This window comes from Podarcis vaucheri (assembly GCF_965113315.1).
Source record: "Podarcis vaucheri genome assembly, chromosome: 15".
Classification (NCBI taxonomy): Eukaryota; Metazoa; Chordata; class Lepidosauria; order Squamata; family Lacertidae; genus Podarcis; species Podarcis vaucheri.
Window position 1 is genome coordinate 24,972,088 of NC_138753.1, and position 72,089 is coordinate 25,044,176.

The following is a 72,089-nucleotide window of genomic DNA, read 5'->3' on the forward strand; positions in this document are numbered from 1 at the left end:
CGACCTTCTGATCAGCAAGTCTTAGGCTCTGTGGTTTAACCCACAGCGCCACCCGCATCCCTCATAGTCTGTAGCCATGATCAAAGCAGTTACTCCATGGACCTTCAGCAGCACTCTTGGAGTCTCTCGCCACTCAGAGATTGGGGTGCACACAAAACAACAGAGAGGTTTAGACTTGCATGTCGAGGCGCCTGAGCCACAAAGTTCCCCGGAGAACAATAAAACACACTGACAGAATATTTTGGTTTATGGGTTCAAATAGGCCACAACTTTATTGGTTGCAGATGCGAGCAGTTTGGCTTAGGCACTGGGGTGAAGCCAGGCTGTATCTTGACTCCTGCCTGTCTGCAGGGAGTCCACGGAAGCGTAAACTACCGATAGGGGGTGCCCTATAACTTACATCAGATAGTGGTGCCGCAAGGGGTCCCCATGGGGGTTGTGACATGGCCCTAGCCCATGTCCACGCTTTGGACAGGATCCACACCTCAGCTCCCTTTAACCGGATACCCTTACTGAGGAGGGGCAGGCGAAGGCAACAACCTCCCCTCCAAACAAACAAAAGTTTACCCAATGCCTAACCTCACAAAAGTTGTGATGATTGCTACTAGGTAGGTGAAAACCCAATGGCCAGTGCCAATTTGCCAAGTGGAGAAAAAATCCTGCCCGGCCCCAACAGAACGCCCTCCCATCAGATGTCAAAGAGATAAATAATTACCTGACATTCAGAAGACATCTTAAGGCAGCCCTGTTCAGGGAAGTTTTTAATATGTAACGCTGTACTGTTTTTAACACTGATTGGGAGCCACCCAGAGTGGCTGGGGAAACTCAGCCAGATGGGCGGGGTATAAATAAATAATAATAATAATAATAATAATAATAATAATAATAATTATTATTATTATTATTATAACATGGTGACCAACAATTGCCATAGCAAGGTCATATCAGAGCAGAGCATGACAAGAGTGTGGGTGGGCAGGGTGATCCGACGAAGAGGCAAGGAAGAGGGAGCCGGCCAGCCACGCCAAGATTAAATGGCCCGTGGCCAAACCTGCCCTGGCAGCAGATTGGCTGGGGCTGTGCCCAACACAGATGACACGACCGGCCGTGACGTGGGGGTGGGGAGAGGCAGTGTACCTTCCCCCTACGCCGGAAAACTGTTGAGGCTCGGCTGACTGGCTGCAACGCCGTACACCAGATAAAAGGTGAATGGACTTAGTAGGACTTTCAGATCACCCCTATCTTCCTTCGCCTTAAGTGCCTGGGAGCCAAGTCTGATGCAGACTGCCAAGTCTGAGATGCTCTAACATTTCCCTTTACATTTCTGCGCCGTTAGGAACTCATGTGGTCCTCTGGGTCTCATCTCTATCTTTCCCTTTCCCAGATTCACCCCCTCCTTCCCACCCATCCCTTCCTAAACCCTTTTCTCATTTAGAGCCTGGCTGTCTCGACTTTGGAAGCTTGGTAGTAAAAACCCAATTTTAAAACAATTTGAAAGCAATTTTTGCAGGAGCCTCCTGATAAGAGGCAGAGCTACTAGCACCAGCACCATTAGACAGGATCAAAACAGTCACTTGGTGCTAAGTGGGGGTGAGGAGGAAAGCAGGGAGAGGCTGCCTAGAATGCAGCCGTTTACTGGGACTAGATGTGTTAAGATCTGGTGTGTGCTTTTCCGAGTTGGGAATGCTTGGAAACTTTTAGATGGCAAGGAAATAAATCAATGTACATCACCCCTTCTGCTTATTGGGGCTTGATCTGTGCTGCCTGAAAAAGCACTTGGGTAAACACCTAGCAATTGTTCAGTCAAGTTAAGAGTACAATCCTATGCCTGCTTACTCAAAAGCAAGGGCAATTAAGTTCAACGGGGCTTACTCCTAGGGAAGCGGGCATAGGATATTGCAAGCCAAGATGTACAAATTGACAAATGTAGACAGCGAATAAACTCCACTTTGAGAGGAATGCTGTAATACCGAATTAACGCTTGCATTTGCCCTCTGAATCCATTCTGCATTCAGGCTGCCATGGTCCCAGTTCAGCACTCATTCACTCATGATTCTGAGTCTGCACTTGCTCAGGCTTAGTTCTGCTCATTGTCCACAACTGTTTATTGAAACTGTTTTCTTTCTTCTTTTTACAAAGAACAAAGGCAAAAACAGGGAAATTAAAATACAGCTGAAACTTTAAGACAGCCTAACAGCACAGTCCGTGAAAACAAAACTGAACTCCCACTAAGTTCAATGGTGCTTAAAGGTAAAGGTACCCCTGACCATTAGGTCCAGTTGCAGATGACTCTGGGGTTGTGGACTCATCTCACTCTATTGGCCAAGGGAGCTGGCATTTGTCCGCAGACAGCTTCTGGGTCATGTGGCCAGCATGACTAAGCCGCTTCTGGCGAACCAGAGCAGCGCACGGAAACGCCATTTACCTTCCCACCAGAGTGGTACCTATTTATCTACTTGTACTTCGACATGCTTTCGAACTGCTAGGTTGGCAGGAGCAGGGACTGAGCAAAGGGAGCTCACCCCATCATGGGGATTCAAACCGCCGACCTTCTGATCGGCAAGCCCTAGGCTCTGTGGTTTAGACCACAGCGTCAGCCTTGAACTTGCTCAATTACAACAAAGGGGGCTGTTTCTGATTCTTTCCCCTCCCTCCAGTGGTGGAGCTTTATGCTCCACCACTGGGGGGCGGAGAGCAGGTGGGGTGGGGCTGGTGTGCATCCTGGGGGCAGGGCATGCTACCTGCAGGGGTGTGGCGCCCAGCACGGGCAGGGGGGCAGCTGCGATGGCACCCCACCAGGATCGTGCTGCCGGGGGCAGTGCTCTTCCCCCACACTCCTCTTCCTCCACCAGTGCCTCCCTCTCCTCTTTTTCATTTTCATCTTTCTTCATTGCCTTTATACACTCTTCACAATAGATGGATCAGTAGATGTGCACGCTATAACTGCAAATCGTTTAGGATCTTAACTTTAAAGGTCGGTAACCCGAGGGAAGGAATAAAAGAAATGAGTGGAAGGGAACCAGAACAAATAAAGGTTTGCTTATATTTTTATCATTATTAATTTTTTGATTATTACATTTACTGTATCACCTGCAAGGCATGCATGGCTCTTCCCCCTCCCCCTTTATCTTCAGAACAACTTTTCAAAGCAGTGAGTCAGTGACTAGCCCAGCTTAACCCTGTAGGGATCTGAATATGGGGTTCTCTGACCTAAGTTCATCACCCAAACCCAGGGGCGAGGAACCTCAGCCTCCCCCTCAAAGCCATTGGACTTCAACTTCCACCCACCCCAGCCAGCATGGCCAATGCTCAGGGATGGTGGTAGCTTAGTTCAATAACATCTGGAAGGCTTCAGGTTTCCTGCTTCTGCTCTAACCACTGCACCATACTGTTTCTGCATATGTTCTCTCTCTCCGTGTGTGTGTGTGTGTGTGTGTGTGTGGTAGACGAACTTCATACATGCATCTGGTGGGACATCATGGAGAAGGGACAGGGACAGATCTGAAAGAACAGGCAGGTTGACAGGTGCCCCTTCAGGTGTTTTTGTTAAAAATAGTGTGATGTTGGTTGAACTGACCTGCACCAGTCCAAATTCCATCAGCCACATTCTGTATGAATTGAAGTTTCCAATCACTCTTCAAGGGCAGCCCCAGGTATAATGAGCTACAGCAATCCAGCTGGGCGTTTACCTGAGCATGGGCCATTGTCGTCAAGCCAGCTCTGTCCAAAACCTCCTTGGTTCATCCCGCACCCTCTTTGAGAGCCAGTGTGGTGTAGTGGTTAAGAGTGGTGGACTCGTAATCTGGTGAACCGGGTTCGCGTCCCCGCTCCTCCACATGCAGCTGCTGGGTGACCTTGGGCTAGTCACACTTCTGTGAAGTCTCTCAGCCCCACTCACCCCACAGAGTGCTTGTAGTGGGGGAGGAAGGGAAAGGAGAACGTTAGCCACTTTGAGACTCCTTCGGGTACTGATCCAAACTCTTTTTCTTCTTCTTTCAGAACATGTTTATGGGCGAAGCCAGGACTCCCCTCTGCATTTAGGCTTGTGATTGGCAGGGCCAAGTCAGCAACATGGACAACAGTAATTGGAACCAGACATATTATTCCATCTTCAGGTCTCTGAACTCGGTTGCTGGGACTAAAAGTTCAGGAGGCAGAAAGCCCTGCCTTGTTGACCAGGCAAGGACAGAAAGTCAGCTTCATTTGTGCCTGACCTAACCACTCAAGAGGTCACATACAGTTTGTCCATTACAGACACTGATACTATCAACCTCTCTTCCTGATTCTGAAGCTAAAGGCAGCCCTAGCACCAATGCACACAAAGGCCTGAGATATAAACATACCATACCCTTTCCAAAGGGCAGCAGAATTCCTTGAAACCACTTCTTAATTTAGCATTCATCCTGATCTGCTTAAATATGTTGGTTAAGCTATGCCCAGTCTTTATTAAGCATTTGTTCTTATTTGTTTTGAGAGTGGCTATATGATAATGAGCATCCATCCTGATTTTTTGTGTGTGGCATATTTACATGTCTTCCTGTTCATCCCACACTTTTCAATGCATTTCCACATCACTTTCCAAACCACAAAAATTCCAGTTGTTGTTTCTTTTAAGTGTATTAGTTGCAACAGGGTGTTTTAATCCACTTTAAATGTGCAAATCTAGCATGCCCTTGAATCCCTGCTGCAAAATACTGGACATTCTGGTGCAACCTCTAGATCTCAGTCTGGATTGGGCTCTTGACAGTGGGACCATAAATCAGAGTAAAGCAACTACAGTCATACCTTGAGTTGAAGTAACTTCAGGTTAAGCATTTTTGAGTTGCGCTCCATGGTGACCCGGAAGTAACGGAGTGTGTTACTTCCGGGTTTCGCCGCTCGCGCATGCACAGACGCTCAAAATGACATCACGCGCATGTGCGGAAGTGGCAGATCGCTTGCATCCGCTTCAGGATGTGAACTGGACTCCGGAACGAATCCCATTCGCATCCAGAGGTACCACTCTATGACAATTCAAGGCTGTGATCACATGTGAGGGAAAGCAAGTCTGACCTCCAAGGGGGAGCCTTCAAAACCTCCAAGGGAACATAGCGTGGAATCAAGGTGGGTCTTACAAAAAGGTAGTATTGCAGTCATGTCTGAAAATAAGGAAGAGACACGGGGAAGGACTGGAGCAGTGGTTCCCAAACTTTTGCTTCCATGAACTCATCCCCAGTGCCCACTACCCTATGCTAGGAAAATCATTATTCAGAATAGCGGCTTGCACAACCCACTAAGGAAAATATCAACACAATACATTTCAAAATGGTAACAATTAATTGCACAGATATTCAAAATCCAATTAAAACTACTTAATTCAACAAAATTGATGAACTTGATCCAGTGATACAAGCTTTTCCAAGCCTGATAGTCATTTACACCCCCAACGCCTCCCTGCTCCCTGCTGCCACCTTGCCCCCTAAGGGGCAGTACCACCCACTTTGGGATCCGTTTGACTAGAGCTCTCTATAAGTGGATGGAGCCAGGGATGGAGGAAGGGGGTGCGGGAGGCAGTCGCCCCAGGTGTCACCACTGAGGGGGGTTACAAAATGCCTGGCGGCACTCACCGCAGGGCCTGCAGCGCGCCCAAGCCACGCTTCTCTCCTGGGAGTGATGCAGTGGTTTGAGCACCTGTAGGCTCCACACTGCCCCAAACAGTCCACCCGCTACCTCCGCCTCAGCTGTAGGGTGGCTGAGTGGGAGGAGGCAGGCAGACTCCTAAGAGGCTGTGTGGAGCATCCTGTCTCAGCTTTCCCTGCCCCTGGGTGCAGGGCACACACAGCACCCCAGGCACCCAATCAGCTTGCTCTGCTGCTTGATGGAGCCAGTCTAAAAGTCACCCAAAGCAGAAATGTGGCATTACATTTCACAGAAACAATGCTCTGCCCAGGTCTTGTCTGTGTTCTCCAAAGATTTTTGTGCATCTCTTCCACTGAATAGCAGTATTAACGACTGCGCTTCGTGTGACGTGATCATCTTTTCATCCAAAGCTCTTGCTGTGCCTCACAAATAACATCTAATTAAGTCTCAATGAAGAGGGAGATGTGCCTTCTATTGACTTCTTTTTCTCCCCGGCTTGATATAAAACCCGAGAAAGAACTTGAATATTGTTTTGGCTGTTTCTTTTCTTTCATTTCCATTATGGAGCCTTACTGCTGACACTGATGGAAACACTCATATCTGTGTCTCTTCCAGGACTGAGACACCCAAAGCCTGCCCCTGGTGAGAATTAGAAGATTAGCATCCAGGAAATTTATATTAGAATCTGAACGGCTGACAAGGCCTTGCCGACCTTTGCAGGGAGAATGCGTGTCCTGGAGAGCCTGACTGGGTGGCTGAGTGAGTTTTCTGAATCTTAAGTTCTGTTCACCCCATCTCCACATGCATCTGCTAATTTTTTTAAGGCTGCCTGAAAATTCATACCTCTTTTCAAACACATTTCCACATATACAAGGAACCAGGCAGAGGGCCTTCTCGGTTGTGGCGCCCGCCCTGTGGAACGCCCTTCCAGCAGATGTCAAAGCGATAAACAACTACCTGACATTCAGAAGACATCTTAAGGCAGCCGTGTGATATTTTGGTGTATTTTTGGTTTATATGGAAGCCGCCCAGAGTGGCTGGGGAGGCCCGACCAGATGGGCGGGGTATAAATAATAAATTATTATTATTATTATTATTATTATTATTATTATTATTATTATTATATACACATTTTGTGTACTCCATTGTGCCTTGTGTAATATTGTTACACCCTGATCACCAAGCAGCAAGAGACTCCTGAACGTTCAGTTCCCTCAGAAGGAAGATCCGCAGAGACTGCAGTGTCTTTAAGATATATGGTTTTATTTACACATATAGGCAACCTGAGCATAGGATGGAGTAGCTCAAGGCAATAATACCCTGAAGTCCAGCACAATGCAAACAGAGAGCATGGCATATATCTGTGTCTCCAGATTCCAGCTCAGCCCACACCCATTTGTCTCTATGGCAACCTCTTTGGACTTGTAAATTGCGGTACTTAACGAGCCAGCCGAAACCATTCCCTAGACAAAGGAATTGGTTTGGTAAGATCACTCTTATGCATTCTGAACACACACAGGATCACAGGTTTGGAAATGAGCATAGGGCATAATCCAGACTGACGCCCTTCAACTCATAACAATATTTATGCATGGAAGCAATCCCTCTCCCCCTTTTTTGGCTTTATTAAAGATTCAGTGCAGCCAGCAGGTATAGAAATAATATCAAATCTCTTAACAGCTGCTCATGGGCTGATTTCAGTACACTGGAAACAAACAAGAACTCTAACTATACAAGAATGGATTATGTGCAAGAAAATGTACAACCTTTTTATCCGCAGTGACTCTGCAGAATTTTAGGCTCTGGAGATGTGGTGGTCCTCCTTTGTTTTGACAGAATGTGTTTCAAGAAATTGTATGCACAACCATTCAGAAACTTTCACCTGATCCTAAACTTCTTTCTATTTTTGATTCTGACCCTGAAACACTGGGATTATCCTCAATTATTCTTGTCCCATGCCTAGAAAGCACAAGTCTGAGCGTTTTGCCTTTGCCCCACAACTTTCCCCCAGAAAACCTGACCTTTGGAAACAACAACAGCAATATCAATTTTATTATTTGTACCCCGCCCATCTGACTTGAATGCCCCAGCCACTCTGGGTGGCTTCTAACAAATATAAAAGCATGACAAAACACCAAACGTTAAAAACTTCCCTATACAGGGCTGCCTTCAGATGTCTTCTAAAAGTTGCATTGTTATGTATCTCCTTGACATCTGAAGGAAGGTTGTTCCATAGGGTCAGCTCCACTACCAAGAAGGTGCTCTGCCTGGTTCCCTGTAACTTCCTTTCTCACAGTGAGGGAACCTCCAGAAGGCCCTCGGAGGTGGACCTCAGTATCCGGGCTGAACAAGGCGGCTTGAGATACTCCTTCTGAGATATTGGAACAAGCAGCAATCTGCAGAAAACCCAGTTGCCATTTGTTCCAATGCAGCGTTAAAGATTGAGTTTCCCCCAGGGAAAGCTAAGGGGCAAATGGAGTGGATAAGCTCACTGTTACACAAAGATTTGATTGTGTGCCTAATGGTGGCAGCTAAACTAAGCATCACTAAGCACTGGAGAAACCTGGCTGGAAACATGTTGCTAGAATGGACCACTCAAATTTGGACCTTGGCATTCATCCAACGCTTGAAACAGGAAATTTGAGCATGGAGAAAAGAACACACTTCTGACAAGTTTTATGCCCTCTGGTCAAGTTTTATTATATATGCTACAACAAAAGAACATGGATTTCATCTGTTCAGTGCACATGGACAAATGTGGAACAGCACCTTGGGATGGTTTGTACTGAGGTAGCAGGGTAAAACTGAGAGGGGTGGTAAAATCAATAAAAATATTTTTTTAAGAGTAAAGAAAATATGCAACCTTTTATATTATTCAGTTTAGTGTTACATACTTTTAACGCGTCATTTTGATGTGGTTTTATAAGCTGTATCTGTTTGTAATGCTTAAATAAAGAAATGTCTTTTCTCCAATAGAGAGAAAAAAGAATGCATCTTTGTATGCTATTTTCAAGAAAGCACATGTTTCTGCAGGAACTTTTCACTAATACATCTATTTTGTATGCATTCTGCGACTGGAGACCTGCATCACAAAATTCAGAGAAGTGTGAATTTCACAGAAGAGCTCTTCACGTATTGGTTCAAAAAGTGCAAATTTGGTACATCTGCCACAAAATTCAAACTAGATGAAATTTTCCTTCACACAGTGGCTGAGAGGGTGGTCAGATAGAGCTGTTCCATGTAGAGCAAAAGAGGAACCATTCTATCCTTGTTACAGAGCAAAAGCTCAATTGGTTAGAGCATGGTGCTGATAATGCCAAGGTTGCAGGTTCAATCCCCACATTGGACTGCTGCATATACCTTCATTGCAGGGGGTTGGACTAAATGATCCTCAGTGTCCCTTCCAACTCTACATTTCTATGATTCTATTAAAGCAAGGGCCATACTTTTAGGGGAGGAACCATCCTTCAGTAGTAGAGCTCATGTTCTACTACCCATGCTCTCCTTTTGCTTGTAAGGTCTCTGGTTCAGTCCCTGGCATCTCTAGCTAAAAGGATCAGATATTAGGCAGTGGGGAAGATCCTTTTCTGCCTGAGACCCTGGAGATCTGCTGCCAGTCAGAGTAGACATTATTGGACTAGATGGACCAATGGTCCATGCAAGATTTGGGTGCCTGCACAATTCAGGCTAAGTGCCACTATCCTGGGCTGTGTCTTCACCACAGACAGCCCTTTCACAAAGCTGAGAGGGGGCATAGTTCAGAGGTACAGTGTATGCTTCACAAGCAGAAAGCCCCAGGTCCTATCCCTAGTTTAAAGGATTGAGTGCTTAGGGTCCTTGAGAATATGTCGAAGAGGATAAGGCTACTAGTCATGATGGCTCTGTTCTACCTCCACCATCAGAGGCAGTATGCCTCTGAAAGACAGACGATCTGCTTCACATGGGCATCTCTTTGGCCACTGTGAGAACAGGAAGCTGGACTAGATAGGCCACTGGGCTGATCCAGCAGGACTCTTAAGTTCACTGCCAGTCAGAGTAGAAAATTATGAGCTAGACAGAACAGCTCAGACAGAAATTGACCTGGTGTCAAAGCTAGCTTCTTACGGCCCTGTGGAACCAAAGGCATTGCTGATATATGTGACTTTTTGCAAAGGTTGTTTATTCATTCATTCATTTTTTTCTGTTCATTCATTCATTCAGCCTTCATTGGCATAATTTAAACAATAAAAGCCATCCATAAAGCATAAATAGTCCAGACATATTAAACACATAAAACATGTAACATAAAAGACTTAGTAGCCACCATTAAGTAAGATTAAGTAGTTTTAAATTTAACTTTTAAAATCTTGAATAAGTATCCTGAAATAATCTCAGCAGTTTCTGGAATTTCATCCCTCAATAGATATTGGATCACAGATTCTTTGCAAGTAGATACTTTGAGCTTCAAGGGAGTCCCCAGTAAGTCTCTCCAAAGAGTTTCAAGGAGAGAGCAGTCCAAAATTATACAATATATTGTATTGGGTGTATTCATACAACAAGGGCAAAGTCTATTGGTTGGTTGTTTCTTTATGGGGGCAACATTTCCACCAGCCCTGCCATACGTTAGTCGCCCACAATTCTCTGTCAAGACCACAGAACTAGATAATAGAACTCCATGTTTCTCTAAAGCATGGCTTCTTGTGTAAGAGACAGCATCCCATCATATTTTAGTTGTCTGGTACAAGAGATACATTTTTTGTGCCAAGAACAGAGAACTAATATCAAGGAAGGATCAATGTTTACTTCTCACCTAAAACATTCCAAGGGGGTGGAAGAAAACACATTGATTTCAATTTATAGTTGGTTTCTTGTGCAACTGTGAGACTGGGGGGGGGGATCTAAGGAGTATAAATATTAGAGGAATTTGGTTATGAATTTTGATCAAACTGTGCCTTCCAGGGCAGGGGGCAGGATTATTTTACCAGCATGACTGACTCCAATGAAAGATCAAACCTGCGGTCAATGATGATCCAAAACCACTGCAAAACCTAAAGCCTTGCAGTTCAAAATGTGTGTCCATATGCTTGCTGGCAAATCCACCTTCATGCTAATCAAGGCAACACATCAAGTGAGGCAGCAGAATTGCCAGCCATCCAGTGTTCAACTGGTCCATAACATCAGAATGTGTTATGTCAAGGTTAATCCAGGAATTCAGCCATCATGCAAAGTCCTGATCAATGCAGCAATGCTAGATGTGTCCTTCAATCAGTGCTCACAATTTCTCATCAGCTACACAAGATCACAAGAACTTAAGAAGAGCCTACTGGATCAGGCCAATGGCCCAGCTGGTCCTTCATCTTGATCTCACAAAAGAACTCTACCTTCCTACGGTTTCTAGTAACGGGTATTCAGAAACATTGGGAGGGATGTGGGTGGTGCTGTGTTCTAAACCACTGAGCTTCTTGGGCTTGCCAATTGGAAGGTGGGCAGTTCAAATCCCCACAACGGTGTGAGCGCCCATTGCCCTGCCCCAGCTCTTGCCAACCTAGCAGTTTGAAAGCACACCAGTGCAAGTAGATAAATAGGTACCGCTGTGGCAGGAAGTTAACAGCATTTCTGTGCACTCTGGTTTCTGTCACAGTGTTCTGTTGTGCCAGAAGCAGTTTAGCCATGCTGGCCACATGACCCGGAAAGCTGTCTGTGGGCAGACACCGGCTCCCTTGACCTGAAAGCAAGATGAGCACTGCAACCCCATAGTCGCCTTTGACTGGATTTAACTGTCCAGGGGTCCTTTACCTTTTACTTTATTCAGAAACATTACTGCCTCCAACCATGGAGGTGGAACATTGCCATCATGGCTAGTAGCTATTGATGGACCTTACCCTCCATGAATCTGCCCAGTCCTCTTTTAAAGCCATCCTAATTGGTGACCATCACTGCCTTCTGCGGGAGTGAGTTCCATAGTTTAACTATGCACAGTGTGGAGAAGGGCTTTCTTTTACCTGCCCCAAATCTTCCAACATCCAGCTTCTTTAGAGGTCCACGAGTGCTGGTGTTAGGCAAGAAGGAGAAAAGCTTTCCTTTCTCTATACCATACATAATTTTATAATCTTAATCATGCAGTGTTATAACTTTAGAGCTAGTGGAACTGGGAGCACAGCACAACCACTGATAGTCGCAGACACAGGAATGCAACTGAAACAAATAAATAGTTTTATTAGTGCACAAAGCTCAATGATATCTTGAAAGAAAGAAAGAAGAAGAAGAGTTTGGATATGATATCCCACTTTATCACTACCCGAAGGAGTCTCAAAGTGGCTAACATTCGCCTTTCCCTTCCTCCCCCACAACAAACACTCTGTGAGGAGAGTGGGCTGAGAGACTTCAGAGAAGTGTGACTGGCCCAAGGTCACCCAGCAGCTGCATGTGGAGGAGTGGGGAAGCGAACCCAGTTCACCTGATTACGAATCTACCGCTCTTAACCACTACACCACACTGGATTCAAGGACCTCTGACTCAAGGACACTGCTAGAGTTGGTATGTTGGCCAAGACATGGCATGGCATGCACCAACATTGTTTGGGTCCCCAAACTAGCAGTGGGTTGGTGGTTCTGGAATGTGTGACAACATAGCCAACCTGATCCTACAACTCCCAATTTTCTAATCAGGCTTTGAAGCTCTGTGGTTCTACTGGACTAAATCATCTGGAGGAGGCCAGCCATTCGTCCTGCCTTCCTGGCGGCATCAGCTGAAGAGTTGCAGTGTAGAGAAGACAAACAGCTTCCCTATTAGCACCACATCAATACAGTTTAAAGCCCCATTCTGAAGAGAGCCCGTCAGCCCAGTTAATGCACTTAATTTCTCCCAGACTCTGGCGTGGGTGTAAATAACTGTGCGGCAACAGCCTTTCTGCTCTCTGCTCTTCAGCCAGATGGATTATTGGTTGCTGCGTCCCCAGATATGGCTGCAGGAGACAAACATCATTTGTGGTCATTGATTGTACAGGAGGCCAAGTATATAATGCACCATAAAATGAGATTTTAATACTTGCTGGAAAAATTATAGCATAATTGTGTGTTCTGTGTTTCTCCAAGATCTGCTTTGTTTCCATAGGCTTAAAAGGGAAACAGGAGAAGGCATGAGCAATTCTGATATTTGTCTCTGAGTCCCTTCAGGTCTCTATTTTCTCCCGGCCACAAACTCCATACCTTTGATACCTTGCTCTGTTGTGTTAACCCACATAAAAGAATGTCAGGGGTCAGCAAAACAACTTTTATGTTTCTTCCTCCTATCCGCTCTGCTTCTGCTACCACCTGGAAGTATTGATCTAACATAACTCAAGTCAGAATGAGTTTGCCAGTGCAACAAAACAAATAATAGAAGAAGTGGATGCATTCTACAGTATACCACCAAAAGGACCCCAAGTCCTGTCTTTGCTTAAAGCATAAATCCATTTGTAGCAGGGGAACCTGTGACCCCCCCCCCAATTGCTGTTAGACTCCAACTCCCATGATTCCTGTCTACTGGGCAAGCTGGCTGTGGCTGATCGGAAGAGGTATCCAACAATATATGGAGGACTATGGGTTCCCCATCCCTGTTTCTGTAGTGCAATCATGTACATGACACCACCAAAGTATGTCCCTTTGAGTTCAGTGTAACTTATCCCCAGGTAACTGTGTGTAGGATTGCAGCCTTAGGGTTGTATCTAATGCTAGCCTACTCAGCATAGGCCCATTGAAGTTAATGGACATGACTAACTTGGCTTCATTTATTTCAATGGCTCTACTCTGGGTAGAATACAAGCCAGTGCCTCTGAGCAAGTGGTCAAATAAGGCATCTCACATGTGGCACTACAGCCTACATCAGTGTCTGGCCAACAATCACTGCGGGAGATATATAAAAGTTTGAAATTCACATCTCCTAACTTGCCTACACTAGGCATATGTATTTCCAGCAACTGCCACCATTCTATCACCAATGTATCTGTGGTGTCACATAAATATCAGTTAAGGGAAGAGGTCAGAAACATACCTGACAAGCTTCAGGTATGAGTAAGAGTAGAAGCAATGGTTCACCCAGTCTACTGAGGATATAACAGGTTTAAATGGTGGGGAGATGCATTACAGAAGACACTGAGAAGACTCTCCAACACAGTCTAGCAATCTCTAAAGGTGGGTCTGTGAGCTTGTGAGAGTGTGACTTCCCCACTCTCCTGTTTCATTTCTATTGTGCTTGGCCAATGTCCCTTTTAAATGATCTGACTGATGTATGAAAGGAGTCACACGTCACACTGTGTCCACTTCTGATGGACAACCATGCTATCTGGCTCCCATAGCTGCAGCGCACCACAGATATCTCTAAGGTCACATGTTTGGATGACACTTTGTTGGCTGAGATGAGTGCAGATGGAGCTTTCAGGACCAAGAACAGCTCATTATTCAGCACCATGGACAGTGGATGGTTCCTGCTCACTTTTCTCAGGGCACTTTTCCAGAGTTCTGAGCCAGTTACAAGAACAAATATAATTTCTTTCTTTCTTTCTTTCTTTCTTTCTTTCTTTCTTTCTTTCTTTCTTTCTTTCTTGTGGGTGTTTGTGTCACCATTTTCACACAGAGAATAGGCATAAGAAATTCACAAGCCATCCTTAGATGTCCCTCCACTCTCTTGCACACACTGCATTCCCATTTTATTCCCGGAGTATATGTGCCTGGAAAGTCACCTGAAGAGCTATTGGTGAGATCCTTGACTCCCTTGCATATTTCCCTTTTGATCTCCTGAGGCTGCATGCACTCAGTTGCCTCTTTGAACCTCATTCACACAGGCACATCATGAAACAAGTACCTTTCAGCATGGGAGTGGCCCTCCAAAAAAGCTGAATCCATCCTTTCAAAAGAAATGACCCCAGAGGTTCTCAAGTACAGGATGGAACCACCTGGCAGGGAGAGTATGAGAAATGGGGGAGGGAGGGAATTGAAAGTCCAGAAAGAGAGACAATCTTGCAACAGCCAAAGTCAGTAGCATTTTCTTTTACCAGTATGAAAAGTTTTGGATTGAAACCACCAATGCTACTATACTAAGCATAGATGTGGGGGAAAGGAAAAGAACATGTGGAAAAAAATTGGCTCCAGGAAAAACTTCCTCCTTCCCATGCTGTCTAGTTTTAGGAGGGAGCCTGAAATACCCTACTCTAGGTAAAGGTAAAGGGACCCCTGACCATTAGGTCCAGTCGTGGCCAACTCTGGGGTTGCGGCGCTCATCTCGCTTTACTGGCCGAGGGAGCCGGCGTACAGCTTCTGGGTCATGTGGCCAGCATGACTAAGCCACTTCTGGCAAACCAAAGCAGTGCACAGAAACGCCGTTTACCTCCCTGCTGGAGCGGTACCTATTTATCTACTTGCACTTTGGCGTGCTTTTGTGTTTTTTTATTTGTTTTTTTAAATAAATTTTTATTGATTTTCCAAACACATAATAAAAACAAACTATAGACAAGACAATGACATACAAACAAATAAACACGTATAATTTCTTAATCATATTTTCATACACCTTACTTCCCGGACTTCCCCATACCTTCCCTTTTCTGTATCCTTATTTCACGTTACTTCAGCAACCTCTTAAATCTAGTTTAAATCAATCACTTTCATTAGATTTTTTTCTTTAACTTATTGGTTTCAGCTGCAATTCTCTATTTCTTAATTCCTTGACATCTTAACACTCCTCAATTTTACAACAGTTTTTAAGATATATTTTAAATTTCTTCCAGTCTTCTTCCACTGTCTCTTTCCCCTGGTCATGGATTCTGCCGGTCATCTCTGCCAAACCCATGTAGTCGATCACTTTCATCTGCCATTCTTCCAGAGTGGGTAGTTCTTGTATCTTCCAATACTTTGCCAGAAGAATCCTCGCTGCTGTAGTAGCATACATAAAAAACGTCCTATCCTTCCTTGGCACCAATTGGTCGACCATGCCCAAGAGGAAAGCCTCGGGTTTTTTAGGAAAAGTCCACTTAAGAACTTTCTTAATTTCATTATAGATCATTTCCCAAAAGGCTTTGATTTGGCGTGCTTTTGAACTGCTAGGTTGGCAGGAGCAGGGACTGAACAATGGGAGTTCACCCCGTTGCGGGGATTTGAACTGCCGACCTTCTGATCGGCAAGTCCTAGGCTCTGTGGTTTAACCCACAGCACCACCCACGTCCCTACTCTAGTTCTCTTCTAATGCCAGTATTCATTTACTGCTCTGGTCAACAAATTTTTAGGCACACTGCAGTGAGATGCACAAATATAGCCATGTGCAAGGATTCTGCTTTCTCCTTGCCAAAGAGTTGGCTGCCAGTCGGAGGAAGGGTTAAAAGGGGGAGCACTGAACTGATAAGTCTGAGAAAAATGGACTAGCACACAGAATTTGGACATGTGGAATTATCCTGCAAGAATATCCCTCAACCACAATAGTGCAGGCATTGCTAGCTTCTGAACTGGATTACTGCAATAAACCATATGTGGAGTTTCCCTTGCAGCTGGTCCAGAAACTACAGCTAGTTGCAGGATGCTGCAGCATGATTGCTAACAGAAGTGAGATCCTATCAGCATATTGCACCTTTGCTCAGTGATCTTAATTGGCTGTCAATGTGTTACCAGGCCAAATACAAATTCAAGGTGTTACTATTAATCTATAAAGCCCTTATCAGCTTGGGACCAGTTTACTTGATGAATCACTTCACTCCCTACATTCTGACTGCTTTGATCTGTGGAACTTGCACTTTTAACATATATATGCTTGTTCCAAATTTGTGCAGAATCGATCTTTTAGTGTTGCAGCATCTACTCTCCCAACCTATTTACAGGAAATCCCAACCTCCCTACCTATTAGCTTTTGTTGTATTGTTTTCAGTGCCTGCTAAAAACTTTTTTTATGTTTCAACAAGATATACAATTTTCTTGTGTAGAGGGCTTCTTAAATTCTGTTAGGTCCCCCCCCCCAATACTTTGGATTATTTTATTAGGTATTCTTATTTTTAAAGTTTGACAATATTGTCAGCATTTTATATGAATGTTTTACACTGTTTTATGTAAACCACTAAAAGGATTCTCCCCCCCCCCTTTTCTAGATGAAATGGTATATAAATGTTGTTCAATAAATATTATAGGAGGGTATTTATGTGCATATCTTATACTGATGGCTAGACCCTGCATTTTTCTTGGTAGAAATGTTAGCAGCAGCACTCTTTTTGTGGTCATCCCAATTTCAGTAACTCTCAAGCTCAAAATAAGACCTGCAAAAGTGTGCAGAGCAGAGGCTTGAGTTCGAATTCCTAACTCAGCCAGGTGGCCACCAGGTGACTTTGGACAGGTCAAGTTCAGCCTTTCGCAGAGGGCTGCCTAAAAAGCAAGCCAAAGTCCTTCCTCTGTAGTCAGAAAGACAGCGTGGAAGAGAAAGAATTGATTGGAGGCTTCTATTTGTGCAGTCACGGAAACAGCCAAGGCTTAATTTCTCAGATTGATAGATAGAATTCATTTCCTTGGGCCATGGGTCATAACGAAAATGATCGTTTGATATACACTGCACAGAATGCCAAGATCTATACGGTCATTGATCATTGAACAATCTAGTACATATGGGGGGGGATGGTCGAGAGACCATTGATGTGCAAAAGCAGATAATACCACCTTTCTAGTTATAAATCTGTTGCTACTGGCAATAAGCTCGGTGTTTTGCTGGTTTAATGACAGCAAGAAGGAACAGTTCCAGGGTATCTGCATCTTGTCTGCTTTTAAAGTAGGGATGACCGGAAGCTGTACGCCAGCTCCCTCGGCCAATAAAGCGAGATGAGTGCTGCAACCCCAGAGTCAGTCACGACTGGACCTAATGGTCAGGGGTCCCTTTACCTTTACCTTTAACCCAATGAACAGTGGGAGAATCCTCCACTACTTCTTCCTGCCCTGCAAATACAAAATTTTAATCAAATGGAATATCACTGCAGTGACATTCCAAGCTCACAAAGGGTAATTGGTCAGAAAAGATCAGAGCTTTACTTATTGGGAGGGTTGCAACTTTCAGTGCATGCCCATTCAGGAGTAAGGCCTAATGAGCTCAATAGGGCATGCTCTCAGAATGTAAGAAGAGCTCTGCTGGAACAGGCCAAAGACCCATCTGGTCACACAAACGCACGCACGCACACACACTGTTCTCACAGTAGACAACTAGATACCCATGAGACACACACAAGCAGGAACTTAGTACAACAGCACTCCCTACATTTTGATTCCCAGCAACTGTAATTCTCTTCTCTTCCCTCCCCCTCCCCTTTTATCAAGATTACCCACTCTGAGACCCCACAGCTAATTCTCCCCTGGCCTCCTCGCTGGCCCAAGTAGGACTAATTTAGGCAGCTAGCCCTGGTGACTATCTAATGTTTATTGGATGGATTTCCCCCAAATTGATTTTTGAACTTTGAATTTTATTGTTATTCATCTTTTATTCTGTATGTTATGCTGCCTTTATGTTGTATTACAATTAAGTGTTTTAAATTTGTTGTTAGCCGCCCTGAGCCCGGTTTTCTGAACTGGGAAAGGTGGGGTATAAATAAAATTTTATTATTATTATTATTATTATTATTATTATTATTATTATTATTATTAGAGGCATACTGCCTCCAACATGGGAGGGAGAACAGAGCCATTGCTAGCCTTGTCCTCCATGAATGTGGCTGATTTTAAAATGTGCTGGGGAGGGGGGATTATCGGGTTGCTTTTGTTTTTGTTTTTATTATGTATTTTGGCTTTTATATTGTGATTTTATGTTGTGAACCGCCCTGAGACCTGTGGGTGTAGTGCAGTATACAAATTTAATTACTTGATTGTTTGATGATAACATATCACTCAAGCAAATGGGTACAGGATTGCAGCCTTAATTGGGGGGGGGGCAGTGTAACATTTGAGCATTGATAAGTGGTACAAAGCAAGTCCTGGAAATCTCTTTAGAACTGGTAGATCCATGTTGAATCCTGCAATAGCTGAAGCTTGGGAAATTAGAAGGATTCAGCCATAAAGAAGGAAGGAAGGAAGGGGGAGAATCTATCATGAATTAATCACAATGGGGCATCTTTGCCCAGACTTCTATAAAATTCCAATGTGATAATTTAGTGGCGAGAATACCCCTCTAATGAGCTTCGAAGAAACGGCAGGATCCTTAATGGCCTTCTTAATGAAGAATCATTTAGGCTTTTATTAACACTGAGGAAAAACACATGGTTTTCAGGAGCTATTTGGAGCCTGAAGAAAATGAATAATCACCTGAAACACTAAAACACAAACTCCCTAATGGGCCCCCTGCTCGTAGCATTAAACAATATCACAATTTCTTGGCCTTTGTAAAGAAGACTTACTTTGGCTTCCCAACCTGAAAATTCCAACTGATCGCATTACTAAAAAATGCCATGAGCAACAGATGCTTCCCAGATGTTGCAAGGATCACAGAAAGTCTTAGCGAGCTGGTAGACGATCTCACAATACCAGGCATGTTCTGCATACCAGTGTCTGCATCTGAATCCAATGGACAGAGCTATGTTTTTTTTAATTGGCAAGCAGACAATCTTGGCATGAGTGGCACACCCCTACTTGATTATCAAGTCTTGCTGATATTCCTGCCTCTCACCATTTTTTAAATTCAGATTATTTGTCTGAGCTGAGTGGTCATTTCCCTGAGAGCAGGTCCCTCCACTGAGCTGGAACCTGGACATGTTGATTTCTGTCAACTGCCTCTGCAAGATGTTGCATGGTAGCCCACTGCAAATTACCTCAAATATAACAATGGCCTGCTGTGCATACAGTTCTGAAATACTGTCCAATTAATTGGAGGATCCCTAAGTTCATGAACATCAAAATCTGCCTTTTTCTGAGTTAGATCCTTGGTTGATACATCTACTCCTGGGGTAGCCAATGTGGTGCCCTCCAGATGTTGTTGGACTAGAGTTCCCATCCTACCTGACTATTGGCCATGGTGGCTGAGACTGATGGGCATTGTAGTAAAAAAAGTGCATTATCAATAGAATATGGCAAAAAACGGGTCTGCTCAAATGTGTTCATACTGCTCTGTATAAAGATGTGCTTGTGGTTGTCAGAATGTCTACCTTCAGAGAGAGCTTTCCACATTAGCTGGCCTGCTAAAAGACCCTTGCACATCTGCTACAGGTGCAGGATTCTGATCCATGGCCTAGTCCAGGGAAGAAGAACCCATGGTGCTCCAGATGTTTCTAGACATCACTGGCCATTGACTAGTGATGGGTTTTGGAGCCAGGCCAACAAGAACCAGAGTCACACAGGCCCCTTCTCACCTGTTCTAGAGAAAGGGTGGGCTGTGCTTCCTAGTTTGTAGGATATGCTTTTGGGTCATCATCACTCCAGACCCCTGAAGATTGCCAACAGGTGCCAGAATAGTAGTTATGAGCTGCAGACCAGCTTCTGAACACATGCTCAGCCCAGGAATTTTGCACAAAAGTCTGCTCCTGGGTTTCCCTCAAACATGTTTAATTGAAAGGGAAGCCTTTTTGCTGCAGTTGCTAGAGTTAAGCAGTTGGGCATCAAAAACCATTGCTGAGCTATAGCAAATCACCCAGCAGGTCTTGATCTGCCTTCACATTCAGTAAGTATGGAAAAGTGGTGATATCTCTTGGACTTTACTGTTGCCCTATGAGCTGGGAAAGGGCTGCAGAACAGTGGAAGAAGCCATGCTTTGCACTCAGAAGGTCCCGGGTTCAATCCTCAGCAAATCCAAGTAGAACATGTGAAGACCCAGGAGAGCCCTGTCAGTCACTGCAGACCAACCTGCCCAACCTGGGGCCCTCTATTGGCTTACAGCTCCCATCAGCCCCAGGCAGTGTGGCCAAGGGTCAGGGATGACTGGAGTTGGAGTCTAACAGCCACACACTCCCTATCCTGGTATAGACAATGCAGAGCTAGATGGACCAATGATCTGGCTGGGTATAACACAGCTAGCTTCCTGTGAACGTTCCTAACAGAGAGCATGGCCTGGAATGCACCAAAAATTCTCCTGCAGGGGGAGATTGGGAGTGGGAAACAAATTGTATTTCAGGGAAGCTTCTCCACCATTACTGATGGCTGCATTGAAGAACCCCCTAGATTCCCCAGACTGAAGTCCACAAAACCACCCATCAATTCCCAAACATCTTCTACATGCAATGTTCTCATAACTAGACATCTTCAAAATAAAGGTGGGACTCTGCTAAACAGGATGTGCTAAGCATCCCCCTGTGACAACTTTACCTAAAGCAATCATGAATAAGGTACTTCTGGGACCATTAGATGAGGAAGGCAGATTATCCTTTGGAGGGTATTGGGTTCTTAATCTATCTAGGGAGCTTACTATAGATTCAGAAGGCCAGCAGTTATCTTGCAATTATAGAGTTAATTAAATGGGGATCCATGCCCCGCAACATAAAACACAATTCCAAAGGCATCTGCTGAGTATTGGATTTCAGAGGAATAGATGAGAGGGAGGGGGAAGCCAAAGGGGGAAGAGAAAATGCTTGAAGGTTGATTATTTTTTAAAAAAATAAATGAAAGGGATGTTCATCATGCTCTGGTTTTCCTTGATGTGTAAGGTTTTTGCAGGCAGTTCAGCTTTTGGGTTCATTTCAAAAGGTCTTTGCTTCAGCTCCTCGTAGAAGGAAGAAGAAAGGACCCTTTGCCAAATTCTGCTGAATTAGTCAATAATATTTCATTAATAACAGAAGCAATCTCACAAGACTTTTAAGTGTGGACACGGTAATCGCCATTCCTCTTCCAGCTGAATTTATTTCTCTGCATGTTCTGCCAGTGGTAAAACGAATGCTAATATTGCAATTATAATTAATCTTTTTTTGCCTGGAAAGCAGAGAGGAAATGGAAGGCGGAGGGAGACGACTTGTAGACAGGGTTAGCAGGGAAAGAGGATATTCATTTCCCTAATGATCTACTTGTTGCTGTCACCGGTAGTTGCTACAGTGGAAGCCACCAAGGAGGATGTGAGAGCTGCCTGCCTTTTGGGTTCTTGGCATCAAATGTTCATGGATGGGAACCCCTGTCTCATGGACTCAACAATGACCTTAGGTAGTGGTTTGGGACAGAGCAGAGCCTACCCACCACCACCACAACAGTCCACTCAAGCAGGCAGGCCATCCACTTATCTCTCCATCTTCGTACACTCTTGGGTTCAAGTACCCAGCAGCACCCACGTGAAACACTTTAAATCAAGAATGGGGTACCTGTCGCCCTCCAGATGTTGTGTAGCTACAGCTCCCATCATCCCTGCCTCCAATGATGAGAGGGCCTTCATGGCAAGTAGACGCTGATAGCCTCATCCTCCACAAATTCATCTAATCTTCTTTGAAAGCCATCCAAGTTGGTGGCCATCACTGCCTCTTGTGGCAGGGAGTTCCATAGTTTAACTTTGAGCTGTGTGGGAAAGTTCCTTTTCCCTGCCCTGAATCTGTCAATGCTCAGCTTCCCCGAATGTCTGTGAGTTCTATGTTATGTGATAGGGAGAAAAAAACTTTTCTATATCCACTCCCTCCATGCCATGAAACTTTCATAAACCTCTATCATGCTGTGGTGGATAGAACTTAAATCCTAGTGAAACTGGGAATGAAGCACAAGTCAATCTATTTTTGCAGCTGTCAAAAGTTGGTGGCCATTACTGCCTCCATGTGGGAGAGAGTTCCATAGTTTAACTATGTGCTGCCATTGCCTCCTCTCTTATTTGCCATTTCTCTATACTAAAAGGATGAAAATATTGTAACCTTTTCTTATAGAGGAGTTGCCCCATCCCCTTGGTCATGCTGGCTGGGTCTGATGGGAGCTGGAGTCCAGCGACCTTTGGAGAGCCGCGAGCTCCCCATCCCTGCTTCAAATGCATTGCCTTCACCAGTCAATGTTTTCCACAGTGGCTCCCTACTGCCTGTGTTGTGAGCGACGCACCAAAACCAGTCCCATACGCACATAAGAAGCTTTGCTGCTCCTCCATGGGTATGAGAGTGAGGTGCCAATTCTGCTTGTGGTACCAAGCTAGGAGTAAGCCAGCACCGCACAGCTTGGCCAACCACAGGGAGAGAAGAAGAGAGAGCCAAGCGATCTCCTGTGGAGACAGAGAACCTCTTTTCCTACTCATTTTAGGCCTTTGGGAAGTCTGTCTGCTGATCTGTTGGCTATTGGCCACATGGCTGTCTTGATGAGATGCTGCATCGCTGAATTGGGAACATCACAAGACCATAACAGCTACCTAAAGGGGAAAGTTATCACTTTTTTCAGTCCACAAATGTGAGTATTGACAATGTCCCAACAGACGTAGCTGTTGGGATTCAAGCCTGCCTTCAGGAGAAACTGGCCACTCTCCAGGCATCCGGCTTGATCTCCGGCTCACCTCCCTGTCTGCATTCCCCAGCAGGATACAGGCTAGGTCGCGATCGGCGATCCTCCTCAGCGTGAGAAGAACACACCACTCTTTCCTGCCCCCCCCCCCCCGGGCAGGGGAAAGAGATAGACAGAAACGTATTTACACGCCTTTATTTCTGTCTTTGCAGCGTTACAGAAAACACGTCTGCTCTCTTCAAACTCCAACAGCAGAGAGACAAACTCACTCCTCCTGTACTTCCTGTACAGCTCATATTACACTCTGAGCTAATTCCGATGCTTTGAACTGTGAATAGACTGTCCCTCTGTTTCCCACGGGACAGTCCCAACATTCCCATTATGTTTTGCTTTCAAGCTAGCAGCTCGCAGCCACATTGCTTCTATATCGTAACAGGGCCAGATTTAGGTTTAATGTAGTGAAAGTACTGGGGCCCTTTATACGTCCAGCTGTACTTTGTGAACAAGTTGTCACTGTTTTTTTGTGTCGAATATATGCTATACGGTAATTTATAGACCTAATAGGTACCTAAAGCCATTTGCACATAACAAAATATGTATTTTATCAAAGTAATTGTGGAACAGACTTCCAGAACAGATTAAGTTTGAGAACCAAGGTACCACTATATATAGAAATGAGCAAACTAGTGATATTTTAGGGAGCAGGCTAGCAGGCGGGGCCCATTACTTACATCATAGGAGCCTACACAACACAAAACACTGTTGCTGTATGTAGGTTTTATTTTATTTGTTTTTTATCTTATATTTTGGAAATGTACATTCAGGTGTTTTTTTTCCTTTAAAAAAATGTTGGGCCCCCAAGAGAGTGGGGCCCTAAGCTACAGCTTGTTTAGCTTATACGTAAATCCAGCACTGGGTAGCAACCCCAGAATCGCAAGCACCATTCAAAAGTGGTAACACTCCTTAGAACTGTGCTCCACACAGTGCAGAGGCAATAACCTCACTTTAGCTTACTGCCTTAATATTAATCAGCATAGATATATTTAAAACAACAACTATTTATCAAGTGATACAACAACAACAAAACACTCAGGGTTTGGGTTTGGTTTTTAGGAACTTCTGGTTCTTTTTCAACTTACGCTTCTCATTCACCCCTGGATCATATGACTGAACCACTTTGATATTTTGTGATATGACCATGTAGGGATACTTCTATGCATAAATAGAGCAGAGATCAAAATGCTTCCAGGATTCTTATCCCAGGATAGCCGAACATCATATGAATTCGCCACCGGGCTATCCTAAGCTACTGAATCCTTTCATTGGACACACTGCCCCCGGCTCTGGCTGCCTACCCTACAATCCTCTCCCCACCGCAACCCCACGGTCTCTCTTCCTTTGCGCAGCGAGAGTAGCTTGCAAGAATGCTCATTGGCGCATAATTAGCCGTTCTGCCCAGAGGGTGCCTGGTTACAAGCGGGCAGTTTCCTTACCTTCGACGGAATGATTTATGGAAATGGGGGGCAAGGGTTTTAAATTATTCAATATAAATGTAAATAAGAGAAAGGCGGGGTTGAATAAATTGCATGTGTGTGTGTGTAGATCTGAGGGAGAGAGTGGGCCCCTTAATGGGCAGAAGATGCCGCCTGAAAAACGCTGGCCTCTGCTTCTTAGGCACGGGAAACAAACAGCAAATCCAAATACTGAACTGCGTTCCTGAAAGGATGGTGCCACAATGTCGAATAGAACAATTTGGGACCGATAAAAGAAAGCACTTCTTCACACGGTCTGTAGCTTTAACTGTGGACTTACTGCCACAGGAGGCAGCGATGGCACCTAACTTAGATGGTTTTGAAAGAGGATTGGGCAAAGTCATAGAGGAGAAGGCTCTCAGTGGCTGCTCCCCACAACAGTGACTCTCTGACTCCACAGTCAGAGGGGCAGTAAATTCTTCACAGGAAATCACAGGACGGGAGAGCGCTCTTGTGGTGGGTTCTTGCTTGGGGGTTTCCCACAGGCATCTAGATGATGTCTTTGAGAACAGGATGCTGAACTAGATGGGTGAGGGGAGGAGCTCAAACAGGTTGTTGCTGCTGCTGCTGCTGCTGCTGCTGCTGCTGTTGTATTTATACCCCACTTTTCCTCCAAGGAGCTCAAGGTGGCCTACACAGCTCTCACCCTCTCCATTTTATCCTGACAATGACTGTGTGAGGTAGGTTGGACTGAGGGTGAGTAACTGGCCCAAGGTGAGTTTCATGGCTGAGTGGGGATTTGAACCCTGGTCTCCCAGGTCCTAGTCCTACACTCTATAACCACTTAACCACCACTGGCTCATGTAACCAGGATCAGCAGCATTCCTTCCCATGCCATTCTGGTGGATTCTCTCAACTATTCTTAGACATGTGCTTTGGAACTAATGTTGTGATCCTAAAAAGCACCATCCCCAGCCATCATGGTTGATGGGTGTTGTAGTCCAACGTCATTTGTGGGGGCTGCAGGTTACCCACCTTTGCTTTAACATCCCTGTCTGAGGCCTGGTGTGCAGATTTTTTGCATCCATGGTGCAATTCCAGACATGAGTCCCACTGAGCCCAATGGGGCTTGCTCTCAGGTTGGTGGGTACGAGAATGCATCTTCATTCTTGCCAGAAGACAGAGATGGGACTATAAGACGGACCTGTCCCCCCATGAAGCAGAAAGTTGCTCAGTTTCAAGGAAAGAGAGGTGGTTCAGTGGTAAAGCGTCTGTTTTGCATGCAGAAGGTCCCTGGTTCAATCCCCAGCATCTCCAGGTAACCCTTGTGGAGACTCCTGCTTGGATATTTGGAGTCCTGCAGCTGGTCAGTGTGGACAGTACTGAGACAGATGGACCAACACCCTCACTAGGCATGTAAGGGAGCTTTCTACACTCTTAAGGTAGTTGTACTTCTTGCTCCTACTGTCAGCTTGCATTTCTTAGATGTGTAGAGATCTTTCCTATTCTACTTAATTCAAGAAGGTTCTCGAGGCTTCTCTGTGTGAAAGAAACAAGCAGAAGGTTCATGATGTTTGGGTTATTCCTTCAGAGAAGCTGAGTACAGCTGGTTTAAACTGGTTCTCTTGTCTCTTCTGTCAAGGTCATGCTGACTATAATAATAAGGCCAGAAGGAGCCTGGGTTCCACTTTTCCTCTTTCTATCTCTTTTCCTTCTGGTGTGGTGTCCTGTACATATTATGGTTAGTGTTAAGGTTTAGCCTTATTATAAGTTACTGTAAGTTTAAGTTAAGTCTGCTGCAACTGGATTTCTTATGGACAGTGCCAATCCTGAATGTATTGGATTTGTGACCATTATGCTCATTTGCCTTCAGTAGCTGTAAAGCTCTGCTGGATGAAATACAATTGACTCTGATCTATTTTTTGGGAATCCTGCAATGTGTTTAAGTTTTTACTCTGCTAACTATACATTGGAATCTGCTCTGGATCAAAATTGAGTAGAATTTCAATGACACCTACATCTCCTCCTTATGGTTCCAAAATGCATGCAGAGTTTGCTGGAATCAGCTGCATACCACTTCCTATTCTCTGAGCATCAGGACCAGAACAGCATAATCACAAATCTCCCACATTTTTGCCCTCTCCTTCTCCAGGTCTAACATGATGGAATTGCAAATCTCTCACAATTATCTAGCTACATTCCGTCAAAGCATTTCATAATCCAATTTCTTGAATCTTTCCCATCTTCTCCAATTTGGGGTGTGTGAGCTTTCGTTGTTATTACCATTATTTTTGCACCAAGCCCACGACATTTTCAAAACTTAGCATCCAGTGTGGGGCATAACAGGTGCCCATTTCTGTCAAAATAAAGAACGCACAAGTCTCGCTAGCAGGGATCCATCTCCACATGGGTGACATGGCTGGGACATTTGGAATTAGCTTCTCAGCCTTTGGCTGTGATAAGAAAGATGACATTGATCCAGAGGACTAACAGCTTTGTGTATCTGAGTGACAAATCAGCCTAGAATGGGAAAGGTCAGATAAAGAGACCTCTCTTTTTAGGCCCCTGAGTGATTGACACTATCTTTGGAGCTTACACCAAAGGAATGGGCAGGTTAAACCTTGTGGCTACATGAAATGGTAACAAGAAAAGTGAGCCTGTCTTCATCTGCATTTGAAACCAGCCCTGTTCTTCATTTGTATTCATTCTCATCTGCAAATAAATGTTTTGCTCACTGACATTTTACTAAACAAGATTTCCAGTTTGATTGAGTTAGATAAGCTTTACAAGAGATCAGCTACATAGGTTGGGACAGAGCACAAGGAAAGTCCCAGATCCACTGCAAATTCACTAAGGCTTGTTTGACTCCTCGTTTTTTTCACTCATTAGACTCCTCCCAGCTATCCCACCTGCCCAAATGCAGCCACATGTGAGCACCCACAACTCACGAGTCAGGAGTCATCGATTTTGCACTGGCTGAAAAAAATGTGATCCTATTTGTTGGTTGTTTGTTTCCTTTACTAGAAGCCCAACAACCAGAGCTCCCTAGACAGCAAAAGGATTAAAACAAAATTAAAATCTCAATTCCAATAAAACACCAGTCAACAGATGAAGAAGAAAAAACCTATAAAACAGACAGACAGTATCAAAGCAGAGATTAACACAAGTTCAGCAACAATCATATAAAACAGAGAGCCACAAAATAATCTTCTAAGGGCTTTATTGGGGTGGGAGACACCATCCTAAAACAACAGTGAAATGCAGATGCAGTTGTACCTTGGAAGTTGAACACAATCCGTTCCAGAAGTCCATTTGACTTCCAAAAGGTTCGGAAACCAAAGCACAGCTACTGATTGGCTGCAGGAAGCTCCTGCAGCCAATCGGAAGCTGCAGAAGCCCAGTCGGACATTCAGGTTCCAAAGAATGATCACAAACTGGAACAGTCACTTCCAGGTTTCCAGTGTTCAGGAGCCAAAATGTCCAAATATCAAGGCGTTCAGTATCTAAGGTACAACTGTATACAAATATTGAAATAAAGTACTATAAATGGCCTGGTCCTTGTCTGGTGATGCCCCACGATGGGGGGGGGGCATCACTGAAAAAGTACTCTCTCTCTCTCTCTTTCTCTCTTTCTCTCTCTCTTTCTCTCTCTCTGTCTGCCTCATAAATACCTTCAGGGCCTCTTTTCAGGGGGAGCTCAAAGGACCATTGCCATTCTAAGAGAAGGAAGTAGGTGTTCATGGTAAGTTCTGGCACCTCTTTTCCTAGAAAAGTAGTACTGGATACCTTCCATACGTCTGATTGTGCAAGCTCCAGGAGACTGACCTCAGCTTATGCACTCAGTGCCTAAGCAGACACACCGGAAAGAGGTGATACTTATGATACAAGGACCAAGATCAGAATGTGCATTGCTATGGCTTGTGGGAGTGCAGAATGCCAGTTTTCTTTCAGTTTATTTAACTTTCTAACCTTCCAACAACATCCTTGAAAGTCTCAGAAATCAGAGTCATGACTGAATAAAATCCCCCCTGATGTGAGGGGAATGGCTAGCAAACCTAGTCAAACTACACGGCTAGCAAAACCACAATAAATTACAAAGACAAGTAGAAGGCTGTAAAATTATCCCTGCAAAATAAGAGAATTTATGCGCTGTTTTTTGTTTTGCAAAAGGCATACAGACTGGAGAATTTAGACTGCCTTGCAGTAGTGGGGAAAGTTTTTAGCGGCACCCTGCTCAAGGTTCAGGAGCTCCTACCGCACCCATGTTAGTGTTGCTCAGATGAAGCTGGACTTGGAGACAATCAGGAAACATGTTAGCCCTGGAACCCGCAATACATGCCCTGAAGGAAATACAAGCAGATCAGTCAGACCAGGAAGAAAACCACTGAACAGTGATTGTGCATATCAGGTCAGATACACAGCTAAAATGGTTTCCCTTTCTTACTATCCTTCCATTTTCAGACTTCTCCAAATTTTGTGATTTCCGTGCAGAAAAAAAGCAGGACAGTGACAAGACAGAAGAAACTTATGAATGAAGGCATGCAAAACTGACCGGGACTGGAAATAGATTGATCTATCCATGCCTAGCTGGTCATTACAAGGAACAGTCCAGGAGAGGGAGATCAACCTTAGAATCATAGAATCATAGAATCATAGAGTTGGAAGAGACCACAAGGGCCATCGAGTCCAATCCCCTGCTAAGCAGGAAACACCATCAGAGCACTCCTGACATATGGTTGGCAAGCCTCTGCTTAAAGACCTCCAAAGAAGGAGACTCCACCACACTCCTTGGCAGCAAATTCCACACTCGAACAGCTCTTACTGTCAGGAAGTTCTTGCTCTTTGGAGATCTGGTTTTACCAGAGGGATTGGAGAAAAGGGAGAGAGAATGTTTTGTTGTGGGAGTTCATTTACACAGGAAGAGTCATTAAGGCCGGAGGTTCATCCAGCAGGGTCTACCCAACTTCAAGGCAAGGAGGAGGCTGCACAAATTACCGTATTTTTCGCTCTATGAGATGCACCAGACCACAAGATGCAGCTAATTTTTGGAGGAGGAAAACAAGAAAAAAGATATTCTGAATCTCAGAAGCCAGAACAGCAAGAGAGATTGCGCAGCAATCCCTCTTGCTGTTCTGGCTTCTGGGATAGCTGCTCAGCCTGCATTCGCCCCATAAGACGCACACACATTCCCCCTTACTTTTTAGGAGGGGAAAAGTGAATCAAATAGAGCAAAAAATACAGTATTTTCTTCCCGGCATTGAAAACAATTCTGACACCCCCAATCCTCACGGCACACTGAAGCACATTTGCCCAATTAAGATGGGCCGGGGGTCTGTCCATCCAGTCCCGCTGCAGCTGGCAACTTCTCCTGAAATCTGCCAGCTGGACCACCTTGCCAAGAGTGAAGGGAAGGGTAATTACCAATTGTGGGGAGGGGGCAGGAGAACTCACCCGCTCAGCTACTGTTTGATTAGAAGACCGTGCCCGCCTCGGGAGACCAAGCACATGAAAAATGCAGGAGGTGGAATATGTGTGAGTGACTTGCTAAACATCATTACAGCACCGGGAGAGGGGGGAAAGCCTGCTTAAACAAGCACAAAAGGTACTGCCTCTAGAGTTGGGAGCCAAATGGCCCCTGGGGTTTGGAGAGCAGGCAGAGGTAAAGAGAATTGGTCTACCAAAGGCCACACACAGCATAGTAGAAACATGGAAACATGGGGAATTAAAGGTATCACCATTAAAACGATCATGCTTTTGAGCATTGGACTTGGACGTCACAGCTGGAGGGAGTAATGTTTTTGAATACCAGTTGCTGGATGGCATTAAAAGGGGATTAGACCAATTCTTGGAGGATAAGAATATCAAGGTCTACTAACCACAATAGCTATTTTCTATTTCCACTTTCAGCTGTATGTCTCTGAATGTGTACAAAAAAAAGTCTATGGTGAGGCAAAGTGTGCATATAAAATGCATACAGTGGTACCTTGGTTCTTGAATTTAATCCGTTCCAGGAGTTCGTTCGACTCCCAAAATGGTTTGAAAACCAAGGCACAGCTTCTGATTGGCTGCAGGAGTTTCCTGCACTCAATCAGAAGCTGCAGAAGCCTCGTCAGACTTCCGAAAAACATTTGCAAACCAGAACACTCACTTCTGGGTTTGTGGCGTTCGGGAGCCAAGCCATTCGACTACCAAGGTACCACTGTATATTGGCCTCAACATCAGCCTGATGAAGACCAACATCCTGGGTCAGGATATCATTAGCACTCCCCACATCAGCATTGGCGATCACACATTTGAGTTGGTAGATGATTTTGTCTCCATTGATGCTGAGCTGGATAAGCGTTTTTTGTAAGGGAGCTATGGCAATGGCTCGTCTTTTCAAAAAGGTATGGGTGAAAGCGATGCTAATGTCCAGTACCAAGATGAAAGTCTACCAGGCTTGCGTCTTGGGCGCACTGCTTTATGGTAGTGAGGATGCCAGGAGTGATGCCTCAACACCTTCCAACACTGGAGGGTCAGATTTAAGGTGCTGGTTTTGACCTTTGACCTTTAAAGCCCTTCACAGCCTAGGACCCTCGTACCTACAGGACCGCCTCTCCCGGTATGCCCCACAGAGGACCTTAAGGTCCATAAATAGCAACACCCTAGAGGTCCCAGGCCCTAAGGAAGTTAGATTAGCCTCAACCAAAGCCAGGGCTTTTTCAACACTTGCTCCGGCCTGGAGGAACGCTCTGTCTCATGAGACCAGGGCCCTGCAGGATCTGATTTCTTTCTGCAGGGCCTGTAAGACAAAGTTGTTCCATCTGGCCTTTGGCTTGGAGTCAGTTTGATTCCTTCCCCCTCTTTCTTTTTCCTTTCTCCTCCTGTGATGAGGCTGCATTTTAATGTTTTAATGTTGTATTTTAATCTTGTTTTAAGTTGTATTCATTCAACTTGTTTTTATTATTGCTTGTTAGCTGCCCTGAGCCCGGCCTTGCCTGGGGAGGGTGGGGTATAAATAAATTATTATTATTATTATTATTATTATTATTATTATTATTATTATTATTATTTCAGGAAAACAACTTGGGGCATCACATGGCAGGACAGAGTCTCAGACAAAGATGTGCTCTCCCAAACCCACATTCCCAGCGCATTTGCACTTCTGTCTCAGTGACGTCTATGCTGGCTTGGTCATGTACACAGATTGGAAGATAGCAGTATCCCTGAGGACATCCTCTCTGGGGAGCTGGCTTCAGGCACCAGCCCCATTGGCAGACCAGCTCTGTGTTATAAAGATGCCTGCAAATATGGCATGAAGGTTGGCAACATCAACCTTGCTGAGTGGGAATCCCTTGCAGACGACAGGTTGTGTATCCACAACAGTGACCAGAGGAGGAATGACTGCTGGGAGGAACATAGAGAGAAGAAACATCATGGTACGCCTGTAGCATCAAAACCAGATGCCTTCAGCTACCCCAGCTGTAATAAAACATGTATCAGTCTCCACAGCCACAGCAGGCACTGTAACTCTACAGTAGTTTGACACTAGCCCTAAAGCCACACTCTTCATTGTCTCACAAGGCAGATGGATACCTACAACAACAATGAAAATACCGTATTTTTTGCACCATAACATTCACTTTTTTCCTCCTAGAAAGTAAGGGGAAATGTCTGTGCGTGTTATGGAGGAAATGCCTACGGGTGGCATGCCTACGGATTTTCCTCCTCTAAAGACTATGTGCGTGTTATGGTCGGGTGCGTGTTATAGAGCGAAAAATACGGTAACATACAAATGCATTGTATTAGGGAAGAGGACTTTGCAAAAGTGTCTTAGTGGGTCTGGCTCTTAACCAGAAGGAGAAATTTCCACTGAAATGCGTGATGAATTTTCATGAGGACTTTACAAAGAAAACCATTTGCAAACTGATATGGAAATGTAGAGAACTGAGTTTAATATTGGGAGGTGCGGGGAAGAAACCAAAACTGGCATATTCAACCATCCCTTACTACATAGCATCCTGATGTTCATGGTGTGATCCCTGATTGCCTGGACTCCAGCCAGGAGAAAGCAGAAATTCCACCAATGCCACAGCAGAAAGAGGAAGCAATGGCTACAGGCAACCGTAAAAAAAAAATCAAAATTTATTTTATCAGAGAATATTCAAGTGCCACAGCACCACCCCCTGACAGCAATATTTGGGACTATTTTGTGCATACCCCTGCTTTGGAAAAGTCGGGAGCTTCAACAAATATTATCCAGATTTGATTTCTCAGTAGAAATATTTCCCCAGTTCACTTTGATTGCATGCATATTTGCCTCCCCACGCCCGAGTCTGTGTTATTTCCCCCTCCTCCTTTCTCCTTTTTTTAGATTGGTCATCTGTGCTAGCCAATCAGAGATCACTTAATAGATAAGATAAAATACCAGCACTATATGTAGCTGCACAAATTGTCTACCAGATGAATGAGGGATAAAGATGGCAATTGAGAGCAGAGGCAGATAATTTCAAACAGCCAGATACCCATGCAGAGAATGGGATGAAAACAGAAGTCCTGCATAGCCAATCAGATCCAGTTATGTAATGTCTCCTATGGCAAGTATGACTTGTGGAGACTTAGAGCTGACCAGGATAATGCAAGGGAAAGAGGCCTTACTTTTCAAGCAAGATGTACCGCAACAGCTCGTTTTTGATATGGAAAAAAAATTGTGGAAAACCGGGCAGTCTCGGCTCGGATCTGCAATTTACTAAAAGGGGGGGGGGAAGCATTGTGGTTCTGGCTGTGTCGATGTTCTAGGAAGCCTAGGCCATTGCTTACAGCATGATTTAAAAGATAGGAGAGAGCCAAGCCTTCGACAAGCCACATTTGTCTATGTATAAACTGTAGCTATTCAGATCTAGCGTCTCATCAATCCCACTAGCAGGAAGCTTTCGTGCTGCACTTTAAACAGCCCCAGAAGAAAGACGTTGGCTCCTCAACTCCATGATTTGATGGCTGATCGGTTCATTGCCTGAGTCAGGAAGCTGCATTTATATTTACAGAATGAGCCTGTGACTCGGGCGATGTAATCATTTGCTTGAGCTCACTAGGAAATGGTGTATAATACCTGACCTTAAACGGGAAAACAGCTAAAGAAATATTAGCACACAGCATGCCGGGAGCAGCCTCTGTCATTTACAATAAGGAAAGGTTCCCTCTGGCTAAGTGCCTCTCCATCAGGGCTAGGCCAGGCAATCTCCATACCTGGGACAGAGATCGGCACTGGGGAATTGCCTTTGAGAAAGTCAGGTCTTGCTGAATCGAAGCAAATGTCCAGCAAGTCTACTGTTCTGCCTTCAGCAGCAGCCAGTCAGGTGGCTCTGGGAGTCTCATGGGTAAGATGTGAAAGTGTTGGCCTTTCCCTTATGCCTGGTTCCAGCAGTTGGTGCATAGAAGTTGATTGATGTAGACACACAAATATATACGCCATGAATGTGTCACACTCCCTTTTAAAGCTACCAAATTGCAGGCTGCATGAATAAGGCCTTCCTTTTTTAGAGAGAGAGAGACCCGAAGCCACGGCCATTCAGGGCCACTGGGTGACCTCCAAGGTTTAGTAATATTGTCTCTAAAGTAAATTCATCCATGCATCTCTCTCTTCAAGCAGGTAGCAAACGTTTTAGGAGAATGCTAGACCAGAACTTTTGTCCCGTGCAAAGCTTACCACGTGTAGAAATACTGCTGCTGTTATTATACAGAAGAGCATTTAGTCAATGTGAGTTACTCTCTGCAGTCTGAAATGGTGCAGCCCAGAAACAAATTTATCACTTTTGTGAAAATCAACCCAATATGAGGTTTGGCACATCTTCCTTTCCTGTTACCATCCCCTTTGAGTTCAGCTTAAGCACTCAAGTCATGCCCTGCTCATTTGTGAAGCCTGGAAGGCCTGACATCCATGGACTAAATCTCACAGGTGTGTCTGCTACTGGACTGTACTACTACGCCTGCACCATTCAGCCAGCCAAGAGATGTGCCACATGATCAGCAGAATCACATGATGTATTTGTTGCTGGACTGTACCATTTTCACTTGTGTGATTCATCTATCCAAGAGCCAGAACACATGATCAGCAGGCTCACATGCTGTATCTGTTGCTGGACTGTGCCACTTCAGACTGTAGGTGGAGAATGGTTTCAATATGTCCTCAGAATATCTCCATCACCATACCAAAGAAAAAATGCCAGGGGGAGGAGTCCATCATCAGCCCCCCTCCCATTTTCCCCATTTTACGGAGGAGGTGTGCCCTAGAGCCTTTATGCCTGCCTTCCCTTTCCCCCCACTCCTCTCCTCCCTCCACTCAGATGCAACAACAAAAAATAACATATCGCAAGGCGGGGGCTGTCTGCATCAGATGGATACTTCTGCCGTTCGAGCCAGCTCAGTGGAAATTATTTATGAAAGGAAGTAGGATACAAAACTGCTTGACATTTTAAAAGGAATCATTAGCATGCACTTGTGGAGAATCAGATCTGAAGTAGTTTAAAGTTTTCCCTGTCCCAGTGCTTAATTAGAGGCCAGGCCACCTCCGTTTACTGTTCATGAAAAATTTAACCGGCTGCTTTAATGACTCAGAATTGAGAGAGGGATCCTGAGCAGATACACAGACTGGAACTATGTATTGTCATTGAAATGCATCAAGAAGGAAAGGATCAAAGAAGACACAGATGTGCATAAAAATTGCATAGCTAATTTGTATGTATAGATACAAATTTTGAAAGAAGCATTGCAGGTTAAAGACAATGCACACATTGTTGTGATTTTAATAGAAAGACAACATGTCTCCCCTCTGTGGGAAGGAGCAAAACCAGGTGAGTCTGTCATCCATGTGCTGCTAACTGATGGGTCTTTAACTTTAAAGAAAACTTAGAACAGAAAGCCCCTTTAAATACAGGATGTCTCCAGAGATCCATGGGTGGGCCGGAGGGTCATCCTCTTATATACCTGCTGGGATTGACAAGGTATCTGACCCTCACCTGAATCTCATAGCTCTCCTGACGAGTGGAACTTGCCAAACCAATTAACCAACTAGAAGGATTACTCTTAATAGCACCAGTTTTCCTATAACTTGATATTGCTGGATAGTTTTGATGAACTGCAAAAGCATTTTTAGGTTGTTTTCTGTTGCCACCCTGGAACTTTTCTTTATTAGTGCCACTTTGTTTTGTACGATTCCTTGCAAAAGAAGGAAAACAATTTTTCTGCTTGTATATGTTGATAGTATAATTTTGGTTACTGAGGACAAACAAAAATTGTACAAAAACAAGATTGGGTGCAGGCCTGGCCAGGATATAGGCGTCCTGACTGTGACAAAGGTGACCTGTGTGCTTGCTTGCTTGCTTGCTTGATTAACAGCTGTTGGGAACTTCAAGGTCTCTGCTCTCCCTTCTTATGTTTGTACTGGACCTGGAGACTCCAACAGAGAGCATTCCATGTCAAGAAGGAGGGCAAGTGGGCACCCTATCAAATGACAGGGCAGGAGCTACACGGAGCAGGGCCTTTTCACTGGTGGTGCCCATTGTATGCCTTGCTCTTCCCAGACCTGCTCTCTTTTGGCCTGTATTTTGGAGCTTTATAATTTAGGAAGACTTTGGAAGAACTGGTTGATAAGTCTTATCAGTTGCTGATGTACTGTATGAGCGGATTTTATTTGCTACTATTCTGGGCTTCTGGTGCACCAGCGTTTACACCAGCATAACAGAGTTGGCCAGGATGTCAGAAGGGATACGATTTATGAGCTTTCTCCATTATCTGCACAGCAGGGGGTGTTTAGTCAACAGTGCAAAGGCTGAGCTGAAGCGTTCCCTGCTGGTTACCTGCTTTCAGCAATAGGTGGTCGCTGTTTGGTTGTACCCAATTGATTAGCTGCCAGATTCTAGAGCTCCCTGTTGGTGGCTCTTAGGTAATTCACAAAATACATAGTCCATTCATAAAACACTGTGTTTATTTATAAAGCAATAACATAAATCTCCATTGCTACATATTGAATGTATATTTCAGCAGTTGAACGTACAGGTTTATGGCCATGCTGTAGTGTAGTGCTTATGCGACTGTGAATAAAAGGTGGCTAGGCTCATTGACTCAGGGGTTTTTGGGGGGGAGGGGAAGAGGTGACAAAACAGATTTTCAATAAGTGCCCGCCTTTATTTCCATAACAAGTCCTTGAGTCTGTACTCTGAATAGTGACACAAGGGACCTAGAAGGTGCAGGGCTTTACAGTCCAACCCCTGCACAGTCTCATCAGGGCTGACCTTAAGGCAATTGGAGCAATTTGGCCAAATTTGGCCCCACATTGTGCCCTACTGCTTCAAATTGGGCCCCACTGGCTAGCCCTGAGTCTCATAGTTGCTGAGCCTGAGTTGCCCTGCCCTTGCATGAAGTCTTGGGTTTACAATTTTGGTAGAGGGGAGACTGCGGCACTGGGGAGCGGGCAGGCTGGTGAGGCCCCCTAGATTTAGAGGCCCTAGGCTTCAGCCTACTTAGCCTATACAGAAATCCGGCACTGGGTCAAAGTGGCAGCCGCCCCTCTGCCACCGCCATCACTGTAACATCAACATCCTGAACGTGTACTGTAGTATTTATTTATTTATTTATTTAGCCACGCCCCCTCCCCCGGCCGACCAGCTTGGTCGACCCAAGGAGTGACACAGCTGGGGACTCCCTAATGGCCACAAGTGCCCCCCGGGCAGGACTTTGGTCATTCCTGGTCCACACTGACTGGCAGCAGCTCTCAAGGGTTTTAGGCAGGGGTCTCTCCCAGGCCTACCTGGAAATGCCATTGGGGATTGAACTTCGGATGTTCTGCATGCAAAGCAGATGCTCTCCCACTGAGCTATGGTCTTTCAAAAAAAGTTTCCTTCCTGCAATGCTGGTATCTTCCATGGGTGGTGCCCACAATACTCTCTCCATCTCTGTTCAGCTTGCAAAAGATAGAAAGCAGTGATTTACCCCCTGACGTGTTGTGTGCACACCCCTCCGGCTTGGGATCCCTTGAAGAAGCAAGCGAAACCATTTTATAGATAAATGATTTGTACGGACGCCGCTGTGGATGACCTGATGCCAGGCCATTTGAATTAATTCCAGCTCCTGAGCTCCTGTTTCTATTAAAACTCCATTTACTGGGGGGAGGGGGGAGAGTGAAAAGGTAATTATCATCCCCCTGCCTTAAATCACTCCACAGCTGAATTATTAAAGAGAAGAATTAAAAATAATCAGCCTTTTCCATTGTACTTCATAGAGTGGAAATTAAAGGTGTAAGAATGTTTTGTCTTTGCCTGGAATTTAAGTATTCATTTTGAAGATTTATGAAGGAATTGAAATTATTCTCTCTGCGTGCTTCGCCCGTGCACTTTGTGAAAGACGCAGGCATGCATGTACAAAATAATTTGAGAAAACCCACTCTTGTAAAATCAGAAGAAAAGGGGGACGGGAAAAGGGATTTAATATTTATTAAAAAGAAAGAAAGAAAGTGGAGAGTACAGTAGAGTATTTTGCATTTTAATCCTTCTCTTTCTTCTGCACAATTACACCTCCAAGTGATACACTAGCAGTGAGATTAAGCAGCTCCTAATTTCAGATAGGCAGCTGTAAAATGCTAGGTTAGTTCTTATAGAGGAAAATTGTCTGTTTGCTGGGCCAAAGAGAAATGATGCTATTTGACTCTAACTTTCATTGGACAAAGATACTTGCAGATCAACACACCTGTTTTGATCTTGTCGCTTCAACCCACTTGTTCTGGCTGCAGAGAAAAAGCCCCTAAGAAAAGCTTGGCTGCTGGATTGGGCCACGAACTCATCTAGTCCAACATCCTGATCTCATAGTGTCCATTCAGCTGCCCTGATGTGAAGTCTGTAAGCAGGACATCAGCATAAGAGCACTCTCGTCACTTGTGACTCCCAGCAACTTGTATTCAGAGACTGCCTCTGACGGTGGAGGGCCACTGCGGTGAGCAGCTGTTGATAACCTTATCCATGAATTCCTCCAGTCCTCTTTTGAAGGTATCCAAGTTGGTGGCCATCACTTGTCAGGCGGCAGAGGAACCAACCCCCACAGCAGGCTGCCAGGAAGAGATATGACAAGGAAAAGTCCTTACCATCTGCTTTTACAGTGGTATCTCAGGTTAAGTACTTAATTTGTTCCGGAGGTCCGTACTTAAGCTGAAACTGTTCTTAACCTGAAGCGCCACTTTAGCTAATGGGGCCTCCCACTGCCGCCGCGCTGCCAGAGCACGATTTCTGTTCTCATCCTGAAGCAAAGTTCTTAACCTGAAGCACTATTTCTGGGTTAGCGGAGTCTGTAACCTGGAGCGTATGTAACCTGAAACATATGTAACCTGAGGTACCACTGTATTCAATATTTACAGAGAAAGGCTAGGGAATGCAGCCTCCTGGAATAATGGTGTTGTCCCAAGTAAATCTCCACTCTCCCACTTCCTCATTCATCATCTCTTCTACGGGTGGTGCTGAGGGCCCTTTGCTTCTGAGCTCTTTGCTCTCCCACTTTTAAGGCTCGCCGGGTTCCGGGAGATGGAGGGTCTGGAAAGCTTTCTAGTAATAATGTGTCAGCCAGCTGCTCTGGCTCTGCCTGCTCCTCCTCTCCCATTATTTCCCAACTTTCCCCCTCATCTGCCTCTGAGCTGTGATCTCCCTCAAACCCCTGTTGTAATTCTGAACTGTCTTCTTCTTCTCTGGAAGGGTCAGGCTGGGGAGGCAGTCTCTACCATTCCTCCTCTGCCCAGTCCCTGACATCACAGCCTCTTGTGGAAGCATCCCATTCTCATAGTGGCCAACCAGTTGCCTTTGGGAAACCCCCTAGCAGGACATGAGCACTCTCCCCACCTCTGGTTTCCAGCAACTGGTATTCAGAAGCATCACTGCCTTTGACTGTGGAGGCGGAGCAGAGCCATTGTAGCTATTGGCCATTGATAGCCGCCGCCTCCATGAATTTGCCCGGTCCAATCCTATGTTTAAGCTTTCCAAGTTGGTGGCCATCCCTGCCTCTTCTTTCTGTCCTGAATCTTCCAACATCCAGGAAACAACTGAGGTGTATATGAGAAACGTCCTTGAGATCAAAGTCTACACTAAACAGCAGCTACGAGGACCCTGGGGGCTTAAACTGAGCCCCCTCACAGGCCTGTGGCTGCCTATTCCTCACTGAAGTGCTCTGCGAAGGGGAACATGATTTCTCCCATCTGCCTCCCTCTAGCACCCCTCCATCTCCCTCTTGCCCATCTCACCAGTCTATATAGGATCACCACTTTTATTGAATTCCCATTTCTGGGCCTGTTTCTCCTCTGCCTGCATTCTGCACAGATCTCAACCATTGACGTCTCCTGGGCTGGGGATTTATTAGCCCTTCAAGTGCCTGGAAAGAACTTACAGCCCTGAAAATAAGACTATGGCTTCTCCAGGGCTTTTCCTTCAAAAGTTTTCCAAAGGCCATGTGAGCTGTAATTCTGCCTTGCAACTCAACAGCTGCTCCGCTGCCAATTCCTATCCTGGGGGTGGGATGCAGCAAAGTTTTAAGAAAAAGAAGTTACTTGCCAAAGGTCTCATGCACACAGAAAATAGAAAATATAACCAGTACAGTGGGCCCATAGTTCTGACATTCAGCTCCATCTTCTAATCTGCTGGGATAAGTCACTGTTTTTATCAGAGTCAAGTGAATAGAACAATGGTTTCCCAACTTTCAGGAACATGGGAAGCTGCCTTATACTGAGTCAGGTCATTGTCTCCCAACAATGCAAAAGGAGAGGCAGCAGGGTGAACATATTTTCAAGCCAATAAACAGGTGGCCAGAAAGCAGAAGAAACAGGTGAGGAAGAAGGGGGACACAGGAAGAAAGCCATGCACCATCAGCAGGGTAGAGAATTGGCCTAAGCATGGCGTGCTTCAAGAGGTCTAGAAAGCTGAAAGAAGCCGCAGACCCTCCAAGTGTCCCTATTTTCCAGGCACAGTTCTGGATTTTCAGAAGCCATCCCAGTTTCTTATTTGATCCCAGAATGTCCCGGTTTTCCTTAGGATGTCCCTATTTTCATTGGCGAAATGTTGGAGGGTATGGAGTTATGAGACCACCCCCCAAGCCAAGGAGATAAGCAACTATACAACCTTTAGAAGACATTGGAAGGCAGCTGTGTATAGGGAAGCTTTTTTAGTGTTTCGTGTTTTATTATGTGTTTATATGTATGTTGGAAGCCGCCCAGAGTGGCTGGGGCAACCCAGCCAGATGGCTGGGATATAAATAATAAAATTATTATTATTATGGAATAAAGGTAAAGGGACCCCTGGCCATTAGGTCCAGTCGCGGATGACTCTGGGGTTGCGGCACTCATCTCGCTTTATTGGCCAAGGGAGCCGGCGTACAGCTTCCAGGTCATGTGGCCAGCATGACTAAGCCACTTCTGGAGAACCAAAGCAGCACACTGAAATGCCATTTACCTTCCTGCCAGAGCGGTACCTATTTATCTACTTGCACTTTGACATGCTTTCAAACTGCTAGGTTGGCAGGAGCAGGGACCGAGCAATGGGATAGGACGTCCCTATTTTCACCGGAGAAATGTTGGAGGATATGAAACTGTAGTCCTTTCCAGGTCAAGCGTGGTGTCCTATGTGGGCCTAAAATGGGGGGGGGGGTCACAGCAAAACAGCCAGATTATAAAACTGCAGGGGCTTCAGCATCTGCCTCCAGATCAGGCCTGCAGGCCTCCAGGCCCCACCCGTCAGCCTGCTCCTCAGGCTGTACGTGCCAGAGGTCTTTTGCACTCCTGCTCCCCGCTGCAGAGCATTAAATACTGATTAGCTGTGACACACTTCCTTGTAACCTTTTCATTAGGAAATTATGTTTAATAGAAATTGTTCTGACACCTCTCAGTGGCGTTTCCTCGCAATTCATTACAAGCACACAAAAGGCAGGAAGGGAAAAGAGAGGAGAAAGGAGCTTGGATTGTGCGGTAATGGCGGAAGGGGGTCTCTGCGTGGAGGGAAATTGTTTAATTGAGGGGAGAGAGGGAGGGAGGGAGAAGAGAAAGGAGAGGGACTCACAGGATAAATACCAATATGGCAGGCTGCTGAGGACACCTGGAGACTTCAGAAGACACCAGTAGGGGATGTCGGGCTCTCTCCACTGGGGATGGGAGGGGTGGGATTCAATTTGTTTGGCATTTAAAATTGAGCTTACCTAATTTTCACTCTCTGAAACAGTACGCAAAGCACAACACAGCCATCTTTCACTTCTCTGAATTTTGCAGCGTGATTCTCCAGCCGAGTAACATGTAGAAAAATACATTTGCTATTTGTTTTATTGCATGGATATCCCACTTTTCCTCCAAGAAGCTCAAGGTGGCGTGCACGATTCTCTTTCTTCACAACAACCCTGTGATGGAGATCAGGCAGAAAGAATGTGACTTGCCCAAGGTCATGCAGAGAACTTTGTGGCTGAGTGGCGATTTGAACCCTGGTCTCCCAGGCCCTAGTCCAGTGCTCTAACCACTACCTAAGGCTGCCATACATGTCCGGCATTTCAATGACGAAATTAGCGTCCGGGGGAATTTCAAAAAGTTGGCAAAACGTTTGTGTTTTTGCCAACAGAATAAAGAAGTGTGAGTGTCACACTCAAATTAAGACTGGGGAAATGAGGAACCAAGAAACTGAGGTATTTAGCCATGTTTGCTTTCTGCTCTCCTGTGTCTTGAAAAGGGATAAAGGGTTACAATGCAGAACTTGCCACCTAGAAGTGTGCAGTGAACTAACATCCCAGAAGCTCCCCTGTAGCCTTGATCATGGTGATGGTCCATTAACTACTGCATTTTTAAGCCCCCTTTTCCTAGCGGAAAACCCAGGCACATTTTACCTCTGGAAGGAGATGGTGCAGGCAGTATAAACTGAGAAAGAACTGGGTACTTGTTGGGGGGGGGAGAAGTCTAGCCTTCTTTATCTTGTGTCAGGGGTTCAGAAACAGAGACGCAGAGAAGGGTGGAAACAGAGAGTGAGGGGGAGGAAGCCGAAGGGAGAATGAGTGATGATGACGACCCGAGATCTCCAAGCCTAAGCAGTGAGTCAGAGGACTCCCAAAAGGGAGCCCCAGTGAGCAGAGCAAGGGGGGGATCCGGGGGAACACCCCAGGAGGAAGGGAACAGAGGAGATTCAGAGAGCAGCAGCTGGAAGTCGGGACCCACGCTCAAGACTGAGAGCAGCAGGGAGGAAGGCAGCCAGGCATCGGGTTCCGGAGGCCGTCAGCAGGAGGGAGGGCACGAGTCAGGGGTGGTCACGCCCTCCTCAGAGAGCGAGGCAACGGTCAAGAGGAAAGTAGAGAGTTGGGCGCGCGCGCCAAGTTCAAATGCAGCGGAAGCTGGAGCAGTAAGCAGCCCGGAGAGTGAGCCAGGTCCCAAAGCCCGCCGAAAGGAAGCGGAAGGATCAGGGGGGTCAGCGTCAGAGGAGAGTAGAAGGGAGGAGTCCCAGGGGGGCAGAAGGACCCAGAGACGTAGGGAGAGGCGAAGGAGGTGGAGCAAGGCTAGGGTATTAAGCTGGTGTGCAAGAGGCGGGGACTCAGATGGGTCTTCGCCGACCTAGGGCAGAAGGTGTAGAGCTGCACGCTGCAGTTCGGAAATGAAACCTGTAACTCAATAAAGACTCTTTTAAAGTGGACGCTGTGTGGCGTGGTCCTATGTGAGCTGGGACCTGGTAGCAGCTCTGACAGTAAGACCCATCTCAGAAAAAGCTTCAGAAACCTGAAACCTCGCAGCGGGAGCAGAAGCCGCTAGGGGAGGAAGAGGGGTGTCTGTAAGCAAGCTCACAAAGGTTAGCAAGATGACGGAAGAACAGAGGATATCCGCGTTGCAAGAGGCAGTGACCCAGTTGTCCTCAGAGGTATTGGCTTCCAAGAAACGGGAGGAGGAGACTACAGCCGCCTACAGAGACCTACACGCCAGGTTTGAAATGCTTGTTAAGCAAGGGCAACCGGGACCCAGACCGGAGGGCGTGGGATTGGCACGGAGAGCAGGAGGGCTTGTGGCTCACTTCGATGGGGCTTTGCAACAGTACCCTAATTTTAGAGCAGACGTAATGTGCGCACTGCAACTGCTGGCAAAAGACTTTAGAGATGAGGAAGAGAAGGTGGGGTTCATATTGTCCCATTTGCATGGGGATGCCAAAGCCTGGCTGCGCAATTTGTGGAGGGATAAAGATCCGGCGCTTCAGAATGCAGATGCCTTTATCAAAGCGATGGATGCGTGTTTTTTGTCTACTATTGATGTGGATCTTGCCAGACGGGAGATTCATGGACTAAAACAAGGGAGGGCGAGCGTCCGGCAGTATCACGCCCGATTTTTTGCGCTGGTCAGTGCTTTAGAATGGGAGCGGGATTCGCCCCCTGTCAGAGACCTCTTCTGGGAGGGTCTAAGTTCTGCGGTTAAGGATGAAATTGCAAGGGGGGAGAGGCCCCGAAGCACGCAGGAGGTGATCCAAAGGGCGCTGACTGTGGGGGTGAGGCTGGAAGAACGTCCATGGTGCAGAGATGAAGGACGTGGAGGGCGCGAAGCAGCGAGAAGTTTCTCTTTCGTTCCGAGGGAAGCAGCGCGTGCGCAATCCACACCTCCGCCAGGAGGGGGAGGGGAACCGATGGAGGTTGGAGGTGCAAGGGCTCAGTCAGCAGCCAGAGCCCTAGCACCGGCAGCAGTGAAAGCGAAGCCTCCTAGAGGGAACAGGAAGTGTTACATCTGCGAGGATCCAGGCCATTTGGCGAAGGAGTGTCCCCGGAGGCTCCACAAGCACACTGCAGCCTCAGCAATGGTGACTGCAGCAACGCAGCAAGGAGAACCACAGCAGGGAAACGACGATGTCTGGCTGGAGACGGAGGCACTGGGGCCCAGCCAGACGCATCTGTGAAGCAGTCCCCAGCGATATTGCAACCCACGGATCCCCTCCCACCCAAACCAGTAGTGCAGCTCACAGCGTCTCTCCAGCTACCCGACGGCGTCACTATCGAAGTGCCGCTTTCTGTGGATTCTGGAAGCAACGCAGACTTTATAGCGCAGAGCTTTGTGGAGCAGCACGCTATACAGCTATTGCCTGCCACTCTGCCCCTGCAAGTCGTCACAGTGGATGGCAGAGAGTTGCTAGGGGGGCAGGTGGTGAAGCAGACGCCACCGATGGTGATGCGCCTTGGCAACCACAGGGAAGTCATCAGTTTTAATGTCACCCAACTGTCGGACACGCCCATTGTGTTGGGCATGAGTTGGCTGGACAGGCACAGTCCGACACTGGCTTGGTACCAGAGACAACTGATCTTCGGCTCCTCTTATTGCGCAGAACACTGCATCCTGCCCCGTCGGGAGGGAGAGGAGGAGGAATCGCAACTGCAGTTGGGAACGTTGCAAGCGGTCCCCCACAAATACGCGAGCTTTTTGGAGGTCTTCTGCGAGAAGGAGGCGGACAAGCTACCCCCTCACCGGCCATATGACTGCAAGATTGACCTCCTACCGGGGGCGACGCTGCCGAAGGGGCGGCTATACTCCATGTCTGAAGATGAAATGCAGGAACTCAAACAGTTCATCGAGCATAATCTGGAGCGTGGTTTCATCAGAGAGTCCAAGGCAGTGGGGGGCAGTCCCGTTTTCTTCGTGAAAAAGAAAGACACGCCCCAAAAAAGACTCGTTGTGGACTACCGCCTTTTGAACCAGATGACCAAACCGTCTGATTACCCCATGCCCAGGATTGACGACCTCCTCGCGACGGTACGCAAGGGACGCGTGTTCACCAAGTTGGACCTGCGAGGGGCGTACAATCTCATCCGCATGCGGGAGGGCGATGAGTGGAAGACGGCCATGTTCACACCGCTGGGCACCTACGAATACAGAGTTATGCCCTTTGGATTACAAAATGGCTCTCACTGTTTTCAAGCTTTTATGCATCACGTGTTGGAGGGACTCCTCTACAAGACATGCGTCTGCTTCCTGGATGACATCCTGATTTTCTCTGACTCGCAGCAAGCTCACGACCGAGACGTGAGGGAGGTGCTCAGCAGGTTGCAACAACATAGACTGTACGCCAAGCTGGAGAAGTGCCAGTTCGACACGACGGAGGTGGATTTCCTGGGATACAAGTTGTCGGACAAGGGGATAGCCATGGACAGCACCAAGGTTCGTGCGGTATTGGATTGGAAGAGCCCGCGCAACCGGAAGGAGGTCCAGCGGTTTGTCGGCTTCGCCAACTTCTATCGCAAGTTTATCAAGGGGTTCGCGATGCAGACGGCAGCAATTACGGACACGCTCAGCTCCAAAAAAAAGAAATTCATCTGGACGGAGCAGGCGGAACAGTCCTTTCAAGCGCTCAAGCATCTCTTCGCATCGGAGAAGCAACTGCTGCATATCGACCCCAGTAAACCGTTGAGGGTAGAGACAGACGCGTCAGACAGAGCCGTGGGAGCTGTCCTGCTGCAGCGAGACCCGCAGGGGGTGTGGCGGCCGGGAGCGTTCTACTCCAGAAAGCTCAGCAAGTCGGAGCAGAACTACACCATCTGGGACAGGGAGTTGCTGGCCATTCATGCAGCTTTCAAGGCGTGGAGGCACTTCCTAATCGGCGCCAAGCACACGGTGCAGGTCTGCACGGACCACAAGAATCTGGAGCACTGGCGCACGGCTCAGTTCCTGAACCAGAGGCAGATACGTTGGGCGGAGTTCTTTGCTGACTTCAATTTCCGAATAGAGTACGTCCCAGGAGACACCAACATCATGGCGGATGCACTGTCCCGAAAACCGCAATACCTAGAAGAGGTGACGCCAGCGGCGGCCATGCACATCTTCGCACCGACGGCGTGGGCGTGTGCCTCAGCTACAGTAGACCTGGATGCGGTGCGACGTGCATTGCGGGACGACTCATTCGCGCAAGACAAGATGGCGGAACTGCTCAGAGGCACGGCTACCACGGACGAGTTCCAGGTGCGGGACGGCTTGCTCCTACGCAAAGGAGCTGTCTATGTACCAGGAGACGACCTTCGCGCCAAGGTACTGCAACAGTTGCACGACGCACCCACGGCCGGTCACTTTGGCACAGAGAAAACGATGGAATTAGTCGCGAGAGACTTCTGGTGGCCCAGGCTGAGAGGGGAGGTCGCGGACTACGTCGCGAGGTGCGACACCTGCCAGAGGGCCAAGCCGGTACACAGACCACCGGCGGGACTGTTAGAACCGCTGCAAACGCCGTTTGAACCGTGGGAGAGGGTGGCCCTGGACTTTGTGACGGATTTACCCAGCTCGAGAGGCAAGACAGCTGTGCTGGTGGTGGTGGACTTGTTCACCAAGATGGCACATTTCATTCCGTGTGCGAAGGTGGCCACGGCGGAACAAACCGCCAAACTGTTCATAGATCACGTGTTCAAAGTGCATGGCCTGCCACGGTCTATCCTGTCCGACCGCGGACGCCAGTTCATCTCGTCTTTCTGGCAGAAGCTGATGGGTTTTCTAAATGTCAAGGTCAATCTGGCATCAGCAAGACACCCGCAGACCAACGGGCAAGCAGAGAGGGTCAATGCCATCATGCAGCAGTACCTGAGATGCTATGCCAATCAACAGCCTGCGACGTGGGTGGATTACCTGCCGCTAGCCGAGTTCGCTTACAACAACACGAAGCACGTGTCCACAGGAGTGACGCCGTTCTTTGCCAACAATGGGAGGCATCCCAGAACCTTCCCGGGACTGGAGAGAGTGGGGGAAGGAGAACCACAGACGGCGGACGCGTTCGCGTCAGAGCTGCAGGCGGTCCACGATCAACTCAGACGGCAGCTGGAGCTAGCTAAACACGCCTACAAGGTGCAAGCTGACAAGCACAGGCGGGTTGGCGAAGTGATCCAAGTGGGAGACTGGGTCTGGTTGGCAGCCCACGCAGTGCCGACCAGGTCACTTGCCAAGAAGAAGTTGGGGCACAAGCAGATCGGTCCGTACCAAGTCGAAGCGCAGATCAACCCGGTAGCCTTCCGACTGGCGCTGCCGGAGGGTTCCAGAATGCATCCGGTGTTCCACAGGTCGGTGCTCACTCCCTACAAGGCACCTCACAGGTTCCAGGAGCCAGGGACGGCGCCAAGTCCGCTCCGGGAACGGACGGAGACGCGGGGGGTGAAGCACCAGGACCACATCAACGAGGTCACGGAGATTTTGGACTCCAGATGGGGGGAAGGGGGAGTCGAATACCTCTTAGCCAGAGAGGGCACCCGGGCCAGCGCCAATAGCTGGGTACCAGACTACGCTTTGGAGGAACCCCTGCTCAAGGACGAGTTTCATGCCCTCTTCCCACACAAACCCATGCCAGCGAGCTTCTTCGACGACTGGTTGTTCACACCCACACTTTCTTCCAGCACGTTCCATGGATTCGACTCAGAAGGGGAACCCGCACGGAGCACCCGTTCCCCAGAAGGTTCACCGGCAGGTTCGGCATCAGGCAACTCGTATTGGTGGGACGATCGACCAGAGGAGCAATGGCGCAGGAAGTGGCTGGAGATGCCAGGTCGAGCGACCGACGCAGAGACTGACATGGACGTGTTCGGGGAGGACCTCGGGTTCGAGCACGGCGGTACAGAGATGGAAGAGCAACAAGTCAACGTCGACGACCGCGAGGGGGAAGACTCGGAGGTCTTCAGTTGGCGGCCACCCACGGGGAGCGACCTGTATCCAGCATTCCCTCCCATGATGATGGAGCACCCAGCACCCACACCTGACAGCGGGGAGGGGGGAAGGGGGGGCTTCGAGGGGGGGATGGATGTCAGGGGTTCAGAAACAGAGACGCAGAGAAGGGTGGAAACAGAGAGTGAGGGGGAGGAAGCCGAAGGGAGAATGAGTGATGATGACGACCCGAGATCTCCAAGCCTAAGCAGTGAGTCAGAGGACTCCCAAAAGGGAGCCCCAGTGAGCAGAGCAAGGGGGGGATCCGGGGGAACACCCCAGGAGGAAGGGAACAGAGGAGATTCAGAGAGCAGCAGCTGGAAGTCGGGACCCACGCTCAAGACTGAGAGCAGCAGGGAGGAAGGCAGCCAGGCATCGGGTTCCGGAGGCCGTCAGCAGGAGGGAGGGCACGAGTCAGGGGTGGTCACGCCCTCCTCAGAGAGCGAGGCAACGGTCAAGAGGAAAGTAGAGAGTTGGGCGCGCGCGCCAAGTTCAAATGCAGCGGAAGCTGGAGCAGTAAGCAGCCCGGAGAGTGAGCCAGGTCCCAAAGCCCGCCGAAAGGAAGCGGAAGGATCAGGGGGGTCAGCGTCAGAGGAGAGTAGAAGGGAGGAGTCCCAGGGGGGCAGAAGGACCCAGAGACGTAGGGAGAGGCGAAGGAGGTGGAGCAAGGCTAGGGTATTAAGCTGGTGTGCAAGAGGCGGGGACTCAGATGGGTCTTCGCCGACCTAGGGCAGAAGGTGTAGAGCTGCACGCTGCAGTTCGGAAATGAAACCTGTAACTCAATAAAGACTCTTTTAAAGTGGACGCTGTGTGGCGTGGTCCTATGTGAGCTGGGACCTGGTAGCAGCTCTGACATCTTGCTTCCTTTCTTCAGAGAGAACCATTTGAAATATATTTTTCTTCCCTCTTCCTTTTGGAAGGAAAGTTTGGGGATTTGTGGGCGGAGGGGATGGGACCATGTTCCTCGTTTTGGAAAAGCAGAGATCTTTATGGCTCGCTAAACCATTGCCCTTCCTATCTCCAGGGCGCATCTTAAGTCAAAGTTGTTTTCAAAGCTGATCAAGGAAAACACAGAACTGGGGATCTGTGGTGGGTGGAGCCAGAAGCACAAGTGGGTGGAGCAATGCATGGAGATTTTACTTTTGGTACAGAAGACAAGCCTCTACATACCATACCATGCCCCTCTGTATCCTACATCCAGACAAGCTTGAGGCATTATCAGAGTTTGAGGACACATTACAACCAAGCGACAACAATCAAAGATGAGTGTGAAACAGGGACAGTGAGGGGTGGGGAGAGGGGATGTGGCTGAGGAGAGTTCCAAGAGCCAGAGAGGTCCTGAGGGCCACATCCGGCCCCTGGTTCCCCACCCCTGAAGTAAAACCAGTCCTTCCCTCAAATCGAGAAACATTCCTCCTGTGATGTCCCTGAAGGATGCTCATTTGGTCTCTTGGCTCCCTCTTGGCAAATTGTTCCCTCAGCCTAGTGTTCTTAACAGCTAGGAAGTGTGTGCCCCCTCCCACTTCCCCCTGAATATTCATGTATAAATCTAGGTATGATGATTTAAACCTCTTGCCTCTTCTCCTTCCCTCTGTGACAGCAGCGAAGAGTTGCGCTCCATCATTTTTATGGAGAGTCTTTTAAGTGTTTGAAAACTCTTGTCACACGGCTCCTTTATCTTCCCTTATCCTCAGGCTAAACGGGCCTGGCGCCCGGCACAGCTCCTCGTATGTCTTGCTGTCGGAGCCCTTTGTCATCTTTGCTGCTCTTCTCAAAATCCCCTTCCACCTTCTGAGTGCCCTTCTTAAAACATGGGGCCAAAACTCAGCTGCTCAAGAGCCCCACTGAATCCTGTGCATATACTTAGCCGAGAGGAATCGCTGTGTCTGGGAGATCTTTGTGGGGTTTCCTTTCTTCTGAGGTTTGGAGCTTGGGGTGCTCCCGGATCCCATACCACTCAACCATCCCAATTTGGGACATCCTGAAATTACAGAAGACATCCTGGTTTCTGATTGGATCTTGGAATGTCCCATGTTTTGGTCCAGAGCTCTGGCATGTGTCACCTGGCTTGTGTCAGAGAGCCAAAGCAAGAGACTCTCGTGTTTTTCACGCTAGAGTGCCAGACCAAAAGATGCTCATTTTTTTTTGGTCTCATGTTCTTTCACTAATCCACTGGCTCACACCAGAGTGTCATACCAAAGGACACTCTTCTTTTGCCTCACTTTCTTTCAAGAGTCACTTGGCTCCTCTCTTTCCAGAGTATTTTGTTGTTGTTGTTTTAAAGAAGCTCATTTTACAAAGCTGAAAATTGAGCAGGTGGAGTCTGGGTGTATGCTGCCAGCAAGGGCAGTTGGTTAGATTCTCAGCAACATTCACCCAGACCCCTCCCCAAGCTCTGATTAGTTTTGATCACCTGTGGTGGCAGGGGAAGGGAGCAAACTGTTTTCACAAGCCTCTCCTACCATTAGTTTATCCAGCGCTCACTCTCTCTGTCTCTCTTGCTCACACATGGATTAACAGGTGGATGCAGCTCCCAGGAGGATTTGAGTCATTACAAGATCAGTGCTGGCAGGAATGGGAGTTGGAAGAGGTTGCCGGCGGAAAGGTTGGAGCATTTCAACAGAAACCGGGGTGAAAATTTCCATTGCTCACTTATTGATTCACCCCACGTCTGGACCGGGAATCAATCCAGCAAACACATTGTTGTTTTCAGTCTGCAAACGGCACATAATGATACGGAATTGATGATTAATTATTATTATTATTATTATTATTATTATTATTATTATTATTATTATTATCATCACCATCATTTTGCATTGCCTTTCGCATTGCATGGAAATGAATGGTGTGGAATCAAAGGGGTGGCACAACTCCCCCTACAAAGGAAAGTTAGAGAATTTGGAGCTTGTTACTTTAGAGTAAAGGCAGGTGAGAGGAGACATGATAAGGGTGTATAAATTGTGCATGGACGGAGAGAGGTTTTTCTCCATCTCTCATTAAACTAGAACTCAGGGATGTCCCATGAATGTTGGAAGATTCAGAACAGCACATGGTTACACTATGGCACTCTCCTGTTACCTGCCTTTACTCTAAAGCAGCGGTTCTCAACCTGTGGGTCCCCAGATGTTGTTGGACTACAACTCCCATCATCCCTGAGCTCTGGCCTTGCTAGCTAGGGGTGATGGGAGTTGTAGTTCAACAACATCTGGGCTGCTCTAAAGTAACAAGCCCCACTGTCTCCCACAAGGGGCAGTGATGGCCACCAACTTGGATGGATTTGAAAGAGGATGGGACAAATTCATGGAGGGGGGAAAGCTACTGATGGCTACTAGCCGTGATGGCTGTGCTCTGTCTCCACAGTCAGAGACTTCCAATTCTGAATTCCAATTGCTGGAAACCGCAGGAGGCTTTGTGCTCAGGTCTTGCATTTGGTTGACCACTGTGAACTCGGGATGCTGAGCGAGAGTAATGCAACAAATGTGGGGCAGAACAGAAATTACAGTCGTAATTTGGAATCCATTCCGGAAGTCCATTCGACTTCCGAAACGTTCGGAAACCAAAGCGCAACTTCTGATTGGCTTCCTGCAGCCAATCGGAAGCCACGGAATCCCCGTCAGACGTTTGGGTTCCAAAGAAGGTTCACAAACCAGAACAATCACTTCGGGTTTGTGGCATTCGGGAGCCAAAATGTCTGAGTATCAAGGCGTTCGGGATCCAAGGTACGACTGTAATACCTTCTTACATCCCTTATTGCAGGGCATTTTCTGCTCAGAGAAGACTTCCTGTTGAATCACTTGTCACAGGCTCTGCTCAGGCACCTGACAGTATCTCAGCAGCAAGAGGACCAGAGAACTTCCACAAGTCAACAGTTGGGTAGCCCTTCACTGCCTTGCGTAATCTCTCCATGTCCCAACCCCGCTTGCCAGGAAAGAGACAGACTAACTGGTTCCAATCAGTAGGATTTATTTGGGGTGCAGAAATTGCTTTGCCACGCCGTGGAATTTGGGTTCCCTGGATGCACAAATTGGATACCCTTCAGAACACTAACAGCCCCACCATGACATATTTTTTTAATAGCCTCATGCAACCCTCTCTGATGCCTTTGTTTATTTACATTTGCTCGGCAGGAGCAAATCCCACCAGCGTCAAATGAGCATCCGGTTCCCACTTTGTCCCCCCCTTGGGGGTTCCTCATTGAGAAGTAACAGCCACACAGCGCCTGCAATATCCCAGCTGCAGTCTGGTGTGGTCTCCCTTCTGACGCAATGCCTCCTTATCTTTGTAAGGAGATTTCTTTCGTTTTTCCTCCCCGGTTTCCCCTTTGCTAAATGTGGGCGTACTCCCTGCTTCCATCCTCTTCTTACTATTAAGATAAAAGCTGTCATTCGTCTTCCCTGTTCTGCTGGTTTGTTTGGGACTATCAAAGCCAGGAACAATATTAAATATTCAAGCTTCTCCTCTGGGCTGTGTTTCAGATTGTGTATCCCTTCCTTTAATTGCTCTATCAAGTACAGATTAAATTTTGATACATAGGCCTCGCCAGCCAAACTGCTGCTCTCTCTTAGAAGACTCTTCCTTGAGCTCTGCCACTCGGGTTCCCATGGCTTAATAATGGAAAGCAGGGGAAGATTTGGGTCTTTCAAATTACAGCAGCACCCTGTGCAAGGCCAAAATCTCCACACACACACACCATCCTGCCTCTTGACTTCTGTTCAGCTCGTGCACTATATCAAGTTCCTTCCCCATGGAATTTCTGTGATGGGAAGTGGAACAGGAGCTCTGACTGAAGTTCTCTAAATATTTATATGGCTTCTCCCTGTGGCACACACACACACCCCACCCTGGGCTGGATGCCCAGTGTGGGGGAACCGGTCGTACTGCCCTAAATCAGTCTTTGCCAGCAAGGGGTTGTGGCAGCCCTTTCTGCCATTTTGAAGAGGCTGTCTTACTAGATGCATCCCATGACATGAGAAAAGTAATCTCTTGTTGGGTGGGGGGAGGGAACAGCCTTGAAGATTCATAATGCAGAAAGATTGGGAATTTGCACATAGTGTAAGCAATCATATGGACTTTCATTATTTTTTTATTAGATAATATTTTTTGCAATGGATTGTACCGGTATTTTTGTAACTGTTTTCAAAATTGTTTTAAATGTTCCATTTTAAATCGCTGTAACCCACCCAGGGACCTTAGGGGAAAGTGTGGGTGCTAAATTAATATAATAATTTATTTAAAGGGGAAATGCAGCCACATCTTTCGGTTCCATTGGGCTTCTTCAGCTATGGCGATGGAGCCATTTTTCATAGAATCATAGAATTGTAAGGTTGGTAGGGACTATGAGGGTCATCTAAACTGGCAAAATTAGCCACTTCTGCACACGCACAAAATGAAGCAGATACAGAAGCAAACCAATTGCCCCTACCACCTTCCATCTTGCTTGCCTCCCCAAAACGAACATTTGCTGTCGCATCATTTGCTAAACTGGCCTGCCTTTGGAAAACAGAAGCTGGATAGATTTTCCTCTTTATTTTCTCCTCTCCAAACCTTTAACCCCAATGCAGCTTTAACTTTCTTTCTGAGGCTAAGAATGAGCAAGCAAAGCTCCAGTACAAATCAAGTGGGGGGAGCGGTCGGCAGAGAAGGCAGAGGGAGGGCAGAAGTCACCGGCTGCCAGGAGCCCCACAAGCCACCGCAGCCACGCAGGACCCGATTGCCCTCCCTGTTCCTTTGATGTAATTAACACCCCCTTTGTGATTGCCTGTGATGGCGTCTGTCTGCGGTTTAATCATCGTCTTCCCACAATGAGCATCCTTCTCATTAGGGGCTTAAAAACCTCTATTATAAACATGTAAATGGGACGCAGCAAGGAGAGAAATATTTTACCCTGCCAATTTCCTTTTGTGCGTCTGCCAGCGCTGCGTGATTTTATTGCTAAAGCGCCTCGAAGCAGCCCAGGGATTACAGCGCCTTTACCGCCCTGTCACACTTTTCAATCTCCTCTTATCGGGTTTTAATTATGCCTCCCCCTGCCTAATGTTTTCAACTAAAAAGAGAGAAACAGAGAGAGAGAGAGAGCCTCTTGTCATCAGTTGATTCAGAAGTTGAGATTTTCATTTCGGCAAATGATATCAGAGCATCTTCCAACGGGCGCCGGCCAGCGTTTTGCTCTCTAGCCTTACCCATCCTGATTGCCCTGCAGAGATTATTGGACTACGATTCCCATCAGACCCACACGGCCTGGCCAATGATCAGGGATTCTGGGGATTGTAGTCCAATAACATCTGTAGGGCACCTTCTTGGGAAAGGATGCTAGGGGCAAGACCTGGGGCTGCTGTTGCTTTCACTCCTTAGCAGACTGGAGAATGGGACCGAAACTAATGAAACAAATTTCAGTAGGGACAAATGTCAGATTCTGCACTAGCAAGCCCCATAGGATCACATACACAGCACAACAGGACAATGACCTATCCCCGCCACAAACAGCATATAAATCAATATGACTAACCTGATCCAACAGCCTACCTGCCCACTCCCAACACATATACAAATAAACCACACTGCAACCAATTGAATGCAACCAACCAAGCTCAGAATGCCTAATCTCTCTCTTTATCAATAAAAATGAATACATACATAAACAAAGGGCCTACCCACATGATGCTGACACAAACCCCCTACGCTAATAATGGGCAGCTGAACAAAATAACAATACCCTGTATCTCTCTCCCCTTCTTTTGCCCCTGAATGCAAGATTTCTATGGCAAAAGTGTCTCTCACTAAATGCAAATGAACTGTGAAAAAGGCTACGAACAGAAAGTGGAGGCAATAGACGTACCTTTCCCTCTTTCACTGTTTGTTTCGTAACACAAAAAAACTTTAATAAAAAACTGATTTTAAAAAGTATAGGATGGGAGGCACCTGATTTGACAGCAGCACATGTGGAAAGGACAGCTCCCAGGGTGCTTTTCAGGAAGCCATGACAGTTTAAAGTGGCATAATAGTGCTTTAAATGCATGGTGGGAACATGGCCCACAGGACACAAGTATTGCTTTCAAAATTGTGTGTGCTGTGAGTCCTCCTTTTCTCCTGTACTTGAAACACCAGGCCAAAGCATCATTGAGTGACTGAGACCTCGGTTCAAGGCCAAGCTTTGCCACAGTTTGGAATTGTTTTTAAAAATAAGTCCTCCTGAAAATTCATCAGTGTGAATTTCTCCTGATGCACACAATGATATGTGCAATTGAGGCTAACATACACACTTATGCAAAGCAATTCCCACCACCATGAATTTTTGCATGCTGTTGTCAGTAATATATGCATATTTTTATATGCACCCTTTACCGCAACGTATGCATTTTTGCACACATCACTTGCCAGGAGAACTGCTCTGCAAAATTCAGAGGAGTGCAAATTCTGAAAGATAGCCGTGGTTTCAGTTTGCACATCATTTTCTCAAAGTGCAAATTATGCCAGTTCACCTTTAAATGCAGACAGAACAGAATTTTCCACATACCACCCATTCCTACGCACAGGTGTTTGTGCAGTAAAAATGTAATAAAGATTGTACCATTGGAAAGAAAAGAAAAGAGATTAAAATGTACATAATTAGGCAAAGCACATCCTTCGCATGACTCCTAAATGTCCCGCTTGGCTCGGTGTTCCCATCCTTGTGCGCGGCTGAATGCCACCATGTGGCCTTTTCCTTTTGTATGCACAGCCGGCGTCTTGCTCTCTGCGCATGTTGAAGGGTGACGGAAGATGAAAGAAGCCTGTGCGCCCTTGGAAAGTGCAAGCCTATTAGAACATCTGTTTGCTTTTGCGGCGACGCGGATGTGAAACATCTCCCTCCGACTTCAGCAAACAGGGAAAGCGCTTTCTCTCCAACTGTGCCGCTATTTTAGGGTTTTTTAGGATTTCCCCCGAGCTGCTTCTTCAAATGTGTTCGCTGCCAGCTCAGCACACTGCTGATCCCTGAACACAACATCTGCCTCCAGAAATCAGGAAGAGCACTTGATTTGAGAGAGCAGCGGGTAGAAGGAGGAAGGAGCCTCGATGTCTCTGAACGTTTAGGATATAGAATATATATGTGTATATGATTAGGATATATAATTCACACACACACACACACACTCATATCAAGCTGTCAGAGAAAAGGAAGGATTGTGTTTGCAGAAATGTCAAACCTGCTTCCTCTTGGCTGAGTATTGATCCAGGCCTGGAGGAAAATGAAGATGGAACAGTTCGCACATGTGTGGGTGCATGTCCCTGGATCAGCCTGGCCTCCATTATTGCACACTTGGAGGATCACACATGCATGTTCGCCATGGGATCTCGCTCTCTGAGATTACCAAACACCAGCTGAATATGTGGACATTGAAAGTCACAGTGTGTGCAGCGATATAAAAATTCTGCTTACAGTGTTATAATCCTGGGGTGGCCCAATCACACATGCAAGGACAATTGCCACCTTCGGTCAGGCAAAGCAAAGGACGGGTCGGGCAAAATACAGGACAGGTCGCGGGGGGGAATAGGGAAGCTAAAAATTACTTTGCCTGGTGCAGAAATGACTTCAAAGCAATCCTTCACAATGGCACACAATGGCTCCGTCCCCGGCTGCAGGGTGTACGTGCCGCTCCAGGCACCCGAGCAACTATCCCATGCCTTGGAGGGCACCCTCCGTGCCACACTCCCCTCAGGAGTGCACGCGCCCGCCCTGGGCAGATTCTAACCACTGCACCACACTGCCTCTCCTCCAAAAGTCCTCCCCACCAAATGTCTTTGAAAGAATGGGATCCCGCAAAGGCCACAGGCCCATCTCTGCTCTGCTTGCCATGCCTTGTGTGGAAGAAGCTTTGCATCCCAGATTCCATGAGCTTTCTACCAAAAGGAAACACCGCTTAAGATCTTTGCAGGCGGCGGGGGGAATCAGTGAGTGTACCAAAGTATCGCCAAAGAAGCTGAACAAACCCCTCACGGGCAGAAAAGCAGCAGCAAAGGTGCGGAGTAGAGATAGTGATTTGCGGACTGCCGAGCTTTCAAGTCCAATCTCCCCGAGCAAAGCCACCGATAAAATGTTGCTGAGGTTGGGTCTCTCTCTCTCTCTTTCGCTTGTGAAGTTAGAACCCTTTTTTCTTTTCCTTCTCTCTCTCTCCCCCCCCCCCCCGCTTTCTAATTTCACAAACCACCAGTGCTTTGCCTCCTCGCTTGTGCTCTCCTGCTCTCTTGGAGCCCCCCTAAGCCGGTGCAACAGTTCAATAATTACATGTAATTGGATCTCTCCACTGCTGGGGACGTGGCAGCAAGCGTCATGCGGCAAGGAGAGAAATTTCACTGGGCCGAGCCAGATGCTGGCCCCCTGCGCCTGATTGCCAGCCGCTTCCATCTGCAACGCAACAGCACAGCCACGGCCAAAGGTTCCCCTTGTGATTGGATTGCCTCAGCCCAGGACCTCATTATGAGCTCCACCGAATTTGCAAAGCTGAACACAGCTGGGAACTTTGGTCACTCACTAAACTTGGCTCTAGACCTCGAGATAACGGCAGAAGGCCATCTTTGGAGCCCTGCGGACATGGCCAAACAGGGCAAAGTGCAGAAATGAATAGGACTTCTTGTTATTAAATATACCAGTCCCACTATTGAAACTTACATTGGCCTGAGTTCTTGGTGTGCTTTTTTCTTGATATGAATAGGACAGCATTGCCTGAGCACAAATTCCCATGTATTCCTTCATGCATCTGCTCTTTTGCGTAGGACAAAGGCACAGAGCACTCTTCACCAACCTAGCACCTTCCAGATGTTTGGGCCTTGCAGACCCATCGGGACCAGAGGTTTTCGTGGGTTATTCTGCAACATGTAGTTGGTGCAAGAAAAGTGCATTGCTGGTGGGTTTACACTGGACTGTCTGCACATCAGTCTGTTTTATTAGTTTGGCGGATGATAGAGAGGGGTGGGTGGCTGTGCAAATGTAAAGACTAGCCTAGTGCAAGCACTTGCAGAGGAAGGTGTGCACTGGGTGTCAGCCATGAGGATGGGTGACATCACTGCGCCACCCCCTCCACTCACTGTGCAGGTGGCAGGCCGCTAGGAATGATGCTGCCATGGGCAGCTAGCGGTGCCCCCCCCCCATGCTCGTCGCATGGGCGGCTAGCGGTGCCCCCCTGACGCTCGCTGTGCAGGCAACAGGCAGCTAGGGAAGCCCACCACGCAGGCAGCAAGCAGCACACACACCCCAATAGCGATAAGTGGCCAGGGACGCTCGTCATGTGGCCAGCAAGCCCTGCCCCCACGCAACCCCAGGTGCCATAGCTCCGCCCCGAATACAAGTCCCCCCAAAGATAGCTGTATGTAACAGCTGCAGCTAGGATTCTTTATGCGCAAAGATGGAAGGAAGAAGAGTTCGCACTAAAGAAGAATGGATAATGTCAGGGAACTGACATCGGAGCTAGAGGCGGAGGGAAGGCTCTCAAATGATGCTGGAGAAGGGCCCAGCAGGGAGAGAGGCAGCTCCGCAGATGGGGAAGCAAATCAGCGCAACACCAGGGATATAGAGGGGCTGATGGGGGAATCGGCGAGAGGGCTCCAGGACTCTTCACCGGACACCAGCGGGGAGAGCACGGGTCCTCCGCTACCCACGCCTACCCTGCGCAGAAGACTTCTGCGCAGAGAGAGTAGGAGGAGACTGGGTGTCAAACAACTTTTATGTTGGAAAAGATTTAAGAAACGCCCACTGACGGATTCTGCTAGCGACTGAGGCAGCCACGAAGTGAAGGGCTGCCCAGACTGAAAGGTTTAGCAAGGCAACAAAGCCTGGAGAGGCGGCAACTTACGCACGAGCAACCCATACACATTACAGATAAGCAAGGTGATGGACTACGCGGAATTGGCAAAGTTAACAGCCAAAATAAGAGAACCTAACGGTGAATGTGTTGTGGAAGAAGACTGTTTTCTGGCCTCACGTTTGCATGCGGCTTCGCTCTGGCTGCATCCCTTTCATGGGTGCATCTGCATCATTCCCTTGTCACGTGAGATGCAGGGCTGGTTTGCAGGAGGGGGCCCTTCTGCATGCAAGGGAGCAGCGGTAATGTAGCAGAAGAATGAGCCGAATGCAGAGAGGTAGATGCCTAGAGAGAGGGACCCGCCATTCTGATGGAGCATATGCTTCCCCAGCAGACAGCCAAATGGCATTGTGTAATAAGTGCAATAAGACAGGAATGCACGGGGAACAGAGGGAAGATGGATAACATGACTGATGATAGACAGAGCCAAGCATTGTTCTAAATAACTGCAGAGACTGAGGCCTGTTGACAGGCAGACGAGCTGACATCTTACAAGCTGGTAGATAGACAGGGTTAAACTGAGTGCAAGAGCCATAAGCTAAGATTTCTCTTTTCATTCTTTTTTTCTTTTTTTACTGGACCAATTAAAATACTGGAAGGGAGTGCTTTGATCTGCATATTCTTCATCAGGCTTGACACGTTCAGAACACAAATATTTTGTTTTTAAAGGTATTGCATACTACTTGCAACCTGGCTGAGTCTGGAATGCTTTAGGGTGGTGTGAGCTGGGATACTTTTCAGTACACATAATATATTTCTCTTTTTTTAAAAAAAAAAGAACTGCATGTCGGGATCACACCCCAAATTTTGTCACTTTACTCCATGATTATCTGGGTTAAGGGGGCTGCAAATGGACTTTTCCTGGAATCAAATGCACTGGAAATTCCATTCATTCCTTTCCATTAGTTTTCCAAAAGTAGCGTGAAAGCTCAAATATAATGTGAAAGTTCACAGTTAAGGGAAAATTTTGGAAATGGAACCAACTGCCATGTGAATGCAGCCTAAATAAGGTCCATTAGTTTCAAGAAGTAAAAGTTGCTTGAATTGCACCCCAAAAGTCCATCTACACCAGGCTTCTGCAGCATGTGCTCCTTCCTGATGTTTTGACCTGCAGCTCCCATCATCCCTGACCATTGGTCATGCTGTCTGGGGCCAAAGGGAATTGGAGTCCAACATCTGCAGTGCATCAATTGGGAAGCATTCAATTTCTGCAGTAGCCAACCAGCTGCCTCTGTCAAGCCCACATTTAGACATGGAGACAATTGCCCCCACTGTTGCTCTCCAGGGACAAACCATCTGCAAACCTAGACACCCCACATAACTCAACTTTTGACTAGTAACCATTGATAGACTTGTCCTCTGCAGTAGATTTATTTGCTCCACTCTTCAGAGAGCTGCGGTTTGCTTCAGGTCCATTGCTCTGTAATGTGTGAAAGAGCCTTTAATTAAAACAGACAAGACTATGGGGTAGATGGCGGTGAAACCAGTGAGGTGTGGCGGTGTTGTAAATGGGATACGATTCAAATATCATATGCTCCAAGAGTCCTTATTAACCAGGGTATTTACCAAATATTTTGGCAGAGCAGCTGCTTAGCAATGCAAAAGGTCCCAAATTCTATCCTTGGCATTTCCAGGTAAGATTAAGAGAGAGAATGCTGTCTGAAATCTTGAAGAGCCACTACCAGTCAGTGCAGACAATACTGACCTAGATAGATCATAGTTTTGACTCAGTATAAGACAGCTTCCTAAGTAACCTATGAATCTGGAGGCTTATCTCTACCACCTGATCAACCCAAATCAACGCAAGGCATACATGCTAGCGAGACTGAATGTGCTACCATAGGCAACGCTACAGAGGAGATTCCAGAAAATACATCTCTCAGAGAGACTATGCCCCTGTGGACTGAATCTTATAGAATCAGCCACGTATGTTCTTTTGCATTGCCCCTTGTATTAGACAATTCAATCTTAAGTTCATTAATCAGTTGATTGTTAGCAGGGAGCGGCAGTCAGACAGGTAGCTTTCCTAATGTTTACCTGGGATAGGGAAAAGGTGGAGAATGTAGCCAGGTTTCTGCAACATGCAATGAGGATTGATGAATAGGGGTGGGCAATATATCAATATATATCATCCAAAACCGGTTTGAAGTTCATATGGTGATGTTGGTTTCATAACGTTTGACCTGGCAATATATCACGAATCATGATGCGTGTTTCTGTGTGTGCTATGCAAAAATCACAATGTGGGGGGAAACTGTGAAGCCAGCCAAAGCCTCTACATAGCTCCATCCTTATTTCAGACATACAGTTGTACCTTGGAAGTCAAACAGAATCTGTTCTAGAAGTCCATTTGGCTTACAAAACATTCAGAAACCAAAGCACGGCTTCTGATTGGCTGCAGGAAGCTCCTGCAACCAATTGGAAGCTGCAGAAGCCCCGTTGGACGTTCAGCTTCCAAAAATAATTTGCAAACTGGAACAATCATTTCCGGGTTTGCAGCATTCAGGAGCCAAAACGTTGGAGAACTAAGCTGTTTGAAAACCAAGGTATGGCTATATCAGTATATCATGATGTTTAGCTGGTGATATATCACCCAACCCTATTTGTGGGTGTTTTACAACAGTATTTTAATTGCTAGACTTTGCCGAGTTATTTTATTGTACTGAACCTTTCAGAAATTTTGTCTATATGCCAATAGAGGTGTGAGATTGAGATTGAGTAGCCTATGAATGTAGCCTATGGATGTTAAGAAAGGGCTAAAACACCTTGTTTCTTCAATATGGATGGCCCACACAATGTGACAGGCTTGTGTGGCTTTGTAAATAAAAGGTTTCTAGTCCACAACAGTGAGTGTGGGTCATATGTGTCCTCAAAAGCTGGTTGAGGAAAGGAACAACTTTTCCTAAATTCCCTTGGCTGGTTGTCTGGAAGGGAGTTGGGCTCACCAAAAGGTGACCAGGTGACTGTATCTGTTTGCAAGCCCCCCAAAGGCAAGCAGCACAAATAAATTTTTAGCAGTGAGTCTAACTGGGGCTGGTGAAATGGGAAAGCGAGGCACCAGAGCAACCAACCTTGGTTCCCCTGCTCCTTTCAGCAGCCTGTTCCTTGCCAGGGGAACCTAATTTGAAAGGCACGTTTTGTTTTGTTTGAGAGAAGAAAAAATATGTCGGCAGGATATTAAGAATGGCTTCCTCCCCTCCCCACAGCTCCCGCTTTCCCCTGTCAGTTCGGTTGCTGGTTTTAAATCTGTTTCTTTTTCTTCCCTGCTCCCACAGCTCCATCCTGAAAAGGAAACGTAACAGTGCAGAGAGAAATAGGAGCGGCTCCCTGGATGGATGGGCCTGACTGGCAATGCATAAAATTACCCATCTTTTCACCTGCCTCCCTGCGTTCCCTTTATTAATTAACTGATGCAGGATCATAGGGGTGCCGTTCTTGCCTCCCCTCCCTCTCTCGCTACAAGGTTCGTTATTCCACACCGATGCCTCAGAAACGTGCTTGGATCCCGGGTGGTTCCAGAAGAAGAGGCCGGGTGTTTGACATCAGAATATAAACAGAACGCCATGTCCTATTCTATGCATTCCCTCCTGTTTTGCATGATTTATTCAGATTCTGCTAGCTTTGGGAGGGAGGAGCTTAGGCAGGGCATTGAGGCCTTGCCTACAACCCCACGGAAATCTTATTCAACCACCCCTTTCTAGATTCTGAGCTCATACGTGCAAGCCATGAGGTCTAGAACCTTGCTTTCTTTTTCAATCAGTTGACGCCGATGTCCTTGGGAAGCTGGATTCTGCGCCTCTTCTTACAGTCCCTGTGAACTCACAGCACACAACCCCGAATATCGTTGTGTGACGAGGTCCCCAGGGCCACCCCAATAACTCACACATCACACAGAAATTTTTGTTTAAGGTTTTTGGCATAATTTTGGCCACAACTTTATTAAAATACAAAAATGTGAGTGGTTGCTTAGGCATTGGTTGCGACTATCTGCCCCCCCCCCCCATGAGGGACAGACTGACATTCCGCATGCCTGCGAAAGTCAGAAATGGGGAATATACTTGGGGGTAGCAACAGAGCAGGGAACCTGCCCCCAGCCCTCCCCAAATGCAACCAGGAGCTCTTGCAATGGCCCGATCCCCCTTGACAGGGTGGACAAGCAACAGTTAGCCCCTGATTCCTTTAACGGAATCCCTTGCAGCAGCAGCATTAGAGGGGCAGGCACAGCCAATCCATGCCCATCAACCAACCAAACCATAAAGCAATGCCTAACCACAACCTTACAAGTTGTGACGATTTGCTACGCAGTAGGCAAAAACCAAATGCCCCCAGCCAATCAGCCAGATGGACAAAATTCCTACCGGGCCCCTGCCCCAAGAGCAGACGACCCCATGACAGGCATAGCAAGGTCAAAGCGAACAACCCTAAATTTAGGGAGGGGGAGGGGCAATCCGATGCACGGGCGAAAAGTGGAAGCCCTAGCCTCGTGCAAAGAGTTTTAGCATTTCTGGCTGTCAATCAACAATTGGCAACATTAACTTCTTCCCAACAACAAGGGAAGCCCAATTGCATCAGTGGCCAATGATCAATTAGCCCGCCCCCAACTTTGGAGTGTACTGGTGGCCCCCACCACAACACGTGCTCTCCATGAAGGAGAGCACGCTTTGCACACACCCCTCTCCTCTGAGTGGAGGAGGAGGACAGCGCCCCCACTGGACAGGCTGTGTGTGGTGGGGCAGTGCCCCATTTGCCCTGATGGGCCAACCGCCACTGTCCTCTTGCCAAGGCACTGTGTCTCAAAGAAGTAATAAGCTGATCCACTCCTGAGCTGAAATCACTGACTCCGCCACCCAAGGTCCTGATGTGAAGAGTCCCATTCCTCTTCTTGAGCTGGGACGGTAAATGCTTAGCCTCTCAAGGAAATCCATTCCGCAGGCTTGTATGGGGATCCATTCCCCTCCAAGGCCGTCACTGAAAGGCAGAACATGGGGGATAAAATGCTCATTGGCGTCTGGCAGAGGCAGTGTCTGGAAACAAGGCCTTATTAAAGACATCCATTATCCACGACGATAATTTCCCCAGGCTTCCCAGAGGTTTGCGCTGCTGCTCCTAGCCCACTGCTCTGCGCCAGTTTGGCCGACAGTGTCAGGCAGGGAAGGCAGCAAACATTTTGTGAGTCATTAGTTTGCTTATTTGCTGTATTCCTACCCCGCCTTTCACGGCAAGCCCTTGGGAGAGAGCCAGGTGCCTGACTGTGGTCCATCACTGCCAAGGAAGCCAGCTTCACAGCAGACTAAGCAACAGGGAAGCAAGGAGGGCTGGGAAATCCTGGCAGTTTGATCAAAAAAAGGCTGAGGAATGAACAACGAGGCCCAAATAATCAGGGAAGGGCCATAGCTCAGTGGCTGAGCATCTACTTTCCATGCAGGAAGTCTTACCTTCAGCCCCTCGCATCTCCAGGTGGGATTGAGGAAAACCCCTGCCTGAAAGCCTAGGGAGCTGCTGCCAGTCAGAGTAGACAGTACTGAGCAGTATGAAACAACAGCCTGACTCTTTGCAAGGCAGCTTCCAATGACTTATGGGAAGTGGCAGAGTGGCTGGGGAAACCCAGCCAGATGGGCAGGGTATAAATAATAAATTATTATTATTATTATTATTATTATTATTATTATTATTATTATTATCATCTGAGTGCAAGACAAAGAATCCATGTCTTGACACAAAGGAGATTTGCCTACTCTGAGTCCCTCCTCTTCCGTCCCCAACAACATCCTGAGAGCCTACGGAAAGTCCCAGGAACCACTCTCCTCTGCCTTCTCTTGAATGTGAAGTGATCGACGAGCCCTTGGAGAAGGAGGCTCTCCCAGACTCTCCAAGGAGGTCTCTGCTGGCTGCTCTCTCATTCCCTCCTCCTCCTCCTGGCAGTTCGTCATTCAGCTGTAATTCAACCCTGTCTCCTCTTCTTGAACCTGCTGGAGACAAGGGGGGGGTGAATCTTCCCACTCCCCCTCCTCTTCCCAGCACTGGTTGGCCTGGGGTGGCAGTGGATTGCTGGATCTCAGGAATCAGCTACATTAGTAAAGAAACAGCATTTTGAATGTGTTATAAACATACAAAACCAGATGATGCTGGAGAGTAAATATATATATATATATGTTCTATATTTTCCATAGCGTCCCCCCTTTTTTTTGTTATAACAATTTAATTTCTGACTTATTTATAGTGGGGGGTTTTCTGTGGGTAGATCCACCCTAAGTCTCAGCATGATCCTTTTTATGTTCTTAATGTGCATCTTCTGAGCTAGGCTTGGGACCCTCCTCTCCAGAGCTCTGAATCTGCAAATGCATTCTATGGAACAGACTTTTTAAAGTCTAGCCAGCTTTCAAAGCTGCAGTGCCAGACCCAGAAGATAATTAATTTTTCTACCCAAAGGCTTAGGAGGAGGAGAGGAGCGTTTGACTAATGAAGGCATTAACAAACCGCCCTTCAGTTCAGAGTACGCCTCTGTACATGCCAGCTTGCACCCATTCGCAAGGTGGTAGGTTTGGGGTTCTTTTTTAATTAAATGTGTGCAGGAGCGGAAAGTCCAGACAGATTGCATCTTTGCCGAAGTATCTCCAAGACAATGAGCTGAAGTAAACAGCATGGCCTCAATCTGTGAAAGTTATTTTATGAAGTTAGATTATGTCTAGGCCATCCTTCAGTACCAAACTCCCTGGGTGAGACACAAATGCTAATACATTTACAATAATGCAGCCTCAAAGCTCACTAGGTAATCACAGGCCAGCCACTTGCCTTGCTAGCTTGCTGAATGTGTAAGGAGTATTCAGAAAAGGAGGTAAGTTACATAGTTGTTGTATGAAGTTAAGACATGCTGAGACTGGGCTGTGAGAAACCTTTGCACCAAAGAATTTCATCCTCCCACCTCTTCTTTGTGGATATTTGAAGAAAAATCTATCTAGCCATTGAATTCTAATATATGTTGTAATAAAGGTAAAGGGACCCCTGACCATTAGGTCCAGTCGTGACCGACTCTGGGGTTGCGGCGCTCATCTTGCTTTATTGGCTGAGGGAGCCGGTGTACAGCTTCCAGGTCATGTGGCCAGCATGACTAAGCCGCTTCTGGCGAACCAAAGCAGTGCACGGAAACGCCGTTTACCTTCTCGCTGGAGCAGTACCTATTTATCTACTTGCACTCTGATATGCTTTCGAATTGCTAGGTTGGCAGGAGCAGGGACCAAGCAATGGGAGCTCACCCCTTCGTGGGGATTTGAACCGCCGACCTTCTGATCGGCAAGTCCTAGGCTCTGTGGTTTAACCCACAGCGCCACCCGTGTCCCTATATGTTGTAGTAGCACTGCTAATTAACAATTTCCCACTTAAATCATAGGCTCTGAACTTTTCAGTGTGTGCATGAACACAGGTCCTGCTTACCAAACACAATTCATTCCCTGGAAAATGTTGGTTAGGTGAGCGTTCACATAACGAGTCCACTATTTCCCTTGATTCCTATGGAAATGTTTCTAATATGGGATTTGCCTGCTCTCTTTCCCCTTCTCTCCATGGTTACTTCCGGAAATGGCTTCAGCAAAAAAGAGACGGGGGGGGGTTATTTGTCTCATTTCTCCTGCTGTCTGATTCATCCAATCTTGCTCTCACCTCCCTCCCTCTGTCCTTTCCACCCAAAAATAGCTGCCACTGGTCAGCAAAGCCCAAACAAACAAGGAAGTGAGGAAGTCTGCTGTTCAGATAAGTGAATCTATAGAGCATATAGTGAGGTTTGGGCATAACTTCTAATGTGCAGGTAAGTGATAGCATGCAGATAGCAGGACCTGCCTATGCTGGACTCAGTTGCATTGCAACATGGGTTTTGGTGGCTTTTAGAATCATTTTGGTCTGTTCAGGTTAAAAGGGTAAAATGCACTAGTCTAGATCTGTGCTGTCATTCCCAACAGTGGAACTTTGAGCTATTGCACCTGCCCAGTTGATATTTAAACAAGCAGCTCAATTCTTCATATCATAACATGTGCATATAAACACACACGCCCCAGCACAGTTGTAGTTGCCCCTAGCCTACAACCAGAAGTGTAACTGGAAATTGGAGACTCTCTCCCAGATGCCCAGATGTTTACACACATACACCCTGGAAGAAAAGTCTAGAGGCTTACAAAAACCAGCAACTTGATCTGCATCATACTTCACTGCCAGCTGCTCCTACAACAGCTGGTGGAGAATCCTGCTCTTTTGAGCCTGATGGCAAACAACTCCCCACTCTTCTGAGAAGGAATCCCTCTTCTAATTGCTTTGACTGTGCTGCTAGGCCTTCATTGCATACCCCGAAGGCAGACGAGGCAGGAGAGGGCATGGAAAAGTCACAGTCATTATATCTAATGCCTCCTAAAGCCAGCTAAGTGAGTACAAGTCCATGTACAATCCTAGAGGCTGAACTCAAAAGTGATGGGCAGACATGTTGCCTGTTGCGTTTTTCTAGTCAAGGAATCAGAAAGACCCCCAAGAACAAGTGGCAAGGCAGCCTTCGCATGAGGAATTATTGCAGCACATTTTTCTTCCTTATTTCGGAAGCGGGGAGGTGGCAGGGCCATACTTCATTGAGAAAGTGCAATTGTTCTTTCTGTGCATAGTGCTCCTATGTGCTCCGTGGTTACTGGTATCCATTGGGACTGGTGGGGCAGAAAGTTGGGAAGCCAATGGTTGATGGAGACAGAGCCAAGGACTTGCAGAGCCAACTAATCCTGGTTTTGTCCCCACCTCCTTTCTGAGTTCCCCAAGTGCAACACAGAGACTAAGGTGGAGGAGGGAGCTGATAGGCAGTGCTATCCCCCTGGAATGGGTGTTAGAAATAGGCAGGCAGGTGGGGGCTGGATGAGGGCAGACTGAGGGCAGTGGGGCAGTGCCTCCTTTTCCCTGATGCACCAGCCTCCTTTGTACGTGCTGGTTGTGTGAGCATCGATATAAGATGTTAGTTTAACTGGAACTCAGGTCTGCTTCCAGTTCCTGGTCCACAAGAGGACCTCACCTCTTATTCTCTGACTGCAACACCGCAGGAATACAGCTGAGGGTTTTGTTTCAGCTGGAGACAGAGTGGTCTTCATACTTGGCACATATTTGTGGGGACTATAATACTGTGATAGATTTGGAGGTCATCCTGGATGATGCCCTGAAAACCTCCCAGTTCTTTGGTTCCTGCACCCAGTGAGGGTTAGACTATTCACAGAGAAGGTTGCTGAATTAGTCTGACAAGTTTCTTCATAAGACGATGGCCTGAGCTGGCCATTTTAATGCCCTCCTCAGCATCCCAGCTAAGTTGCCAGAGCTACGACCAAGTGATGGTGTCCTCTAGGCTAATGGGTGGGCTTCTTCTTCACCACCCACCACCCTCACCCACCTGCTAGGTAGGTGAACAATAGCCAGAGTAGTGTAAGAGAACTGAGCTGGAAGCAGACTATAAGCTGGAGACACAGACTCACTTCCTTTGTGCTGGATCCAAAGCTGTGACCATTGGCAAAGCAAGATCTTTTGAGATGTTCCTGCTGGGAGTCTCTCCATCTTATGCTCAGGTTGTATATATGTGTAAATAAAAGCATATGTCCTTAAGACACCACAGTATCCACTGACCTGTATCCCAAGGAAACCAAACTTGGGGAAGTACCCAGAACCCCTGGATTCTCTCACTGCTCATAGATGGCTGGCATGTCACAATACTGAGAGGCCTCCATCTGCTCCAGAGATGTTGTTAACATTCCCTAGACCAGTGTGTTTTCCCCTCACATTATTCTACCTTTTAAATCCATCTATTGCAGAAATTCTACCACCTGCCAAATGTCATCAGAGAAGCCAGCTCAGTATGTTGAAAGCACCTCTTTGCTGAGCTGCCTTTTATTAGATGTGTGGTTTTCAGGGCATGTGCAAGTGGAAACAATAGACAGGGGGGGAGAGAGAGCCAGAGCTAAACGGAACAATTTTCTTTTAATTTTCTGACTAATTAAAGCGGCAGCTTCTGCCCTCCCCCATCTGCACACAGATTGGCTGGGGAGGGACTGAACCCCTGGGTACGGCAAAGGCCACATCTTGCTGTTTTCCTTTTTGTCATTTTTGATCTGCCGTTCTTGGGCTCGGCAAGGAAGACGCTAGCTAGTTTTCTGCACAGTTACATTTCATGGATGATTTGGAGGCAGGGGGGATGGCAGAGCACAGGCACGGAAACCAAAGTAATAGGAAGCAGAGAGAAGGGTGTTCAGTTTCTCCTTAGCGGCTGTCAGCACCAGGCTACGTGATTAAGGACCAGCTCTCACCGAGATGGTCAATGTGTGCAGGGAATGTTCCACTTCAAACTGCAGTTGGGGGGCTCGTAAAAACTCAATACAGTGGTACCTCTGTACAATGGTACAGTGGTACATCTGAAGGCAGCCCTGTTCAGGGAAGTTTTTAATATTTAGCTCTGCACTGTTTTCAACACTTGATTGGGAGCCGCCCAGAGTGGCTGGGGAAACTCAGCCAGATGGACAGGGTATAAATAATAAATTATTATTATTATTATTATTATTATTATTATTATTATTATACCTCATGATGCGAATGGGATCCATTCTGGAGCCCCGTTCTCATCCTGAATAGAACGTAAGACACGACTGCGCATCTGCGGGTCGCATTTTGTTGCTTCCGCGCATGCACGTGACGTCATTTTGGGCGTCTTCGCATGCGCGAGCGGCAAAACACAGAAGTATCGTGCTCCGTTACTTCCAGGTTGCTGCGGAGCGCAACCCGAAAGCACTCAACCTGAAGCACATTCAACCCGAGGTATGACTGTAGTTCTGCTCTGAGTAAAACATAGTGGACTACCACCCTGAAACTTTCATAACACTCAGAGCTGCCTGAGAAATTGATGGTCAGTAGGCTCACACTCACATACATATCCAGCATTGGTCCTACTCAGAGTAGACCCACTGAAGTTCATGAACATGACTAACTCAGGCTCATTGATTTCAGTAGGTCTGTGCGGAGCCAGACTGAGTTAAATACAGTCGAAATACATATTCACACAGGCGGCAGAAGTAATATATGGTGCTCACTGCCACATGATGTGACAGTAGCCACCAGCTTAGACTGTTTCAGATGAGATGGTTTTCAGATGAGATGACACACTGTCAGCAGCTCCTAAGCTAGGTAGCTAAGAGGAACCTCAATTTTCAGTGGCAATCTGCCTGATCATTGGAGGCTATGAACAAGCAGCATGGGGGGTTTATTGTCCCCATGCCCAACGTGGGGCTTCCCAGGGATATCGGTTTGGTCACTGTAAGAAGAAGCTGGAGAAGAGGAACTTTTTGTCTGATCCAGTCGAGCTCATTCAACATTCGAAGGCAAGCTTTGCAAATGTGGTGTCCTCCAGACATTTTGGACTACAACTCCCGCAATCCCCAAATATATTGGGCTACAACTCCCATCAGCCCCACCCAGTGCTGGCTGGAGCTGATGGGAGTTGTATTGCAAAATAACTGGAGGTCACCACCTTGGCAGGGGCTGCCCTTAGGCGTACTGCTAAATCGCAGTGGCCCAAAGTGAGAAAGAAGAACCATTTTTGTCCTCCGACTGAAAGAAAATAAAAAGTAGGGAGCAAAGAAAGATAGCCAAGCTGTGGTGGTTCTGTTTTTTCTGGCCACTTGGCAATCATAACACCAGTCTGTGCGAGTTGCCTGTGTGAGCTCGCATGTGCGTGCGTTTTTAATACAACACACCAGTGCACCAATAAGTTGCAGATCTCCATTCCTTAGGAAAGATGAATATTGTTTTACAGGAGATGAAAGCAGATAGAGTTTCGAGGCATTCCATTTTATTGCATCTTGCCTTGTCTTCGCTCTCCTTTTTTAAACCAAAGTTTTTCCAGAGTCTCTTCTATTTCCCCTTCTCCACCTGACATATCTGTTTCGAATCATCCAGCAGTTTAAAGAGAAAATTGCTTTTTTTTTCCACCACCTTCTCTTCCACACACACACACACACCCTTTTTCACCCCCCTAGAACTGCATTTAAAATCTTTTCAACAATGGTAAGAGGTTGCACCTTGATCATTCTCCGTGCGTTTTTCCAATGTGCAGGCACAGCGGAGGAGAGAAATAGATCTACAGCCAGCTGGCTCTCAGATGAGAGAGGGAATAGAAAAAAGGAAGGGATGGGGAAGAGAGTTAGAAATGGTGGGGAGCAGCGGAGGCCCAGAACAGTCACAACTTCACCCCCACCCTCCTTGTCTTCCCAACCCTAAGACTTCAGAACATAATACTTTTTCCCCCCTTTATAAAACTCCTTGGAACAGAGACAGAAAAGGGGTGATAAAGCGGAACACAGGAACAGACGCAGGAATAAAATCCAGCTCTTAATTGCTCCTTGCAGTGCTTCTTCCCATATCTTTAGGAGTTAATATGATTCCATCTCCCTGCAATGCAGCTCAGTATTCTTCCCACCCACCCCAAAAATACCTTGCTGGCAAGGTTATCTTGTGCTGTGGTAGACGCTGCACAGAGGGAAGGGCTGTAGCCCAGTGGGAGAGCACCTGCTTTGCGTGCAGAAGGCCTCTGGCTTGATCCCTTTGACCCACATTCTGTGTCGCTGATCTAAACCATCCCCCTTTCCTCGGCAAAGAAAGAAAACGACCTGACTCACTGTGGGGGAAATACAGGACCCAGATGGGGGTCGTCCTGAGAGGGAGGTGTTTCAGATCAGGGAAATGGTTCAGACAGTGAAGGTCAGCACCTTCAGCAACAGCACTGTCCCCATCAAGTTAGCAGTGTGGCAGCTGCTCTGAGAAAATAAAATGAATGAAACACAGGGAGTTCCAGTCAGGGATCACCCACATCACTTCATTTTTGAGCCCAAAGATCCCAGGTGCAGGGAAGGATCTGCAGCTAAATGGCAGAGCAGCTGCTTGGCATGCAGAAGGCCCTGGTCCAATCACCAGCATCTCCTGGTAGGACTGGGAGAGAGCCCTGCCTGAAACCCTGGAGAGGTGCTGCCAGCAAGTGTAGGCAATACTGAGCTAGATGGATCGATGAGCTGAGTTGGTATAAGACAGCTTTCTGTTGGGCTAGTGAAGGTCTGGGAATTATAAGTTGTCATACCAAGAAGAAGATGTGGAGCCTGGCAGT